The sequence below is a fragment of the Lactuca virosa genome, chromosome 8 (genome assembly GCF_052849685.1).
Source record: "Lactuca virosa cultivar CGN04683 chromosome 8, Lactuca_virosa_CGN04683_v6, whole genome shotgun sequence".
Lineage (NCBI taxonomy): Eukaryota > Viridiplantae > Streptophyta > Magnoliopsida > Asterales > Asteraceae > Lactuca > Lactuca virosa.
In genome coordinates this window covers 192,150,512-192,222,600 of record NC_136433.1, presented here as the reverse complement: position 1 = coordinate 192,222,600, position 72,089 = coordinate 192,150,512, and positions in this window count along the sequence as shown.

The window sequence follows — 72,089 nt, the reverse complement described above, 5'->3', positions numbered from 1 at the left end:
TGGGACGGCTCATCACTGGTTGTCCTCCTCCTAGTCTGGTTGTAGCGCTGTCAGTTTGGACTGGTTTAAGGACTGGGACATGAGGTCCTTCTTCTACGGATCGCCATACATCTCTACCAAGTCTCCTTAAGTATCTTTCCATTCTTTGTGACCAGTGATGATATTCATTTGCTACCAGTATTGGGGCTCGGTTAGAACCATCAACACTGTTGGAAACATTCAGAGATAACGATTGTGCCATTTTTGAACTTTTTTTTAAGAAATGAGCTTTAGTGGTATAGAAGGCCTTTTGAAAATCAGAGTTCCGTTTTCAAAAGGCAACCACTATGGCTCTGATACCAATTGTTGAGAGAAAAACTTAGAGACACACTTGAACAAATGTTAGAACAAGTATATTGCGGAATAGTTAATCTCGAAGGATCTAAAAGCTCAACAATAATATTAATAAGTTAGAGTTAGATAGTTAGAGAGTTAGTTGCGGAAAAGTAAAGAAATAGAAATGACAACAATTGTTATATCAAGAATACACATAAGTTGATTCATAACGAGGAATGCATTCAATCCAGGTTAATAAGGAAGATCAAACTTAGTGATTAAGTCACAGAAGACTTGCTCCGAAGAGAGGTTATGATCAGTTATATTCTAGTAAGATTTGAGAGTAAGACGTGATGCGTAATTAGATAGAGAGATAGAAAAGATAACTTCAGAGAAGTGTATTCAGAATAGATAGATGCATAAGTGTTTTCAATACAAAGAGAATGAGCTCTATTTATAGAGACTCACGATGTACACTAGATTACCTCTCTAAGAGTAGCCATGCAAGGCATACTGGACAATAGAGAGTGTTACAATAAAAGACAAGTAAAGTAATCTAGTTAAGTGACTGCGGTAGGTAGAGACTCCGGATACGGTTGCTGAAGAAGGAGCTTGACTGCGGGTGCTGGATGGCTGTGGTAGCTGAAAAGGTTGAGGTAGCTAAAGTTCAAGAGGGTCACTTTTTATGATTCAACAATTTCCCCCTAAGTGACCTCTTTAACTTTTGTTCAACTATCAAGTTTGAGGAACTTGATCAGGATCCACCAAAACTTCCTGATGTTTTCCAACTAGATGATTCTTCTTAAGATCTCGAACTTGACTTCTACGGTAGTGTGCTTCGATCTTTCAACTGCGGTTCAGCAGATGTGAAGTTGCTTCTTGGTGAGGCGATGTATGGCAGTCATAGGAATGAAATATTTGACATTATCGATCTTCCTTTTGAAAATGACTCCAAGTTCAGGAAAGTTGGTTGCGCCTAAGGATCTTTCTTGATAGCCTTCGGTAGGCATTGGTGCAAGGTCAAGTGGTGGCATATCAAATTTCTTGGCAATGATGGGGTAGATGTCTGCGTCGATCTTGGCAAAATCACAGACCGTTTCCTTCAAAAAGGTATTAGCCCTTTCAAGCGCAATCTTCATTTTCTGGTGCTTCTCTGACTTGTTTTGGAACACCTTGGCAATGAGAAAGATTTCTCCCGGATTCATACAAGGGAAGTCTGCTTGGGTGCGGACATAGTCATGCTCCCTTCTAGTGAGGGTATACTGGATGTAGTCAGCCTTCATGAATTTCCGAATTTTGTAGTTCTTGACTGCGGATGGTCTATCGTTAGACCATATTTTCTCAATGGGAGAGGCATGCTTAGCATGAAAAAGACTCAGTCTCTCAAATTCCATTAGCAGTCTTTTGTGATCTGGAAGGCTGCGGTCGAATTGCTCAAATACTGTGAAGTATTTGGCATTTGGAGATATTGGGACATCCCAGTAGCCATGCAATGCATACTGGACAATAGAGAGTGTTACAATAAAAGACAAGTAAAGTAATCTAGTTAAGTGACTGCGGTAGGTAGAGACTCCGGATGCGGTTGCTGAAGAAGGAGCTTGATTGCGGGTGCTGGATGGCTGCGGTAGCTGAAAAGGTTGCAGTAGCTGAAGTTTAAGAGGGTCACTTTTTCTGATTCAACAAGGTTTCCAAAACACCTCATGAGATGAGGACAGGGAAAGTTCTATAGCTAGCTCACATCAAGGTTTGGGGATGTGAAGCTTTCGTGAGACGAGACACTCGTGACAAGCTAGAAACTAGAAGTGAGAGGTGTATATCCATTGGTTACCCACAAACATCTCTTGGATACTTGTTCTACAGACCTAGTGAGAATATGGTCATTGTAGCTCGAAGAGGAGTCTTTCGCGTAAGAGAGAGAGAGAGAGAGAGAGAGAGAGAGAGAGCTTATACTCACAGAGGACAATGGGAGTGTTACTGATATGGAAGAATTTTAGAATCAACCAATGAAGGAACCTAAGAAGACACTAGCTCTCAACCAAACGATGAGACTCATGTTGAGCCGATTGACCATTCATTACCTCTTCTTCGATCCAGTAGGGTTAGCAAGCCACCTAGATTCTATGGTTTCCATATAACGTAAGATGGTGACACGTTTATCAGTGATGATACACTAGTAAATTTAGATGAGCTAGCTAACTACAAGGAAGTGATGGTGAGCCCTAAGGCTACAAAATGGAAAAAGGCAATAGACAGAAAGATTCAGTCCATGTATGGCAACCAAGTTTGGAATTTGGGTAACCTTGGACCTGGTCGAAAGATAGTAGGTTGTAAATTGATATTCAAGAAGAAAACCAACATGGATGGGAAAGTACACATGTTCAAAGCATGACTAGTTGTGAAGGGCTTTACTTAAACCTTCGGGGTTAACTATGATGAGAATTTTTGTAACACCCGATATGTCAAGTTAATGTTAACTAATTAATTTCTTCTTTTGGACACTTGGACTTGGGTATGCTGGGCGTACATATGGTACGCCGGGCGTACTCCAAAGCGTGCTTGAGACTGGGTGTCCCCCTGGTATACTGGCGTACCTATGCGTATGCAGGGGGTATATCAGTCAGGGGCAGATCCTAATTTTTAGGTTTTGTGCCCTATTTAAACACATTAAGTCCCCCAATCCTTCATCTTATCAGCCTCCATTGCATATTTGAGATTTACCTCAAAACCCTAATCCATTTCCCAAGATATTGACCATTGAGTGTCTTTTGGTTTGTGTGATACATATTGAAAAAGAAGAAGACTTATAAAGAAGCATTGGACTAGTGGGAGCTTGTAGATCTAGAGGTCATTCACTATTTCCAACTTATTGGAGGTATAAAGTCAGAACCTTGCTCATCTTATGTCTAGAAGTAGGTTTGGGGAAGAATTTAGCACATTTTGGTCGCATGGATGAACTCTTGTGAGTAAATGCTACTCCAGATGTTATGAGTTTTTCCTTTTGATGTATCTGAGATCCTTGATCCATAAAGCTTGCACCTTGATGGTTGTAGACCAGCATGCATCAGTTAGTGACCATTTAATGGAAGTAGAAGGCTAGATCTATGATTTGAGTCTCATTAATCCATGTAAAGGAGTAAAGTTGCCAACTTTTTTGCTTAGGATGTTCCAAAAGAGATAGATCTCATGTTGGACGTTAGGTCTTAACAGATTAAGCCCTTAAAATGAGACTTTGGCCAACGGGGGAGTACGTCGGGCATATGAAGATGTACGTTGATCGTACACACCTGGAATCCCAATCCGTGAGTAGCTCTCGTGTATGTCGGGCGTACTTGTGGTATGCTTAGCGTATTCAGCTCGGATTTTTTGGGCCTTCATTTTCGAAGCACCTTGGACTTTAGGGTTTTGGCCCTTGTTGGGCTTCGAGCTTTTCTGAGTTGGGATTTTTAAGATTTAGGCCCATATTGGACTTTAGTGTGCTTGTTGTCTTTGTGACCCTTGCTGATTTGAGTGTATGCTTAGTTGTAGGCGGTGAAATAGACCCGATCTCGGTTGGAAGATACCGAAGGGGGTGAAATATACCCAGTATCGGTTGAAAAATACCGAAGGGGGGTGAAATAGACCCAGTACTGGCTGAAAAATACTGAAAGGGGTGAAATAGACCCAATTATGTTTTGACTGTTATGTATGTATGGTATGAGGTATTCTTGGGAAGCTCACTAATCTTTGTTTTTCCACATTATGTGATTTTGGGATTTTGTACTCTGATATTATTTCATTATGATACACAATTGGTTGTTTTAACATGACTATCGGGTGTTTTGGAATGAATTACAAATGAAAATTTTTATTTGAATTTTTTGGGATGTTACAAGTTGGTATTAGAGCCTTGTTTTGAAGGATTCTGACATAATCTTGGCTGTGTCTGAACTTAAAATGAGGATTTGGTAGATTTTTCTTAAAAAGAAATGTTTTATTAAGAGATTTTTAATAAAACAAAGGGGTGTGATATGTGCAATCAGTCGAGCTCAAGTAAGTATTCCCAAAATACCCATACATGTTATATGTTTTATGCTAGGATATGAGAATCGTATGGTAGATTAGGACTAGGGATCTGCTCAGGATTACATGATAGAATTCTAGGAGAGATTCCTTTGTGTGCCTATTGTATGAGCTTATAGATATCCAAGCCAGTATAGAGCAGTTATCTGATAGGATGGCCTGTTTAGGCTAAGTTCTGATTCAAATTGCTTTATGCTCGAATGTTGCATGCATTGTGCTTTTAGGAATTCTCATTAGTACCAACTAACTAGTGGAAGAATGTGTTTGTTTACATATTGTTGAGATTAGATAATTTTAGAAGTCTAGGTTTAACGTTATTGTGCAGCTTTGTTTGAGTCGAACCATTGTAGTGTGGGACCTTTCATTCAAAAAATTATCTAGTACCGATATTATGTGACTGTATTCATATGGTAGTTAGGTGGTATTAGAGAGAGTTCCTTCGGAAACTGATAGCAGAGAGTGGTGAGGAAAGGAACCCAAGGGAGTTCCTCGAATATGTATTGGTGCATAGTACGCCCTATGACATTAGAGGAGTAATAGATAGAAAGGAAGTGACTTGGAGGATTCTAGACAGTCCTTGGAAAGGGTATAGATAGGTGTGGAAGGTAGTATTAGGCCCGTACTACTGGAAGCACAAGATCTATACCCAAGAATAGGAAGGTCATGATGAATTCAAGAAACTTTGAGAGTGTAAACTTCTTCATGTGTATACTAATTGTTTATGTTTTATGTATCGGCATGGTGATGACATGCGATGGGGAAGGAGGTTCAGGATCTGGATTTGGTTCAGGCTCGAGTGCCGAACCAATTGATATGGGTTTATGTGAATTCATTGCATATAATATTACTAGAGGAATCCTCGATGCGACCGTGGTGATGTTTAGGTCGATCAAGGAGGGTATCATCGAGTTGATGGAGGATCGCCTTTGGATCTTTAGGGTTGATCTGGCCGCTAGTCAGCACGGAGCCCACACTCTCTCCTTCAAGGATTTTAGGGAATGTGGGGCGCCAAAGTTCTTTAGGGCGAAGGACCCCATTGCATCCAGACGATAGATAAAAGATATTGAGTGTGCTCAAATGACTAGCTTCTGCCCCGAGGGGTTGAAGGTGAGGTTTGTTGTAGGCTGTCTGTGGGAGCACCCGGGATTGGTGGGAGGTGGTTGGCTATGCTCTGGGAGCCCCAACCATTGTGGCCATGACCTAGACGGATTTTGTGACCCAATTCCGAGCAGAGTTTGCCCCAGCTGTTAAGGTGCAATAGCTAGTGAGGGAGTTTTTGGATATTCGTCAGACGACTGAGACTGTGGCGGAGATCACCTCCAAGTTCCATGATAGAGCTTTATTGGTACCGCAATACGTTGTAGTTGAGGAGATGTGGAAGACTCGGTACCAAGGCATGTTGAAATCAGATATTCAGAAGTTTGTTCGTTTTTCCACCTGCCCGACACTGGATGAAATGATATCCAGGACCCGAGAACAGGAAATTGATTTAGAGCACATAGGTAAGAGGAAGGCAGAGCATGGGCAGACGATTGGGGTTTCGACAAAGAAACCTAAGCGCTTCAATTCTAGATAGAAGGGACAGCAGGGCTGGAGCCGCTGTGGTAAGTGTGGTCGGGCACATGATGGAGTCTGCAAAGCGGGTGGTTCGGGCTGCTACAAGTGCGGCAAGACAGGGCACTTAGGCAGGGATTGTACCACCACAACTACCACCTAGGGATACCATCTTATTTTCTTCCACTGCATTCACATGGTCATAAAAAGGCCAATTGTCTGAGTTTAGCAGCAGTGAGACCAGTAGCAGTACCTGCTCTGACGACCTTGAGGATCACTGATGGCCGTCGGAGCAAGGCGGAGGCGTCAGTTGTTCAGAGCAGGGCATTTTAGTTGACAGTTGAGGAGGCTCGTGCAGCACTTGATGTGGTCATGGGTATGTATATTCTCCCTATCTTTTATTAATGTTATTTAGCATGCTTATATGTTTCTATTGCTGTTTAGGGTCATTCCTTGTGAACGGTATTCCTGGGTTGGTCTTATTCGATTCGGGGGCTACCCGATCTTTTGTATCTATTGTGCTTAGCAAGAGGTTTGATGATGTTTCGGGGGAGTTGTATTATCCACTAGAGGTTAAGACTGCTGGTGACCATCCGGTGTGAGTTTCGAGGGTTCACTGAGGATTCACTTTGGAGTTATTCAGTGAGCAGTATCCTATTGATTTGGTTCATTGTCGGGATTATTTTTTGAGCCCCAATGGGGCGATGATGGATTACGGGCGTCAGTTGGTGCATGTTCGGACCCCAAGTAGCGGTGAGTGGGTGATCCACAGTGAGGGTGATCAACATGGTTAGGATCCCTACTCGACAACAAGGGCCATGCGTTATCTTCAGCAAGGATGTTTTGAGTTTGTAGCCTATGTGATGGACACCTGGGGGAAGGGTGAGGTGACTAAGGATGATGTACCGATTGTTCGGGAATACCCGGATGTGTTCCTGGAGGATTTGTCTGGAGTGCCTCTGTAAAGGAAGGTGGAGTTTTTGTATGACGTGGTTCCAGGTGCGGCTTCGATAGCCAAAGCACCTTATCGGTCAGTACCACCAGAGATGCAAGAGTTGTGTACACAACTACCGGAGTTATTAGACAAGGGATTCATTTAGCTGAGTAGTTCAACATGGGGAGTGCCGATCTTATTTGTGAAGAAAAATTATGGGACTCATTAGATGTGTATCGACTACTGGGAGTTAAATAAGCTATCGGTAAAGAATCGGTATCCACTCACGAGGATGGACGATTTGTTTGACTAGCTTCAGGGTGCATCTTGGTTTTCCAAGATTGATCTACATACGGTTTATCACCAGATGAGGGTTGGAGAGGAGGATATGTAGAAGACGACCTTCCAGACTCGTTATGGTCATTATGAGTTCGTGGTGATGCCCTTTGGGCTCACTAATGCTCCAGCCGCGTTCATGGACCTCAAGAATCACGTATGCAGGCCTATGCTGGACCGGTCAGTGATGGTATTTATTGATGATATCCTGGTCTATTCCAAGACTCAGGAGCAGCATGATGACCATCTGAGGGAGGTAACAGAGACTTTGAGGAGGGAGAAGTTGTACGCGAAGTTCTCCAAGGATGAGTTTTGGTTGCGCGGCGTGCAGCTTCTGGGATGAGGTGGGAAGTTCTGAGGTCTCCATATGAGATTCGGAGTTTCCTTGGATTGGCAGGTTACTATTGGAGATTCATTAAAGATGTCTCCAAGAGAGCAGTTCCTTTGACCCGACTTACGAAGAAGACCGTCACATTTCATTAGGGTCCTGAGCAGCAGACAAATTTTGAGACCCTGAGGCAGAGATTATGTGAGGCGTCGATTCTAACCCTGCCGGAGGGTGTTAAGGACTTTATGCTATATTTTTATTCATCGATCACATGTTTGGGTGCAGTTTTGATGCAGCGGGGTCATGTGATCGCTTACTCATTGAGGGAACTGAAGCTTCATGAGGTGAATTATCCTACTTATGATTTGGAGTTGGGGGCTATTGTTTTCGCCCTCAAGTTTTGCCGATATTACCACTTTGGGGTTCATTGTTCTATTTACACAGACCACAAGAGCCCGAGGTATCTGATGGATCAGCCGTATTTGAACATAAGGCAGCGTAGATGGTTGGATGTGGTAAAAGATTATAATTATGAGATCCTTTATCACCCGGGGTAAGCCAATGTGGTGCGCGATGCCCTCAATTGCAAGGCAGTTATTGCCCCGATCAGGGATGTATGTTTGAGGATGACTGTGATTACCCCACTTTTAGATCAATTCGAGAGGCTTAGGTTCAGGCTATGAAGGAAGAGCACTGGAAGAATGAACGTATAGTGGGTCTGGTGGCTTCCGTTGATTATGATTGCCGGGGAATATAGACTCTTCATAGGAGGGTGTGGGTCCCATATTGGGGTGGTACGCATCAGGTATTCATGGTGGAGGCGCACAAGTCGAGGTTTTCTATTCATCCTGGACCGACAAAGATGTATAGAGATCTCCAATTTGACTATTGGTGGCCATGCAAGAAACAAGATGTGGCCTGGTATGTGGAGAGGTTCTTGAATTGCAGGAAAGTCAAGGCCGAGCATCAGCGACCCCACGGAAAAATGGATTCGTTAGGTATTCCTGTTTGGAAATGGGAAGAGATTACGATTGATTTCATCACGAAGTTACTGCGAACGGTGCTCTGAGTGGATTCGATTTGGGTCATCATGGATCGACTGACCAAGAGAATGCATTTTATCCCAATCCAGGAGTTTATATCTATAGAGAAATTGGCAGACACCTATATTGGGGATGTTGTTGCACGGCATGGGGTGCATGTTTCTGTGGTCTCTGATAGGTATGTTCGGTTTACTTCCTGATTCTAGAAGAGATTTCATGAGGAGTTGGGTACCAGTAGCAGCACCTGCTCCGGTGACGTTGACGATCACTGATGGCCGCCAGGGCAAGGCGGCGACGTCAATTGTTCGGAGCAGGGTATTTTAACTGACAGTTGAGGAGGCTCGTGCAGCACCTGATGTGGTCACGGGTATGTATCTTCTCCCTATCTTTTATTTATGTTATTTATCATGCATATATATTTCTATTGTTGTTTAGGGTCATTCCTTGTGAACGGTATTCCTGCGTTGGTCTTATTCGATTCGGGGGCTACCCGATCTTTTATATCTCTTGCGCTTAGCAAGAGGTCTAACGATGTTTCGGGGGAGTTGGATTATCCACTAGAGGTTGAGATTGCTAGTGACTGTCTGGTGTGAGTGTCGAGGGTTCACTGAGGATGCACTTTGGAGTTATTCAGTGAGAAGTGTCCTATTGATTTGGTTCTGATTCCCCTGTGCGAGAGCAAGGTCATTGTGGGGATGGATTTTTTGAGCCCCAATGGGGGTGATGATTGATTATGGGCATCAGCTGGTGCATGTTCGGACCCCAAGTGGGGGTGAGTTGTTGATCCACGGTGAGAGTGATTAACATGAGTCGGCTCTCTGTTCGGCAGCAAGGGCCAGGCGTTATCTTCAGCAAGGATGTTTCGGGTTTGTAGCCTATGTGATGGACACCTGGGGGAAGGGCGAGGTGATCGTGGATGATGTACCGATTGTTCAGGAATATCGGGATGTGTTTCTGGAGGATTTTCCCGGAGTGCCTACATAGAGGAAGGTTGAGTTTTTGATTGACGTGGTTCCAGGTGCGGCTCCGATAGCAAAAGCCCATTTTCGGTTAGCACCAGCAGAGATGCAAGAGTTGTGTACACAACTACAGGAGTTATTAGACAAGGGATTCATTCAGCTGAGCAGTTCAACCTGGGGAGTGCCGATCTTATTTTTGAAGAAAAATTATGGGACGCATTAGATGTGTATCGACTATCGGGAGTTGAATAAACTAACGGTAAAGAACCGTTATCCACTCCCAAGGATTGACGTTTTGTTTGACCAGCTTCAGGGTGCATCTTGGTTTTCCAAGATTGATCTACATTCGGGTTAACACTAGATGAGGGTTAGAGAGGAGGATATGAAGAATACGACCTCCCAGACTCATTATGGTCATTACGAGTTTGTGGTGATGCCCTTCGGGCTCACTAATGCTCCAGCCACGTTCATGGACCTCATGAACGCGTATGCAAGACTATGCTGGACCGGTCAGTGATTTTATTTATTGATGATATCATGGTCTATTCCAAGACTTAGGAGCAGCATGAGGACCATCTGAAAGAGGTAACAGAGACTTTGACGAGGGAGAAGTTGTATGAGAAGTTCTGCAAGCGTGAGTTTTGGTTGCGCGAGGAGCAACTTCTGGGATGAGGTGGGAAGTTCCGAGGTCTCCATATGAGATTCGAAGTTTCCTTGGATTGGCAGGTTACTATTGGAGATTCATTAAATATATCTCCAAGATAGCAGTTCCTTTGACCTAGTTGATGAAGAAGACCGTCACATTTCGTTGGGGGCCTGAGCAGCAGACAAATTTTGAGACCCTCAGGTAGAGATTATGTGAGGCGCCGATTCTAACCCTGCCGGAGGGTGTTAAGTTCTTTGTGGTATATTATGATGCATCGATCACGGGTTTGGGTGCAGTTTTTATGCAACGGTGGCATGTGATCGCTTACGCATTGAGGCAATTGAAGCTTCATGAGGCGAATTATCCTACTCATGATTTGGAGTTGGGGGCTATGGTTTTCGCTCTCAAGTTTTGGCGACATTACCACTTTGGGTTTTGTTTTACTGTTTACACAGACCACAAGATCTTGAGGTATCTGATGGATAACCCGAATTTGAACATAAGGCAGCATAGATGGTTAGATGTGGTAAAAGATTATAATTATGAGATCCTTTATCACCCGGGGTAGCCCAATGTGGTGGGCGATGCCCTCAATTTAGAGGCAGTTGTTGCCCCGATCAGGGATGTATGTTTGAGGATGACTGTGATTACCCCATTTTTAGATCAGATTCGAGAGGCTTAGGTTCAGGCTATGAAGGAAGAGCACCGGAAGAACGAACTTATACTGGGTCTGGTGGCTTCCTTTGATTATGATTGTCGAGGAATATAGACTCTTCACAGGAGGGTGTGGGTCCCATATTGGGATGGTACGCATCAGGTATTGATGGAGGAGGCACACAAGTCGAGGTTTTCTATTCATCCCGGAGCGACAAAGATGTATAGAGATCTCCAACTTGACTATTGGTGGCCACACAAGAAGCAGGATGTGGCCTAGTATGTGGAGAGGTGCTTGAATTGCAGGAAAGTCAAGGCCGCACATCAACGAACCCACGAAAAGATGGATTCCTTAGGTATTCCTGTTTCGAAATGGGAAGGGATTACGATAGATTTCATCACGAAGTTACTGCGAACGGTGCGCTGAGTGGATTCGATTTGGGTCGTCATGGATCGACTGACCAAGAGCATGCATTTTATCCCAATCCAGGAGAGTATCTCTACGGAGAAATTGGCAGACATCTATATTCGAGATGTTGTGGCACGACATGGGGTGCATGTTTTTGTGGTCTCTGATAGGTATGTTCGGTTTACTTCCTGATTCTAGAAGAGATTTCATGAGGAGTTGGGTACCAGTAGCAGCACCTGCTCCGGCGACCTTGAGGATCACTTATGGCCGCCAGGGCAGGGCGCCAGCGTCAGTTGTTCAGAGCAGCGCATTTTAGCTGACAGTTGAGGAGGCTCATGCAGCACATGATGTGGTAATAGGTATGCATCTTCTCCCTATCTTTTATTTATGTTATTTATCATGCTTATATGTTTCTATTGTTGTTTAGGTTCATTCCTTGTGAACGGTAATCCTGCATTGGTCTTATTCGATTCGGGGGCTACCCGATCTTTTATATCTCTTGCGCTTAGCAAGAGGTTTGACGATGTTTCGGGGGAGTTGGAATATCCACTAGAGGTTGAGATTGCTAGTGACCGTCCGGTGTAAATGTCGAGGGTTCACTGAGGATGCACATTGGAGTTATTCAATGAGTAGTATCCTATTGATTTGGTTCTGATTCCCCTGCGCGAGAGCAAGGTCATTGTGGGGATGGATTTTTTGAGCCCCAATGGGGCGATGATTGATTACAGGCATCGGCTGGTGCATGTTCGGACCCCAAGTGGGGGTGAGTTGGTGATCCATGGTGAGGGTGATCAACATGGGTCGGCACTCTGTTCGGCAGCAAGGGCCAGACGTTATCTTCAACAAGGATGTTTCAGCTTTGTAGCCTATGTGATGGACTCCTGGGGGAAGGGTGAGGTGACCGTGGATGCTGTACCGATTGTTCGGGAATACCCGGATGTGTTTTTGGAGGATTTGTCGGGAGTGCCTCCGGAGAGGAAGGTGGAGTTTTTGATTGACGTGGTTCCTGGTTCGGCTCCGATAGCGAAAGCACCTTTTCGGTTAGCACCGCCAGAGATGCAAGAGTTGTGTACACAACTACAGGACTTATTAGACAAGGGATTCATTCAGCTGAGTAGTTCAACCTGGGGAGTGCCGATCTTATTTGTGACGAAAAATTATGGGACGTATTAGATGTGTATCGACTACCGGGAGTTGAATAAGCTAACGGTAAAGAACCGTTATCCACTCCCAAGGATCGAGGATTTGTTTGACCAGCTTCAGGGTGCATCTTTTTTTCCAAAATTGATCTAAATTCGGGTTATCACAAGATGAGGGTCAGAGAGGTGGATATACAGAAGACGACCTCCCGGACTTATTATGGTCGTTACGAGTTCGTGGTGATGCCCTTCGGGCTCACTAATGCTCCAGCCGCGTTCATGGACCTCATGAATCACGCATGCAAGCCTGTGATGGACCGGTCAGTGATTGTATTAATTGATGATATCCTGGTCTATTCCAAGACTCAGGAGCAACATGAGGACCATCTGAGGGAGGTAATGGAGAGTTTGACGGGGGAGAAGTTGTACGCGAAGTTCTCTAAGCGTGACTTTTGGTTGCGCGAGGTGCAGCTTCTGGGATGAGGTGGGAAGTTTTGAGGTCTCCATATAAGATTCAAAGTTTCCTTGGATTGGCAGGTTACTATTAGAGATTCAATTAGGATTTCTCCAAGATAGCAATTTCTTTGTACCGGCTGAGGAAGAAGACTGTCACATTCGTTGGGGGCCTGAGCAGCAGACAAATTTTGAGACCCTGAGGTAGAGATTATTTGTGACGCCGATTCTAACCCTTCCGGAGGGTGTTAAGGACTTTGTGGTATATTGTAATTCATCGATCACGGGTTTGGGTGCGGTTTTATTTCAGCTGGGTCATGTGATCGCTTACGCATTGAGGCAACTGAAGTTTCATGAGGTGAATTATCCTACACATGATTTGTAGTTGGGGGCTATGGTTTTCGCCCTCATGGTTTGGCGGCATTACCACTTTGGGGTTCGTTGTATTATTTACACAGACCGATTTCTCGGCCAGAAAAGACCGATTTAATTTATGCTCTTTAAAATAAAATCAGAGAAATCTTTTTAAAAGATGTTGTGGAATTGGTCCCCAAAACAAAACATGATAAAAGTTTGTCAAAACCTTTCTTTAAGAAATATATAATTTCCTTTTATATCAAAACCTCGGGATGTCATATTCCGATACAGATCAAAAGCATAAACAACACATTATAAGCCTTACAACAGTTATTTATAAGTACTGGCCTATAATCCAAAAATCACTCATCATCATCATCCGACTATGCTCGGGGTCCACTACCTGTAATATAAAAAGCTGAGTGGGTCAGGCTTGGGAGCCTGGTGAGCATATAGGGTTTTCAACCCACAATAAATAATAAACTCTTTAAGTTTATCAATCAACAAATAATTTATTAATTTCATCAACCAAAAACAACCCTAATTACCCATTCCCGTTATCCTCACCTTACGTCCCTAAAACAACTATCACAAGGGACCTAGCCTAAGGATTTTCATTAGGGGTGACAACATTGCTTCAGAGGTTCCTCAACAATTTATGTCAAATAAGGCAACCATGGGGGTGACAACTTTGCTTTCCTTAGCAAATTATGTCAATCAAGACAACCTAACATAAAACAACCAATAAGGTGACAACATTGCTTTCCTCAACATTTTATGTCAAATAAGACAACCAATAGGGTGACAACATTGCTTTCCTCTGCAATTTATGTCAAATAAGACAACCAATAGGGTGACAACATTGCTTTCCTCTGCAATTTATGTCAAATAAAACGATCACCGGGGTGACAACATTGCTTTCCTTCAGCAATTTATGTCAAATAAAACAAACACCTGGGTGACAACATTGCTTTCCCTCAGCAATTTATGTCAAATAAAACAAACACCAGGGTGACAACATTGTTTTCCTTCAACAATTTATGTCAAATAGGCACGAAGTCACATCGTCGCCAAGGTTTATACAACAGGCACTAAGTCCATAGCTGCCAACATACTAAATCCGTAGCTACCAACGTACATCTATACTGTACTAAATTCATAGCTACCAACGTACATCTATACTGTAGTAAATTCATAGCTACCAACGTACATCTATACTGTACTTCTATCCCTCATACTTTATCTACCCATGTTTTACCCAACATATTTGAAGATAAAATATATATACATTTTAAATCATTTTAAACATGTATAAAACATTCATTCAACATCCATCTCAAATAAACAAACAACATATATACACATATCACGTATTTTATATAAAATACTTCATATCTATGTGTAAGATGAAAGTGACTACACACTCACATGATTTGATGATAATCGGGCAGCAATTCGTTTCCTAAAACGTTCGTTTCTAATAAAACCTGGAGTTTTATTGAGAAACCGGGCTCTGCGAAATGTCGGGCTTCAAAACCAAAAAGATAAATTTTCCGGGTCTTCGGGAACTTCAGAACGTATTTCGGGATTTAGAAATGATACCGGGGCTTCGGGGGATGTTAATATGAAAAATATGGGTTTAGGGGCTAAAAATGACACTTTTTCAAAATAGACACGGGAGGTCTCGCACCCTCCTATTTATAGGTGCGAGCCTCCTGATCCAACGGCTAAAAAGGCTCCAGGTGGCGCAGATCCGAGGGCTCGCAGCACCTGCTCGCACGTGGGCTCGCACGTGGCTGCGCATACGAGGGTCTGCTGGAGGCTTCTGATTGGACCACTTCGGACAGCTCTACGGTTCGGACACGCTGCTGATGACACACCAAGATCGGACACGGGGCAGCCTCCTATTGGACTGAACCTCGGACTCGAGAAGACGTGGCCGCCAGTTGGCTTCGGTGACTCAGCAGCTTTCGGACACGCGTCGGATGCGAAGCGAGGAGACGTGGCCGAAGTCCACCTATGCGAAATTCCTCGGTTTTGGGGATTTTTCTCGTTTTTCGCGCCAAAACTTCTAAAATCCATAACTTTCGAATACGAGCTCCGTTTTTGACGTTCTTTATATGCACGCGTAGGTAAAATTACTCTCTACAACTTTCGTTTAGACTTCGTCGGCTAATTTTGATTTTAATTTTTAAATTATTATTTTTAACAGACCGGGACAGGAAATCCGTTAAAAATTCATAACTTCTTCATCCGACGTCCGTTTTCGTCAGACTTTTTACCGTTGTGCTACTATTTACGAGACCTTCGATTCTCGTTTAGGTCGTGTCGGCTAAAAATCACTCGATCTAAAATTCGAGTTTTTAGCTGTCTATTGCTAAGCTGAAACTTCGAAAAATCATAACTTCCTCATACGAAGTCAGATTTGAGCGTTCTTTTTATACCTACTCTCGGTTTAACGAACACTACGAGTTTCGTTTAGATTACTAAGGCTAAAAAGTGGTTTATCAAAAACTCACTTTTTACGACAGTCGGCACCCTGCCGGTTTGTCGCGAAACTTCGACAGGTCATAACTTCTTCGTTATAACTCGGATTTCAGCATTCTTTATATATCCGGAAACCTTGAGACATATACTACAACTTGGTTAAGATTAATCCTTCTAAATAATCTTCCATCAAAAAGTCATTTTTGATGCTTATCGTCTCTAAATTGACTAGCCCGGATCTACGGGCGTTACAACAAGATCCTGAGGTATCTGATGAATCAGCCGAATTTGAACATAAGTCAGCGTAGATGGTTGGATGTGGTAAACGATTATAATTATGAGATCCTTTATCACCTAGGTCAACCCAATGTGGTGGTCTATGCCCTCAGTTGCAAGGAAGTTCTTGCCCTTATCAGGGATGTATGTTTGAGGATGACTATGATTACCCCACTTTTAGATCAAATTCAAGAGGCTCAGGTTGAGGCTATGAAGGAAGAGCACTGAAAGACCGAACACATAGTGGGTCTGTTGGCTTCCTTTGACTATTATTGTCGGGGAATATAGACACTTCATAGGAGGGTGTGGGTCCTATATTGGGTTGGTATGTATCAGGTATTGATGAAGGAGGCGTACAAGTCGAGGTTTTCTATTCATCCCGGAGCGACAAACATGTATAAAGATCTCCAACTTGACTATTGGTGGCTATGCAAGACGCAGGATGTGGCCTGGTATGTGGAAAGGTGCTTGAATTGCAGGAAAGTCAAGGCCGAGAATCAGCGACCCCATGGAAAAATGGATTCGTTAGGTATTATTGGTTGGAAATAGGAAGACATTATGATGGATTTCATCACGAAGTTAATGAGAACGGTGCGCTGATTGGATTCGATTTGGATCGTCGTGGAACGTCTGATCAAGAGCGTGCATTTTATCCCAATCCTGGAGAGTATCTCTACGGAGAAATTGGCAGACATCTATATTCGGGATGTTGTGGCACGACATGGGGTGCATATTTCTGTGGTGTCTGATAGGTATGTTTCGTTTACTTCCTGATTATAGAATAGTTTTAATGAGGAGTTGGGTACTTGTCTGCACTTCGGCACGACTTTCCGTCCGCAAACGGATGGTTAGAGTGACCGGACTATCCAAACTTTAGAGGACATGCTTGGAGCATGTGTAATGCATTTTTTCGGGAGTTGGGATACGTATCTTCCTTTGGCTAAGTTCTCGTATAAGAACAGTTATCACGCCAACATTGATCAACCTCCTTTTGAGATGCTCTATGGCAGAAAGTGTAGGACCCCGATACGTTGGGGGGAGGTCGGTCAGTAAGTTATGGGGAGTATGGAGGTAGTAATCCAGACGAATGAGTTGATTCAGCAGGTTCGTGCCAAATTCCAGAAAGTACAAAGTCGATAGAAGAGCTACACTGATAGATTCCAGTCAGACTTGGAGTTCCATGTCTGGAACATGGTACTCATGAGGTGTAACCTTGGAAAGGTGTCATCCGATTCAAGAAGAGGGGTAATCACCTTTCCAAGGTTACACCTCATGAGTACCATGTTCTGAGTGGGCAGGGTTGCGTATCCCTGGGATCTACCAGAGGAGCTCAGCCTGATCCAATGCACTTTTCACGTCTCTTAGCTTCGGAAATCTTTGGTTGATGATTACACAATGGATCCATTAGATGACGTTCAGGGGGATGCACCTGAATTATATGGAGAGACTAGTGGCCATTCTTGACAGGAAGACAAAGACTCTTCGAAACAAGGTTGTAGAATTGGTAAAGGTATAGTTGAAACACCAAAAGGGGTTAGAATGGACATTGGAGCTCGAAGGGGAGATGAGAGAGCATTATTTAGAGTTTTTTTTTTCCAGAGGCAGACTTCGAGAATGAAGTCTGATTTAAGTGGGGAAATATTGTAACACATGATATGTTAGGTAAAAGTTAATTAATTAATTTCTTCGTTTGGACACTTGGACCCGAGTACGCTGGGCGTACATATGGTACACCGGGCATACTCCGAAACGTGCTTAAGACGGGGCGTCCCCCTGGTACATTGGGCATTGCCATGAGTATTCTGGGCGTACGTCAGTCAGGGGCAAACCCTAATTTTTAGGTTTTGCACGCTATTTAAACACATTAAGTCCTCCAATCCTTCTCTTTATCAGCCTCCATTGGCTCTTTGAGTTGTACCTCAAAACCCTAATCCATTTGCCAAGAGATTGACCATTGAGTGTGTGTTTTGGTATCTCTGGTGCATATTGAAGAAGAATAAGACTTGTAGAGAGGCATTAGACAAGAGGGAGCTTGTAGATCGTGATGTTATTCACTCTTTCCAGCTTATTGGAGGTATAAAGTTTGAGCCTTGCTCATCCTATGTCTAGATCTAGGTTTGGGGAAGAATTTAGCATATTTTGGTCGCGTGGATGAACTCTTTGTGAGTATATGCTACTCCAGATGTTATGAGCTGTTCCTTTTGATGTTTCTGAGGTCCTTCATCCATAAAGCTTGCACCTTGATGGTTGTAGACTAAACATGGATGAGTTAGTGACCATTTAATCAAAGTAGAAGGCTAGATCTATAATTTGAGTCCCATTAAGCTACACAAAGGAGTAAAGTTTCCAACTTTATTGCTTAGGACGTTCCAAAAGAGCTATATCTGAAGTTGGATGTTAGGTATTAACAGATTAAGACCTTAAAATGAGACTTTGGCCAAATGGGGCGTGCGTCGGGTGTACTAAGGTGTACGCTGAGTGTACACATCTGAAATTCCAATCCGTGAGTAGCTCTCGTGTACGTCGGGCATATTGGTGAGTACGCTTAGCGTACTTACCAGGGAGTTTTTGGTCCTTCGTTCTCGGACCACCTTAGAATTTAGGGTTTTGGGCCTTGTTGGGCCACGAGCTTTTCTGAATTTGGATTTTTAGGATTTGGGCCCATATTGGACTTTAGTGTCTCTTGGGACTTTAGGCTATTTTGGATTTGGACTAAGTTTTGTTAGGCCCATTAAGGGATGGGTAAGTGGACTTTTTACCCTAAGAGTTGTGATTTAGAATCCGGAACCTCAGTTTGGGTTAGTGACCTAATTGCTGATTAGGGTTGTAATGTTGCTAGCTAGTGGAGGGAATTTCGACTCAACAGCCCGAGGGTGATTTGTTGATTTCCAGTCTGATGTGAGTTTTCCTTATTGGTACTGGTGGGTTGAAGGCACGAATGTTGGCCCAATGAATTATATTTATGGAATGATAGTTTTCTTTTTCACACTTACTATTATTTCTGCATGTGCTTGTTATCTTTGTGACTCTTGTCGATTTGATTTTATGCTTAGCTGTAGGGGGGAAATAGACCCGGTACCAGTTAGAAGATACCGAAGGGGGTGAAATAGACCCAATACCGGTTGAAAGATACCGAAGGGGGTGAAATAGACCCAATATCAGTTGAAGGATACTGAAGGGGGTGAAATAGACCCAATATCAGTTGAAGGATACTAAAGGGGGTGAAATAGACCCAATATTGGTTGAAAGATACCGAAGGGAGGTGAAATAGACCCATATATGTTTTGAATGTTACGTATGTATGGTATTATGTATTTTGGGAAGCTCACTAAGCTTTGTGCTTACAATTTTGAGTTTATGTTTCAGGTACTTCTAGCTCGAAAGGGAAGGGCCCGACTTGATCTCAACGCATTCGCTCAGGTTTTTTTGCATTATGTGATTTTCGGATTTTATACTATGATATTATTTCACTATGATACACACTTGGTTGTTTTGACATGACTATCAAATGTTTTGGAATGAATTACAAATGAAAATTTTTATTTGAAATTTTTGGGATGTTACACGTTTTCACCAGTGGCTAAGAAAAAGACTACCAGGATAATGCTTGCTATAGCTGCCTTTCATGATTATGAAATATGGCAGATCAATGTTAAACTTCTTTCCTTAATAGGAAGTTGGATAAGGATGTTTACATGAGCCAACCAGAAGGGTTTTGTACATGTAAATTTTCCTAATAGGGTGTGTATGCTTGAGAAATCCATTTATGGATTGAAACAAACATCTCACAGTTGAAATCTTTGCCTCAATGAGAAAGTCAAAAAGTTTGGTTTCTCTTGGAGCGAGTATGAGTCCTGTGTGTATGTCAAAGCTAGTGGGAGTATAGTAAATTTCCTAGTTTTATATGTTGATGACATACTCCTTATGAGAAATGACATTCCGACCTTGAAAGATGTAAAATCTTGGTTTGGGAAGTGTTTCGCTATGAAGGATCTAGGGATAGAAAGAAAATACTTATTGGTATTAGTCGGAGTACATACTTGGATAAAATATTAAAACATTTTAGTATGGAAAATTCCAAGAAAGGGGAACTGCCTATTCAGAGTAATGCCAGGTTGAGTAAGACTCAAAGCTAGTACAGATGAAGAGATTGTTGAAGTGAGTTGAGTCCCATATGCTTCGGCTGTAGGTTCGATCATGTATGAACACTATGCTCTTTGACTTAGAAGTTATACTTGCAATTGTAGTTATAGACTTATCCAAGTGGGAGACAGTTGGATTAGGTGTCTAAGACAATAACTAAATTGGTATATACTTGAACTAAAAGCAAATTCCTTTTGGGTTGCCCTCAAATCTAGTAATTGTCTAGAATGACTTTTGGAGAGAGAGGCTGAGATATTGGTTTATTATGTGAATTATAAATAGAAATAAATAATTTATTAATATATTATGAGATTAATTTATATATTAGAAATATTATTTCATTAATAATTAATTAGAAATTAATTGGAATTAATTTTGGGATTAATTGGATTAATTAAAAGTGCAACGACCTAAGTTCTAATTGTTCAATAGTTGAACAAGAGAAGGATGCTGGACTATTCTAGGGTAGGCCAAAAATTTGGATCCTCGTTAGGGTTTCTAGATTATTCCATATAGATAATATGGATAATAAGGAAACTATATAAATTCAAGATTTGAAATAATAATATTTTATTTCAAATTAAGGTTAATAAGGGTTTTTCTAATCAGCTATAACTAGGGGCCTTAGTCTTATAATTTTCGGCTACTTGATCTCTTAGAAGGATTGCCGAAAATCATCTCCCATCTCCTCTTTCCTCAAGTGTTCTAATTGCTAGGGTTTGGGTACAAACCATCAAATGCACGAGATTTCTGGTGCTTGCCTTCTAGAGCTTGTTCAAGAAGTATTTGATTGATTATTTACAATAATAATCCAAAGGTATGTAAAACTTAATCCTTTTGTGAGTTTCGATTATAATAGAGTTTCCCTAGGGTTCTTTGATGTTCATAGATTATAGCTATCAATAGAGAAAACTTCGATCCAAATAGGTTGCATGTGAACTTAAGGGTTAAGTTTTTCCACCACATGTTTTAATTATAACCTATAAAACCCATTAATAATAAAATACTTTATGAAACTAACCTCTAGGTATGAAAATTGAAAATCATAATATAATTAAACATACCTTTTGCAACATTTAAATGATGCTAACAATTCTCATGTAGTGCTCCTTGGAAAGTTAACCCTAATAGTGTGTTAGCCTCTAATGTGTCACACTCAAACCCTAGGAAACCTTAGGATTGAAATATGGATAGATGGAGAAGAGAAAATACGAATTCTCAGTGTATCTTGCCATGGATCGATTTTTCTTAGGGTATGTCCCTATTTATTGTAACACCCGTTTCCCATAATGGATCAATTGATGATATAAATGAGTCAAAGGCATGGTTTCTAAAGAAAACCAAATGCCATAACATGACACATGGAGTAGCACGGCGTGGCGTGAAATATAAATAACACGTATCTCTGGAGGGGTCTACGACGTTACACAAGGATGACCACAACATGGCGGCCACTGCAGCCCAAGCCCATGATGTTTTTAGGGTTTTCTCCATATTTAAGCACCTTAAATTCAAGTCAAGACATTCTTCTTATCCACCAACCTCTCCATTTAGCCCCTTTGTGAAGGGTTTTATAGGTTATACAATACATATAAATGTTGAAAAAATTCCTAATACTTAAGGGCTCATGCAATCTAAAAGGACCTATGTCTTCACATTTGAAAGTAACATACTATTAATATCAAGAACCCTACAAGAAACATACTATAATCGAAATTAGTGGATCTAGGCTTACACACCTTTGATTTGTTGTTTTAAACAATTCCTTGAATCCCTACCTTTGTAGATCATGGAAAGCAAGCACCAAATCTATGATGCTTCTAATGGTTTGTACCCACACCTTATAACTAGAAGACAAGAAGAGAGATGCGAGGGGATGTAAATTTCATCTATTCTTCTGGGAGTAGTGGAAGAAAATTTTTAGGCTAAGGGTCCTACTTATAATTGATCAGGAAACCCTAGAAACACTAATTTGAACATATAATAATATTATTATTTCAAATTAGGTAATTATCTAGTTCCTAATTATCCAAATGGAGAATTCTAGAAACCCTAATAGGATATCCAAAAACCAGCCACCTAAGGAAGGTTATGGAACCTCTCATTTGTTTAACTATTAAACAATTACAACTCAGATCTTGTACCTTTAATTAATTCTAATTAATCCCAAATTAATTCCAAATTAATTCTGTTCAATTATTAATTAATTGTTACTATTTTAAATTAATATATTAATCATATAATATATTAACAAATCATTTATTAAATTTTATTAATCATATAACAAACTAATAAATCTTCCTTTATTTACAAATTTCATTCTAAGCAAGTTCTAGTTATGAGGGCAACCCAAAAAAGGACTTTGCTTTTAAATACAAGTATATACCAATTTAGTTATGAGCGTAGAAATCTTAATCCAACACTCTGAGTGTTCTTGGGCATTGGTAAGCTCATTTTTCATATTTTGTGTATGGAGCATGAAGACCAGGTTTCTTCCAAAGAGTTTTGGTGAAGAGCTTAAGTGTAGATCTAGCAAATGGACTTCATTATTGTGAGTACAAAGCTTTCATCTTGACCTTTAGTTTTCTAGATCTTGTAGCCTGGTCATATATGTACCTTTTGGTCCTTATGAGCTTGGGCTTTGGATTTTAGTGAACTCTAACACCTCTTGAGCTTTTTCACCTCATAAACTTGTTTGATTGGGAAAGTTTGTATCTTGATCTAATTATAAAGCCATGCATGTTTTTGAATGGTTTTATGTTATTATGGACTTAGGGTTTTAAATCTTGTCTTAAGGTAAGGTCCTAATGGAGAAAGTTGGAAACTTTATCCATTAAGTCATTGTGAAAGATTAGATCTCAAGTCTTGAGATTTAATCTGTAAGGATTAAGCTCGTAAGGAAGATTTGAAGGATACTGCCAGTTACCACGACGTGGCCATGGGATGGCCATGACGTGGCAAATTCCGGATCCGCGACCATTTTGTATTGGCGTTCCCATGACGTGGCAATGGAGGGCCCACGACATGGCGTTGAATTTGATTTTTGTTGACCGTTGACTTGTGAACAGTTTGAATTTGGAGAAAAACTTGGAGGATTTGGGTTGTTGATTGTGGACTTATCTCTTTTGGTATTAGCTAGTTCACAGAATTGAGCATTGCAAGGTGGTAATGATATATGGTTAGATGGTAATGATATTTGTCGGTTCTATGTAGTTTAAAATGGATAGCTTGAGGACTCTTGGTCTAATGCCTGATTGTGATATTCTTGTCTGATTTTTCATTCTTGGGTGGATCATTCGTTCAACTATCTATCAGATCCCGAATTACATATGACTTTATGTATCGTAGGGAAGACCAAGATTTGTCCCCTGTCATATGTATCGAAGACCATAGGGTGTAGCCCATGGAAATGATATAAGGACCATAGCTGGAACCATGGCAACGGTATAGAAGACCAAGGTGTAGCCCTGGAAATGGAGTCAGCGTTGGGCACATCTACTCCCTAGGGCTCAGCCTGTTATGTATGAAATATGTATGTGGATAGGAGATTTGATTATTCCGCTATAGAGCCAAGGCTTTCTTGGACGGATTTTATGTATGGTGGAATATGTGGTATACTGTGGAACTCACTAAGCTTTATGCTTTCACGTGTGGATTAAACATTTTGCAGGTCGTTTGTGAGAGGAGCTTGGCGGGACTATGCATACGCATTAAAGTTGTTCGTTTCTGCAATTTCGTAAATTTAACTCTGATAATGTATGGTTTCAATCAAGAAAATGTTATTAAATGGTATCTGAAGAAAAGGCTTAACTAGTTATACTATTTTAAAAATGAAAAATCTCTTTGTAATTTTTGGGACGTTACAAATACTCAAAATCCCCATTTTCCAAGTACTCATGAGTATTTCAGCAATTTCCATGCTGTGTCCAATCACTATAGAGAAACTACAAACATTCCTTAACATTCTTAAATCAATACCTACTTCCAGAAGTATGACGACTATGGTATTTCGAATAAGTTAATATTCAGGAAGCAAAACATGAAAAATGAAACACAAGAATAAACAATTGAAGATGGTAGTCAAAATTCATAAATTACTCTCTATTATTTAATCACTAAAAGACAATTATAATTTATTGTTGTTACATTGTTTCAAAACTAATCAAAAAATTGACCAAAATCTAAAATCATCTCTTAATCGAATGCTCCTAACATGTTCTAAGTGCTTGATATTTCTTAAACCTTTTGTGAGAGGACCAGGAGGATTATCTTCTGATGATACATGATTCACCATGAGTTTTCCTTCTTCAACTTGATGTCGAATATAATGGTATTTCCTGTTAGAAATATGGTTTAGTGGCACTTGGAAATCTGAGAATCGTGATAATCACTTCCAAATCGAAGTATTTGGGTGGTACTCCCAAATCCTCAATTGGATCAGAGTCAGAGAAAATCAGAGAGAAAGAAAGAGAATGAGATGGTGTAATTTCGTGAGTACCAGAAAACTGACTAAAATTGGTTACAAACCTTTCTTGTCTGAAAAACTATCAAAACTGTAATATAACAGTTTTTCTCAACAGTTGAAACTGTTATAAATCCGGGTTTTGTATAAGGATTAATGCAAAGTCAAAACTGGGTCAAATATGCAAAATTTGGATTTTCTGATGCATTTTGTATAAGGATTAATGCAAAGTCGACCCCAGCCAGGGGCTCTACCCCTTGGACCCCGCCAGGGGCTGCCGCCCCTTGAACCCCGCTCCTAGGGGCGCTGCCCCCGGACCCCCATTCGTTCAGGGGCTTCGCCCCTAAATGACAATATACTTTGATACTTGATCAAACTTAAACAAGTGTGTACTCCACACATTCCTTACTTGATCAAACTTAAACAAGTGTGTACTCCACACCTTCCTTACTTGTTTAATATTTATCAAGATCATTTTTAGTAAAAAAAGTAATCCCATTACACTTAAATAACATTGATGATAACAAATCACCAACAAACCTCCCCCATTTAAGTGTAATCTTGATTAACTTAAAATGAAACATAACACCAACAAAACTGATGCATAAATGAAATATCGTGACGATTGAATTTCACATTAGTATATTATTCATTCCAAATATTCGAATTTTAGGGTGTCACTAAGGATTGAACCCTTTCTATTCTAAGTGAATACATGAAGATAATATACACAACAATTTACATTCTCAAAGTTCTAACTTGACACTATATTTTACTAGCTTGTGTCCCATCCTTCAATAAGCATATCAAAGTCAATTCCCAACTTCTTGAAGCAGCTAAACTTCATGCTTATATAGGTAGTTCTTTTGTTCTTGCACCTGCAAATGCAATTTTTTCAAAGAACTATTAAGAAATAAAATTTCAACCTCCTTAACTTGCAGTACTAAACACATACCTTGGGATGATAATAAAATGTGTTCCAATCTTCAAATATCAAGCTTTCCACATTGAATTCAGCATCTAATATTGCATTAGATGGGAATTGGGTATCTCAATATAAAAGATTTAAGTGGACTTTAAACTCATCCCTACAGCCGCCTTGTGCACAAGATTTCTTGCTAGCCCTTTGGTTAGATGATCGGCTAAATTCAACTGAGTTCTTACAAACTCCACAAATATCACACCAGTCATGATGAGCTCACTAATCACGCTATGTCTAACACCTAAATGTCTAGACTTTCCATTGTACACTTGACTATAAGCCTTAGCCAAGGTTGCAGCACTATCACATCTGATAGAAATGGTAGATATCGGTTTGGGCCATAATGGAATTTCATAAATCAAATTCCTTAGCCACTCAACTTCTTTACCAGCAGCAGACAAAGTAACAAACTCAGACTCCATGGTTGAGTTAGTAATACAAGTCTGTTTCTTAGATGCCTAAGAAATGGCAACTCCTCCAAAAAGAAACACCCAACCACTAGTAGAGGAGTGATCCTCTAAGTTGTTAATCCAGCTAGCATCTGAATAACCTTCTAAAACAGAAGGATATCCACTATAAGTTAAACCATAATTCATGGTCCCTTTTAAGTACTTGAATACTCTACTCACAGCTTGCCAATGATGTGAACTAGGATTACTAGCATATCTACTAAGCCTTCCCACAGCATATGCTATATCAGGCCTAGTACTAGTCATGGCATACATTAGACAACCAATAGCCCTTGAGTATTCTAGTTGAGACACTGGAGATCCTTTATTAGGTAGAAGCTTAAGACTAGGATCTATAGGAGTGCTAACATGAGAACAATTCTCAAAGTTAAACTTTTTCAATATCTTCTCAATATAATGAGATTGAAAAATTGAAATCCCATTGTTTCCTTTTCTAATTCTTATACCAAGAATTACCTCAGCCTCCCCCATGTCTTTCATATCAAAACTAGATGATAAGAATTTCTTGGTTTTATCAACTTCTTCTAAATCAGTACCAAAAATCAACATATCATCTATATATAAGCAAATCATGACTCCTTTACCAGAAGTATCAAATTTGCTATATACACACTTGTCATCTTGGTTTAATGCAAAACCATTAGACAAGACAACATCATTAAACTTTTCATGCCATTGTTTTGGTGCTTGTTTCAAACCATATAATGATTTCTTCAACTTGCACACTTTTTGTTCATTTCCAGGCATCACAAACCCTTCAGGTTGTTTCATGTATATTTCCTCATCAAAGTCACCATTCAAGAATGCAGTTTTCACATCCATTTGGTGAATCACAAGATTATTTATAGCTGCAAGAGCTAATAATAATCTAATAGTAGAAATTATGGCAACAGGAGCATAAGTATCAAAGTAATCAATTCCTTCCTTTTGTCTAAAGCCTTGGATAACCAATCTGGCTTTATACTTATCAATTGTGCCATCCACCTTCATTTTTCTTTTGAGGATCCATTTACATCCTAATGCCTTGCAACCAGGAGGTAAATCAGCCAATACCCAAGTATTGTTATGCATGATAGAATCAATCTCATCATGAATTGCCTCTTTCCAAAAATGAACATCCTTAGAAGCCATAGCTTCACTGAAAGTCTTTGGATCCTCTTCAATATTAAAACAATATTGATGTTGAGAAATAGTCTCATTCCTTGTTCCTTCAACTAAATATAGTTGAAAATCAGATCCAAAAGACTTAGCTTTTCTAGCTCTGGTGCTTTTCCTAGGTTCAGGTACAGAACTTGCACCACCAGAAACATCTTCAGCTTGAGTAGTACTCTTGCTGGAAGATTGATGAATCATGTCCCTTGGTCTAGGTATAGATGTAAATATTTCTTCATCAAAGATAGCATCTCTTGACTCTATCATTGTGTTTACAAACACAAAGTCATTAGATTTTAAAACATAGAATCTATATGCTTTGGAATGCTCAGCATATCCAATAAAGATACAATCTATACCTCTCTCACCCAATGTTTTCCTTTTGGGTTCTGTGAGCCTTACAACTGCTCTACAACCCCAAACTTTGAGATAACTCAAATTTGGTACCTTTTTACACCAAAGTTCATAAGGAGTATTCTTACTCCTTTTATTTGGAGTTCTATTCAAGATGTAACATGCAGTTAACATTGCCTCCCCCCAAAACCCTTCACTTAAACCAGAATATGACAACATGGAATTAACCATTTCTTTCAAAGTCCTATTCTTCCTTTCAGCTACACCATTTTGTTGTGGTGTATCTGGAGCTGTGGTTTGATGTATTATTCCAGTTGATTCAAAATAAACTGGATCATAATACTCACCACCTCTATCAGTACGCAATACTTTTATTAATTCATTTTTATGAAGCTCAATTTGTTGTTTATAAATTTTAAATTTATCAAGTGCTTCATCCTTAGAATGTAGCAAATAGATATAACAATATCTAGATGCATCATCAATAAAAGTAATAACATACTTCTTGTTTCCAAGGGAAGGCGTTGCAAGGAAATCACATAAATCACTATGTATAAGATCCAACACCTTGCTTTCCCTAACAACTTCTTTGAAAGGTTGTCTAGTGATTTTAGTTAGCATGCATGTTTTACATTTTTCATTATTTTGCATATCAAAAGCAGGAATTAAACTCATTTTATACATGTCTTTTAATCTCTTGTAATGAATGTGTCGTAGTCTAGCATGCCATAATTCAGATTTAAGAAAATTATTGCTAGTACTACTAGAAGCCATGCAAACAGAATTATCACTAGAAGGATAATTAATATTAATCCTAATCATTCCATTACATATATAGCCAAATCCTATAAAAGAACCATTTCTTGACAAGATATACTTGTTACTTTTTAACACTTGTTTGTAACCACAATTATTTAATACAATTTCAGACACGAGATTCTTACGAATCCCTGGAACATATAAAACATTGTTCCAACACAAACATTTCCCATAAGTAAAAGTAAGTAAAACATATCCTATGCCCTTGATTGGTTCAGTTGCAACATTTCCCATCTTCACAACACATCCATCTTCAATTGGTTGAAAGTCCTTGAACCAATATAGATCTTTGCAAACATGACTTGTTGTTCCCAAATCAACCCACCATGAAACTTTATCATCCTGCACATAAAATGCTTCAGAAATCACAGAAATATAATTCTGAATATATTTAGAATTCTGCAATGAAACAAAAATCTGACCTTGTTGCTTTTCTGGATCCTTGGATCCACTTGGTCCAGCACCATCCTTATTCACTTTGCGAAGACGCCGATCTTTCTTGAAGTGACCCAGTTTGTTACAATTCCAACAAACCAACTTAGCCTTCTTGTTGGAAGACTTGTCATCCTTTCCTTTAAACTTCCTTTTTCCATTAGACTTCTTGGGATTCTTTGAACTTTCTCCTTCCACCATGTTCACAGAAGAGGAACCAACTTGGTTCTTGCCTTTAGGATTGTTATCAAGTTCTTGAGTCCTTATCGACTCTTTAATCCTTAAATGGCTTCCAAGTTGAGTCAAAGTCAATTCCTCTTTGTTATGTTTCAGATTGTGTTTAAAATCCTTCCAGGAAGGGGGCAGTTTGTCAATTATCACAGCCACAGAAATGGCTTCATCCATTTTCAGATTGTGTTGAGCAAACTGTCCCAAAATCCATAACATTTCATGGAATTGTTCCATAACAGGCCTGGAGTTAATCATCTTGTAACCCATAAAGTTACTAACAAGAAATTTCTTACTAGAAGCATCTTCAGCCATGTACTTTTATTCAAGAGAATCCCACGGTTCTTTTGCGGATTCGAAATTTTGATAGATATCAACAAGTGAGTCAGACATACCATTGAGAATATGACCACGACATATATAATCATCATTTTCCCACTTTGATCTTCTTCTTGTTGCCTCCAAAGGTTCATCTTCAACAGATTCTGGTAAGACTGGCATGGGTCTACTCAGAACATACACCACTTTCAGAGTGGTAAGGAGAAACTTCATCTTCTTCTGCCATCTACGAAAATCTTGCCCTTCAAACTTGTTCAGTTTTTCAAACTTACTTGTCATTTCCTTCACAGAATCACCACTTGCCATGATCACAGATTACTTCGATTTTTGTTAGAAATATGGTTTAGTGGCACTTGGAAATCTGAGAATCGTGATAATCACTTTCAAATCGAAGTATTTGGGTGGTACTCCCAAATCCTCAATTGGATAAGACTCAGAAAAAATCAGAGAGAAAGAAAGAGAATGAGATGGTGTAATTTCGTGAGTACCAGAAAACTGACTAAAATTGGTTATAAACCTTTCTTGTCTGAAAAACTGTCAAAACTGTCATATAACAGTTTTTCTCAACAGTCAAAACTGTTATAAATCCGGGTTTTGTATAAGGATTAATGCAAAGTCAAAATCGGGTCAAATATTCAAAATTTGGATTTGCTGATGCATTTTTAATACAGCAATATAACCCAAATAAAAAAACCCGGCCAGGGGCTCGGCCCCTTGGACCCCGCCAGGGGCTGCCTCCCCTTGGACTCCGCTCCCAGGGGCGCTGCCCCCGGACCCCCGTTCGTTCAGGGGCTTCACCCCTAAATGACAGTATACTTTGATACTTGATCAAACTTAAACAAGTGTGTACTCCACACCTTCCTTACTTGTTTAATATTTATCAAGATCATTTTTAGTCAACAAAGTAATCCCATTACACTTAAATAACATTGATGATAACAAATCACCAACATTTTCTTTTGATGTGCCTTTATCTTCCATGATCCTTTGGTTCTTTTGTCAAAGAAACTGCACCTTCGTTGTCACAGAAAATCTCTATGGGCTCTTGGATAGAAAGAACAACTCCAAGGTATCTAATGAAATTCTTTAACAATGCTACATCCTTTACCGCCTCGCTCGTTGCGATGTACTATGATTTAAAAGTAGAATTAACAATTGTTTGCTTCTTGGAACTCTTCCATGTCACTACTCCACCATTCTATAGAAATACCCAGCCAGATTGCGAATAATTATTATCCTGATTTTTTTTTGAAAACTGGCATCACTATAACCACTTAATTTAAGTTCATATTTTTCCACTAAAAAATAAGACAATATCTTTTTTTTTTCCGCAAATATTTAATTATATTTTTCACTATTGTCAAATGAGTTGTGCCAAGATTTCCCTGATATCTGCTAACCATGCTTAACGAATAAGCCACATTAGGTCGAGTACATATCATATGTGACTATACTCATTACATCTATTTCTTTATCACTACTAGGACATTGAGCCTTGCTCAATTTAATAGTATGATGCATTGGCAAATCCCCTTTCTTGGAATTCTCTATATTGAACTGTTTCAATATTGTATCCAAGTAAGTACTCTGGATAAGCCCTAACAAACGTCATAGTCTATCTCTATGAATTCTTATTCCAAGAATGTACGTTGCGTCCCCTAGATCCTTCATAGTGAGACATTTCCCAACTAAAGACTTCACCTCTTGCAGAGTTGGGACACTATTTCCTATAAGGAGTATGTCATCAAAATACAAAACAAGAAAGGTCACTACGCTTCCACTAACTTGTACATACACACAAGACTCATCCTCACTTCTTGAAAATCCAAACTCTTTGACCTTTTCATGGAAGTAAAGTTTCCAGCTACGAGATGCTTATTTAAGTCTATAGATGGACTTCTCAAGCTTGCACACCTTATTAGATAATTTGGCATGATCATAACCTTCTGGTTGGGCCATGTAAACATCCACGGTCAGCTTCCCATTAAGAAAGGCTATTTTCACATCCATTTTCCATACTTCATAGTCATGAAAAGAAGCTATGGAAAGCATCACCCTAATTGACTTAATCTTGGCAACTTGTGAAAATGTCTCATTATAGTCAACCCCTTGGGTTTGACTAAATACCTTTGCCACCAATTTGTCGTTGAAAGTTTGTACATTTCCCTCTATGTTGGTATTCTTCTTGATGATCCATTTACAACCTACTTTCTTTCAGCTAGGTGTGTGATCAACCAAGGTCCACACTTGGTTACTTTACATGTATTGGATCTCGATATTAATTGCCTCTTTTCATTTAGTAGCCTCAAGGCCTGTTATCACTTCCTTGTAGTTAGTTGGCTCATCCAGATTTACCAGTGTGTTATTCCTGATAAATTTTCCCCATCCACAGTTATATAGAAACCATAAAATGATGGTGGCATGCTAACTCTACCAGATCGATGAAGAGGTAACAAATTGTCAATAGGCTCTACAGGTTCATCCTCTAGTTGAGAGCTAGTTTCATATAAGGCTCCTTCATTGGATGACTCTCGAATTTCTTTAAGATCAATCGTACTCCTACTGTCCTCTTTGGATGTGAGCTCTCTCTCACGAAAGACTCCTCTTTGAGCTACAAAGACCATGTTATCATAAGGTCTGTAGAATAAGTATACAAATGACTTTTATGGATAACCAATGAAAATACACCTCTCAGCTTTGGCTTCCAGTTTGTCTTTTGTATTACACCATTCGAGAGCCTCACAATCCCAGACCTTCATATGTGTGAGCCAGGGAGGTTTCCCTATCCACATTTCATAAGGAATTTTGGCAACCTTCTTGGTAGGAACAAGATTGATGATATTGGCGAATGTCTCTAAGGCATAGGCCCAAAAGAATATAGGGAGTAGAGCTCGACTCATCATGGAATGAAAAATGTCAAACAAGGTTTGATTTCACCTCTCATTTACAGATTTAAGTTGTGGTGTCCTGGGGGGGGGGGGTCAATTGTGAAACACTTCTACATTCCTTAAAATAGTCGTTGAATTCAATACTAAGATATTGTCCACCACTATCTGATCGGAGAATCTTTATATTCTTGCCCGAGTAATTCCCTACTTCATGCTTAAACTTTTAAACCTTTCAAAAGATTATAATGTATGCTTTATTAAATAGATAGAGTCATATCTACTATAATCATCAGTAAACGTCATGTAGTAGTGATTAGCATCCCTTATGGCGGACCTGAAAGTACCATATACATCAGTATGAAAATAGTATTACAGTCCCTTACCTCTTTCACAAGTTCCTATGAAAGGTGACTTAGTCATATTGCCAACTAAACAAGACTCACATACATCATCTGACTTTAGGTCAAATGATTCCAACACTCCGTCCTTTGGGAGTTATTCATTTCTCTATTTAAACTTAAGGGTTGTTAGGGATGTGTTGATGTATAGGCTAGGTTAGCCTTTGCCCATTGGGCTTTTGTTTGGTGTTTGATGATCATCTACTAGTGTGAGCGTTGGTTTCAGCAGTTAGTTGTGGAGATCATTCTACAGTCCATCAGTTAGATGAAGCAAGGTTGGTAAGGATCTCAGACAAAGTGGATCTACGAATTTCTCGGTCAACAAGGTTGTCATATAGGATGGGTTTCTCACTAGGTTTTCGGCCATAATCTCAGAGCCTTCGCGATTAGGTTAAATAGTTATCCTATTTCAAGCTTGGTTAGATGCAATGTTCGGGCTGTCATATCATCGTCGAATCAGATCTGTGAGTCTTGGTCAACATGATTGAGCTTCGGGTGGACTTGCCTGTCCAGAAGTCAGACATGGTTTTGGAGTCCTCAGATTATTGTTATGGAAGTTAGTTCCTCTCGATGTGATTTAGTTGTGAGGCGTTAGCATTGTCTCTGCACCGAGTCGCATGAATCTCACTAATGATTAATTTCAAAGAAGAAATCTAATTTAAACGGGGGAGATTTGTAATACCCGTTTTCCATATTGGAGCGGTGATGTACAAAACCCGAATCTTATCCGATCCGATCCGGATCCGAATCCGATCTGGTTTCTCTTACGTCATCAAAAATTCGATCCGGTCAAAATACGATCCGAATCCGGTCAAAATCCGATCCGGTTCCAACCAAAATCCGAATCCGATTCTAATCCGATTTGGAACCGGTTTAAACCGATTTTAGTGGGTTTTAATCGGATTTTGGGGCGGATTTGGATCCGGTTTTTAGCGAATCCGATTTACGATCCAGTACCAAATCCGATTTGGAATATAGGATTAGGATCCGATTGAAAACCCGATTTTAAATCCGATCCGATCCGGTTTGGTCAAAACCGGTTTTGACCCAATTCGGTTTCGGATTGGATCCGGTTTTGAATAGTGAAACCGGTTTTTGTGTGCATCTCTAGGCCGGTGCATGACGCAAAGGATTCTAAGGCATGGTTTTGCGGAAAACCATATGCCATGATGTAACGCATAGTGTGTCACTATGTGGCATGAAAGATAAAGACCATGAGTTTTGGGTAACTTCCACGATGTGGCCGTCGATGTCGCTCAAGCCCATAGATTTTTAGGGTTTTTTCCATATTTAAGAACCTTAACTCCCACTTTAGGGTATCCTCTTCAGCTTACATCTTCCCAAAACAAAACCCTAGTCATTCATTCATGGTTATGAGCTTGGTGGCTTGACTTTTAAGTGGTTCCTCTCGTCTTAGTGAAGCTTGTGAAGAAAGGAGCTCCTTCTTGGTGCAAGGAAGTATAGAATAAGTTTAGATCCATCATCTTCTTGCCTTGGAATGGAGTCCTAATGGATAAAGTTGGACACTTTATCCATTAAGTCACTAAGAAGAAGTATATATGAAAGTATGAGCCTTGATCTATAAGGATTAAGGTCTTAATGAGAGAAATGACATTCTTCAAGTAGCCATGATGTGGCCTAGGGTTTGCCACGGCGTGGTGGGGCTTGGAATCACGACTGTTTTGTCCTTACTCTCTCACGACGTGGCACATGGATTATCACGACGTGGTGTTGACTTTGGCTAAGTTTACCGTTGACTTTGTAGACGTTTTACTGATTGAATTTTGACTAGCTTGAGTTGGGGTCAAGCTTGAAGGATTTTGGTTGTTGACTGAGGATTCATCTGTTTTGGTGATTAGTCCGTTCGCGGGATTGAGTAGTGCAAGTAGTTAGAGTGTTGTTATGCTTCTTCGGTTTTGCGATGCATATGAGTTTCTCACTGTGCCACGTATCCCATTCTATATCCTTTGCATGTTAGGATATAGGTATTGTTAGAGTGTAAGTATGCAACTGGAGAGAAGAACTCCTTGTTATGCATTTGCTATTTAGGAGACTTGGTGTCTTGATATGCTAGAATGGTAGGGTCTTGCATGTTGATCGCATGGTGCTGTTCAAAGTTATATTTGGTTAGGTAACCAAGGTAGACCAGTTACCATGATTATATATGACTGATTAACGAAGGACTTAACTGAGAAGTGGTCAACAGCAGGGTAACTAAGGAAGGCTAGTTGTTAAGGGTATGGATATGCTAGTATTTGGTATATCTTTATGTTACATGATTATGTGATACTAATATCTTGGTTTCTATGTAGTTTAAGTTGGATAGCCTGAGAACTCTTTTTCTCATACCTGATTGTGATGTTCCGTTCTGATTGTTGGCTCTCGGGTGGGTCATCTGTTTGACTTTGTATCTGATCCACAACTTCATATGACTTTATGAATTATATGAAAGACCAGGATCTGGACCCTAGTAACTGATATGAAAGACTATGGTTGGATCACTTCACCGATACGAAAGACTGTGGTTGGATTACAACACCGATATAAAAGATTGTGGTTGGATCACAGCACTGATAAGAAAAATTATAGTTGGATTAGAGCACTAATATGAAAAACTGTGGCTGGATCACAACACTAGTAATACAGACTATGATTGGGTCACAACAATTGTATGTAAGATCATGGTTGGGCCCCAAGCAATGGAACTGAGGTTGGTCCCGTATACTCCCTAGGGCTAGGCCCGTCATGTATGTATATTGATAGGAGATCTGATTGTTCGGATATAGAGTTGAGGCTTTTATTGGATGCATTGTATGTATGGTGAAATGTGTGGTATATTAGGGAACTCACTACACTTTATGCTTATAGTTGTAGCTAAATTATTTTGCAGGTTGTACACGAGAAAAGCTCGGCGAGACTGTACACACGCATCGAAGATATTGCTTTCCGCTGTTTTGTACCGTTAACTATTGATTTCTACCAACTCACCGTCACTCTAGTAGTTCAGCAGTGGAAATCTACTACTCCATTTTTTCACCACCGATACAGAGTGGACCTCCACAGACTTACCAACGCTTGCCATAATTAGTCTATCTAGAGTTATTATTTACTGAACAACAATACCTCCTCCATTTCTTAAAAGGATTAGAGACCCCGATGAAGATAACAAATATACATTTTGAAGCCGCTCTTATGAATTTCCCGTTACAGTACTTGTATACAACACACTTGTTAGCGTGATGGTTACAAAATATAGACGACCAACTGTACAATACAAGCATATTTGTACGTTCAAAAGTTGTTGCATCGGCTTCGCTCAAATCCAAAGGCTTTCTTTTATTTGAGCAAGAAAACGTAGGAAATTCACATGCCATCAACTAATTGTTTTAGGGAAAATATGGAAGAAGGTCTAACAACAAAATATGGTGAACGCCTTGCTTATTAGAGAATGATGAGAACCATTGATTGATCCTTTTAATTCAAGCTTAGAAACACATTAGCGACAACGAAGAGAAAGAAGCTTGAAGATTCATGAATCGGTTTGCCTTACACTCGCTTCTTATCTCAATATTTGGTGTCATTATTTCTGAATTCAGTCCAAGACGAAATATGAATTCCAACCACGCCTGCCCTATTCATTTCCGTCATTTTTGTCCAATCATGAGCAGTGGTAAGTTGATTTCTCGTAAATCACTTCACACCTCAAATAACACATCACATCATGAAAACTATAAGGTACAATTTACACATTTTTAATTAGCTTATAATAAACGAATGTGAATACACATGTGCAAAGCATACCATATAGTTGTCACAAACATTTATAGATTAACAATATATTCGATTATTTTATTGTGATATTTTATAATTCTAAAATATATGTTGTACCATAAATCGAGTGCTCATTACTCTTTATTCAAGTTTGATCATGGAAGTCATCCAACTATCAGTAGCCAAATACATCAGTTTATACCAAAGCCACCATGGTTCTTACATCATGGTCAAGCTATGTTATTTTACCATCAACTCAATGCCATGGTTCGACATAATAAAGCCACCATGGTTCATCAGCATGGTCGGATTTAGGTAAGTGTCACCATCAGTTGAAGCCATGGTCCGACCTTTAAAGCCACCATGGTTTGGCATAGTGAGTCACCATCAGCTTAGTGCTATGGTTCGACCTATAAAGTCACCACGACCCGACATCATTAAGTGTCACCATCGGCCGAAGCCATGGTTAGACCTATAAAGAAGTTATGGTTCGTGTTAGGTCATATTTTATTGGTTTGGGCTAGGCATCAATCTGTATAGGTTTGAATAAGGTTTTGGTCATGTAAGGTTTGGCTGTGCGGTTGTGTGTTTGCTGCTGTATGGGTGTTCACGGCCGTGAACCTGTTTATGGTCGTGAACGTGTTCTCGGTCTTGGTCTCTTATAAATAGCGTGTCAGATGTACGACGACGGTTGTTGCATGTGTGTGTTATCCAAGTGTACCACACGTTTACGACCCTAATAGAACATGTGCATTATTGGATTGATCTTGCTTCTACTCCTTCTTATCCTTATTGATTACAGCTTGATTGTGTGTTTGATCACTAGTTGCAGATTTGGGGACTTACAATTGCTATCAGAGCCAATCTTGTGTCAAATTTGTTCAAGTGGAGTTTACGGTTGGAGATTTCTTCATTTTCGTGATTATTTCAAGCTTGGTTGTTGGGTTTCTGCATTTGATCTTGAATTCAAGGCCAAAGGAATCGAAATCTGATCAAAATTATCTGTTTTCGTCAAAATCATGATGTTTACGGTTTCATCTGTTGAATTGTTTACGATTGTGAACAGTGTGTACGGAAGTGAACCACTCATCTCTATTGACCGTGAATTATTCATTTGACCATGAACTATTCATTTGACCGTGCACTATTCATTTGACCGTGAACTATTCGTTGACCGTGAACCATTCGTTGACCGTGAATTCATTGACCGTGAACCATCTCCTGTGTACGACCGTGAACCCTTTGCGGCCGTGAACCCCTCTTGGTTTTAGAACCCTTTTCGTTTTCGGTTACATTTTCTTTTAAGTCTTGTTTTTCATTCAAATTAAGAAAAATCAAAAAAAATGGATTCACAAAACTTGACTGTTCATCATGAGTTGGACTCAATTATGGGAACTACGACAAGAATCCCACATCTTCTGTCAGCGGAGGGTTTCCCAGAATGGAAGTACAGAATGGAGAAGTACATCAAAATGAAGGATTTCAAAATTTGGCGCGGTATTCTGAAGGGTCCAGTTAGAATCATGACCACTCTTGCAAATGGAACCATTATCGACAAAGATTTTGCAAATTACACAGATGTGGATTTCGAGAAAATGGAAGAGCAAGAAAAGGCTCTCGCAACACTTACAATGGCCTTATCTCCAGAAATTGCACAAGGATTTCTTCAGTATGACTAAGCCAAAGCTTTGTGGGAAGCATTAATTGAAGTGTATGAGGGAAATGAAGATATGAAGCAAAGCCGTCAGGACATGCTCAGACAGAAGTTCAACATGTTCAATCACATTCTTGGAGAATCATTGGAGGCTCAACTACAACGTTTTATTACTCTTACCACTGAGATGAGTTCTACCGGAATTTTAGTGCCAAGATAAGAAATTAACAAGAAGCTGCTTAACCCCCTCCCAAAGTCATGGGAAATGAATGTCTCAGTTATCAAAAAGACAAAGGATCTGAATAGACTCAGTCTTGCGGAAACAATGGCAATCATTAAAGCATGTGATCTTGATGACAAGCAAAGGGAAATCAACCATGTCAATTCTTATTCTACTGTAAACCTTGGAATTTCATCAAACAATGCCTTTTCATCCTTTACCACTCCATAAAATCAAGCCTTTGCTGTATCACAACCACAATCCCATGTCATTTCACAACCATCATCCATGCCTTATCCACATGTAGCCTGCTCCTCAAAAGTTCCAGTTACAACCTCTGTTCCCAAAGAAGCCGAAGAGAACATGTCCTTAGCATCTGGATTAGTGAACTGCTTCAATTCCTTTGTGGCTGGCGAATTGCCTCCACAGATTTCATTCGCTGATCTTGATCAGATTCACCCAGAGGATGTAGAAGATATGGACATCACATGGCAAATCGCAATGGCGATGTTCCGGGCCAAGCAATTTGCAAAGAAAACTGGCAAGAATAATTGGGGAATGAATGCAGAGAAGAAATTCGGATTCAACAAAGGAAAGTTGCGACGCTTTAACTGTCACGAGCCTGGCCACTTTGCTCGTGATTGTCCAAAGCCGGATAGGAGAGTGAATAATGAAAGAACAATGGTGCCAGTTGGAAACAAGAAGGGGAGTTGTTGCTAACAACGACACTGCGAATCTGGCGGTGGTTGCACAGTCATTTGATTGGGAAGACCAAATTCAGGCCCTGAACATTTCAGGACCTGAAAATGCTCACTTGGCCCAAATCAGTGAAGTTCCGGAGGAGAAAGATGAAGTGGATCTAGAAGAAGAGATGATGGAGTTGCAATTTTCCTTCATGGTGTCCACTACCCCTGAGCCTAAGAAAAATGAGGTCAGTCAAATTTCTTGTTCTCAAACATGCATTGATACTATTAAATTTTTACGTGAACAAATCGAATTATTGTGCAGAGAGAACGAGGATCTTAAGTACGAAGATTATACCCTTATAAAGGGCCAAAGACCTCTAAAAGAAAAATTAGAGATCAAGACTCAGGACTTTAGGAAACTACAGGAAGATTATAGAAATAAGTGTGAGAACTACAATTTTATCTACACATTGAAAATCCGATTTGAAAATGCTGATTTTAATTTCAAAAAGTTTGATGTGTCAAGTGAGAGAGTTGCAACCATAATAGAAAAACAAATGAAATGGAAAGATAAGAAGCAGGTAGGTCTAGGGTATGAGAGTGTCCCTCCTCCTTTTAATCACAATTACACTGCTATCCCTATGAATCTGGAAGAGATGGACAGAGAAAAACATCTTGTGTATGGCAAACCTGCTATACCTGTGACAGAGAGTAGTGCTAGGGAAAAGGATACTAACATTTCTACTTCATATACAAATTCTCCTTTAAGTTAAGGCATGCAGGCTTCAGAAGAGAGTGTGTCTAATAATAATAGTGTTTCAAAATCTGATGTCTCTGTTTCAAATACTGATGTTTTTTTTTCTAACTTTAAAACTGATGTTTTGGTTTGTGATGATTCTGTGTCAAAATCTGATGATTCAAATGTTTTTGTTAAGTGTGGTGATTGATGGGTTTTAAGCATTTTAACACTCCTATGGTGTACATGCAACCCTATAAACCTTGGATCTATGTTTTCTCTATTATACATGCAAATATTCAATATTCCAAGGTTTCATCCTAACTAGCATAATAAGAAGTATATACAATACAAGAATCTAGTAGAATGACATTCCTTTTGATGGAGCTTGAAGTCTTGAACCTTTAAGAGCTTAGTGCCCCAAGTGTTGCACCTCAAATGGTTCACACAACACCAAGAACCCTTGGAATAACTTGAGAATAAGGATGTTGTCAGGGGGTCCAACTTGTGAAGTGCATGAACCAACTCGACGAGTTGGATGATTTTACACATGGACTCGACGAGTCCCTTAATGTACTTGTCGAGTCCCCTGTCCAGACAACAAAAATTTCGAATTTTTCATCTTTTTTCAGCAAGTTGCATCAAGTATAATTGAAAACAAACCTGGATCTGATACCACTGATGGGTTTTGAGCATTCTAACACTCCTATATTGTACATGCAACCCTATAAACCTTGTATCTATGTTTTCTCTATTATACATGCAAATATTCAATATTCCAAGGTTTCATCCTAACTAGCATAATAAGAAGTATATACAATACAAGAATCAAGTAGAATGACATACCTTTTGATGGAGCTTGAAGTCTTGAACCTTTAAGAGCTTAGTGCCCCAAGTGTTGCACCTCAAATTGTTCACACAACACCAAGAACCCTTGGAATAACTTGAGAATAAGGATACTTGCACCAAAATCGGTTTTGCCCTCTTGTGTACACACACACTAGCCCCATTTCATGAACTAGAGACCTCTTTATATAGTGTGGATGATTAAGGTTACATTCATGTAAACCCTAATACCCATGACCTTTCATTTCCATAGGATCCATGGGTTAAACACTCCATGGACTATCCATGAAAGCTTAGCCCAACCTAAATGAACTTGTCCCATCCTATATATATATATATATATATATATATATATATATATATATATATATATATATATATATATATATATATAAGAGTCCATACTTAATTAGTACCTTTTGATCACTAAATTAATTCTAAATTAATTCTTGATCAATACTAATTAAATAATGTGATTTCATATTAATATATTAGAACTTATAATATATTAATATAAATCATAAGTATCCTTTTTCTCATTGTGTCTATCCAATTGTTCCGATGCCATGCAACCCAAATGGACCATGCCAAATCAGGTCAAGTACATACCAATTAAAGTTATGGACTTAGACACTAATCCAACAGTGATGTGTCTAATAAATCTGATGTTTCTGTCACAAGCACATCCACTGCACCTACACCTGTCACACAACCTGAATCTTGCACATGCACGTGCGGGAAAAATAAGGGAGTCAATAAAACCACTAAACCAGAAAAAGGTGGTACCAGTTTTTATACTGTGAAGCAGACATGTTTTAACTGTGGTACTGCTGGTCATATTGCACGAAGTTGTCCAAATCGGGTATTTGGACCTTTCTATGCACACATAAGCGAGAATGAGTCTCGAGGAATGTCTCTCATTAGAAAATCCTCGATATCTCGTCCTTGTAATGATGATTGGAATGTAAACAAAGACTGAAAACCGACTGATCTTAAAAAGAATAAACAGGTTTTCAATGAAAATAAAACAAGAACTTTTACGAAGGTAAACATGGCTAAGCCAAGATCGGGTTCGTCAAAGGCTTCGCCTGGGTCTTCGGCTAATTTTAGACGGAAACCCAAGCGATCAAATTCAAAGAAAAACTTTTCAAAATCACCTGTAAAAGTTTCTAAACCTAACTACCAATGGGTGCCCAAGAATCTAAATGTCCAATCATCTCAATCTTCTGAAAGTGCATCTGGTAATGAAACAAATTCAAAAATTGAAAAAGGAAAATCTGCTGTTAACAAGGGAAAACCCAGTGTTCTTATGACCTGGGTTCCTAAATCTAATTAATCCCCCGCATTGTGCAGGAACAGTTGCGGAGGAATGTCGTCAGACCCTGGTATGTCGACAACGGTTGTTCCAGGCACATGACCGGAGACATCTCCCAACTGCACGACATTCAGAATTTTAATGGGGGCTATGTTTCCTTCGCGGGAGGAGATGGAGGGAATATCACACAGAGAGGAAATGTCACAATTGGAGTGCTGAGCTTTGAGAACGTCAACTACGCTCCCTAGTTAAAGCATAGCTTGTTGAGTGTCTCACAGATCTGTGACAAAGGATATTCCACTCACTTCACTAACAAAGAATGTTTTATCTTGAAACCTAGAATCGTCATCCCGGAAGATTGGATATTGGTGATATCAAAGAGAGATGGAAATGCTTACATCATAGACATGAATCATAATATCCCAGAACAAGTCACTTGTCTCTTCTCTAAAGTCTCCGAACACAATGCGATGCTTTGGCATCGTCGTCTCGGCCATGCGAATGCCAAAAACCTGAATCGTCTTCCGAAAAACGAGATCGTGCATGGCCTTCCTGTCAAAGACTTTATCACTTTTGAGAAATGCATGGCTTATGCTCAGGGAAAACATCATCGCAAGCCACATTTGCCCAAGGCTGTTAATTCAATCAGCAAGGTTCTCCGGTTGTTACACGTGGATTTATTTGGTCCTGTCAATGTCCTCAGCATCAATAAAAGTTCATACTGTCTGTTTGTGATAGATGACTACTCGCGGTTGACATGGGTTTTCTTCCTATCCAACAAGAGTGGGATCTCTGACTTGATCAAGAAGTTCATGGTGATGATTGAGAATCAAACAAATGAGAAGGTGGAAGCGCTCAGAACAGATAATGGCACAGAATTCAAGAACACTGTTCTGGATCATTTTTGCGCAGAAAAGGGGATAGTGCTTCAATATAGTGCCGTTCGGACACCTCAACAAAACGGTGTTGCGAAACGGCGGAACCGTACATTGATAGACACTGCAAGGACGATGCTCTGTGATTCAAAATTACCGGTCTTCTTTTGGGCAGAGGCGATCAACACTGCATGCTACGTCCAGAATCATGTCCTGATCAACAAAGCCCAGATGAATACCCCATATGAAATTCTATATAATCACAAGCCATCAGTTGCGCACTTCCGAATTTTTGGATGTCCTTGCACCCTCCTTCACTTAGATTCTAACCCCAAGTTTAACTCGAAGGATGATGACTGTTACTTCATGGGATACGCCGCACGAACTTCTTACAGAGTATACAACAAGAAAACCAAGCAGCTTGTGGAATCTTTCGATGTGTGCTGGCTGGAGGAGAATGAGACAGACGCCCGAGTCGGTCCTGACTGGTTATTTGATTATGCTTCTTTATTTAAATCATTTAATGTGTTTTCAGATGATGTGTCAGGTTCTTGCTCATGTTTGAAGGTTGTTATTGAAGATGAAGAGGTAGATGTTGTGTATAGACCACCTTTGGTGCCTCCTACGACTAATACGGTGGATGAAGTTGTTCCAAGTACTCCTTCAGATTCTCCAAATCAAAGAATCAATCCTGATGCTGATGCCAATCCTCTTACTCGTGCTGAAAGAGACTTCATGTCCAGAGATACTTCCACTGCCACTCAAACTTTCATGGAGCTTCTCTTTCCTAAGACAATAGCAAATAGGTATGTGGCAAGCACCTCTAACGGCACTGGATCGTCTGAGGCGGCTGATTCAGCAAATGATGGACTCATCAATATCAACAACCTTCCTGTCACACTCAATGATATCAACCATGAGATCCCAACTAGACTTCAACGAGATCATCTAATAGAAAACGTCATGGGTCAACTAGGCGACAGAGTCAAAATGAGGAGTCAGAGTGAAGATGTCAATATATGTCTCTACTCTTGCTTCATCTCTCAGATAGAGCCAAAGAACGTGGAAATGCCACTGAATGAGCCTAGTTGGGTTGATGCAATGCATGAGGAACTCAATTAATTTGAGAAATTGGGGGTATGGAAGCTGGTTGAGCTGCCTAAAGGAAAGAAGTCTTTGGATACCCGTTGGGTGTTTCGTAATAAGCAGGACAATTGCGGGGTAATTGTGAGAAACAAAGCTCATTTGGTTTTTCGTGGGTTTCGTAAAATTAAAGGACTTGACTACACTGAGGTGTATGCTCCGGTAGCTTGCCTTGAAGCTATCTGTATCTTCCTGGCTTATGCCTCCTACATGAGGTTCACCGTTTATCAGATGGACGTTAAGACTGCCTTTATATATGGAGCTGGGAAAGAGGAGATTTATGTTGATAAACCTCCTGGTTTTGACAACTCCAAATTTCCAAATCATGTCTACAAATTAGACAAGGCTCTGTATGGGTTGCATCAGGTTCCTCGAGCTTGATATGCTACTCTCACAGATCATTTGCTTGAGCATGGTTATACCAGAGGCACGATCGATCAGACGCTCTTCATCAAGCAGGTGGATGGCGATCTCATTCTTGTTCAGATATATGTCGACGTCATCATATTCGGTCGACAAGTTCGAAGCTATGCAAAGAGTTCGAGACAATTATGAAGAAGAGATTCGAGATGAGTTCTTTAGGGGAAATGACAATATTTTTGGGTTTGCAAGTACGTGAAGATTCAACCGGAATCCTTCTACATCAAGGAAAATATGTTGAAGACATGCTTGATAGGTTCGAGTTTAAATATTCAAAAGCTGCCTTGACTTCGATGGCTGAACGACCCCTATTGTCTCCAGATCCTAATGGCGAATCCGTAGATAAGACAGAGTACATATTGATGATTGGATACCTGATGTATCTAACTGCGAGCAGACTGGACATCATGTTTGCATTTTGTCAATGTGCACGATATCAGGCCAATCCTAAACTCTCCCATTTAATTACAGTCAAAAGAATTTTTAGATACCTCAAAGGCAGCCCAAAATTGGGTCTTTGGTATCCTAAAAATTCTGATTTTGATTTATATGCATTCGCTAACAACAATTATGGAGGTTTTGAACTTGACAGGAAATCAACTTCCGGGGGATGTCAATTCTTAGGCAAACGTCTGGTGCCATGGCAATGCAAGAAACAACAAACAGTCTCAAACTCAACGGCGGAGGCAGAATACGTTTGTGCTTCTGCCTGTTGCTCTCAAGTGATTTGGATTCAACATCAAGTTATGGACTACAGTTTGAATTTTCTAGAAATACCAATTTTCTGTGATAATGAAGCTGCAATCCAAATAGTCAAAAATCATGTCCAACATTCCAAAATCAAGCACATCGACATCAAAGTTCATTTTATCAGAGATTGTTATGAGTGTTCGCTCATCCGGTTGGAACAGATTCACACTGATAATAATGTGGCGGATCTGTTCACCAAACCGTTTAACAAAGCTTGATTTGATGTGCTTGTGGGCTTTCTAAAAATGATACGTTTTGAAGACTAAGTTTTGTTTTAAGTAGTTTAAATTTGTGCATTTACTTTGTTTTCTCTCCTATGCACAAATTTAGGGGGAGAAATAAAACAAAACAAAAATTAGAAAATCAAAAAACCCAAAAATATGAGAAAATCAAAACAAAACAAAAATTAGAAAATCAAAAATCCAAAAATAGTGTTATTTCTGTTTTTTTTTTTTCAGAAAATATGAAAAATCCAAAAATAGTATCTCATGATAGTTTATCTGTAGGTGGTGTGTTGGAAAGTGATATCAACAAGTGATGACAGGAAATTTTCATTTGTGTAAGGTACCAATGCTGAACTGTCTAGGCTCTGTGTTTAATGCGTTGGTAGGCACGAAAGATTATATGGACTGGACTATGCATAGTTGGACTAAGAAAAGACTTGACAATCATTGACTTAGATAGTCTCGTTTGGTCTGACAATACAACGCTCGGGTAGATTGAGCAGTGAGATATTCATGGGAACCCGCGGGATACACTAAATAATCTGTATCTAGAACTATGGCTTAACTTTTCCTCGATGTACGGACTCATGTCCTTAATTCCGGTACTGACGGGGCGACTGGGGAATTCCAATAAAGTAGATCTGTAGAAGGTTATTTTATTGCTTTCTTTCTGTCAGTCATATGCTGCCTCCTCTGCGTGATCGAAAGATCCGACCTGGACTGCAACATATGCAATTCTATCTCTCTGTATCTTCTTATCTATGCAATTCTTTCTATCTGTTAGCCATATGCTGTCTCCTTTGTGTGATTGAAAGAGATTCGACGTCGTACACAGCATATGCACCATTCTACTTCTCAACCCCTCTAACTTTGGTTAGTCATATGTTACTCCCTCTGCGTGATTGGAAGAGATCCGACCTGGGTGTACAACATATGCATTCTAAATCTGACTTCTCCCATAATAATTGTCCGCTCATCTAAAGTAAGGAGTATTTTGGAAGTCCTTGATTATTAGGGTATATCAGGAAGAGGGAAACATGTTCTAGTACATCTAAAATTGAACATTTAATAGGTTGTCTGTAGATCTCGCTGCTAAATTTAGGTGGACAACAATATCCTTGGTCGTCGTCAGCTGAATGGTCCTTTAGGAATATTATTTAGGTACATAGGGTAAAATGTCTTGTCACTTGTAGCATGTCCAAATTTGTCACAATTTTTCGTGTTTAAGTGGATCACAATACCGGCGATTGACCAGATCTATTCATGAAGGTAGAGGTACCGAAAAACAGATTAAGGCTGTCTAAAAACTTTGATCCCAAAATCACAAAAACAATATCAGCAATGATGAAGGAGGAACTAGTGTTATACAATTTTATTTTTACTTTTGTTTTTTATTTTTCTAAAAAATCAAAAGTTAAAAATTAATTTAGTTTAAATTTATAGAATTTTATTTTATTTTATTTTATTTTTAATTTTAATTTTAAGTCTTTCAAAATTTTTTATTTTTGAAAATTGAAGTATTGGGCTTAGATTTGAGGCTTCTTGGGTTTGCAGCCCATGGGCTTTGATCCGTGAATGGTCCAGGTATAAATAGAAGGATTCTCGGCTGCAAACACTCTTCACCCTAATTTTTGTTTACGGTCGTGAACCCTTCATCTGGATTCTCTCTCTCTTAATTCTCGAGTCATCACAAACCTACGTTTTTCATCCGAAATTGCTTGCTGCTTCTTGTAGGTACTTCCAAGGCGATCACATTCATACTAAACTTAACCAGAATCAACTGCATTTTGAGGATCTATTGGACGAAAATCATTTTTCGGAACTGTTAAAGCGTTTACGGTCGTTGAACAGTTCACGGACGATGAAGCGTTCACGGCCGTGAACCTGTTTGCGGCCGTGAACCTCATTTTGGACATAAACACATTCTAACTAATTGATAATTGAGAAAAGTTAGCTTTTAATTGAATAAATCATTTTTTTTTCTCACTTGGCTCGGTTGGTGCAGAGCAAAATGGCAGATTTGAGGTTCTTAGAAAATCACAACATTGCAGCCTTCTTGTTGGATCCACCAGCTGCACACAATGATTTCAAGTCCATGATTCATGGACTCAAGAGATGTTGCCTCTCTTATGCCTTCACATCAAGTCCAATCATTTATCAAGATCTTGTGAAGCAATTCTGGAACAAAGCTGTTGTGCACAAAAGAGAAGATAGTGCAGACTCTGTTGAATCAGACGTTAATGGAAAGAAGATCATAGTGAAAGAGCAAACCATCCGTGAAATGTTACAGATCAATGACCAGCCAGGGTTTCCAACAGAAATCTCCATTGAACAAAAAGACGAAATCATTAAACGAATGGGCTATGAGGGAGTGTTTCCTCCAACAATTAAGAAGCTGTTGCCACCCTATTGGAGGTTCCTTGTTCATGTGTTCGTGAGCTGCATCTCAGGAAGGAGAGCTGGTGCTGACGAGATCTCACTACTCAACACGGGTGCCATTGTTGCTCTCACTACGGGTCTCGATTTCAACTTCTCAAAATACATCCTGAACGAAATGATAGGCAATGTGGAAGGGAAGAGGAAGGATGAATTTCTAATGTTTCCGAGGTTTCTACAAATGATATTCAACAGTTAATATCCGAAACTTGAAACAAAAAGGAGAAACCCTAGATTTGTAGTCCCTTTGTTTTAACACTTTTGGTCTCATGAAACAAAATCGAAAAGGAAAGTTCATGTTCTAAGGGAAATATCCATTGGTGAAATTTGGTCAATTTGCAGAAGCTAGTGATGCGTCTGAGACTGAAAGCTCCTCAACTCATGAAGAAACTGAAGATGAGGTGATTACTGCTTCCGAACATGAAGATGAGTGTGTTCCTCCAGTTGCAATCTTTACTGAGGAACATGTACCAATGGTTAATATAGAAGGGGATGATGATGATGATGATGATGACGAGGAGGAGGATGATGATGAAGAGAATATGGATCTTGGTGGTGATTTATCTGGTTATCATAATGATGACTTGTTCTTCGGTATTGAGCAAAGTCATGACATAAGGCTAAGCAGTGAAGACCTCGATCCTTTCTTTGAAAATGTCAATGATGTTGCATAAACTGCAACGGAGACCGATGGAGTTGATGATGTTCTCAAGACAAGGCCTCCAACTTCTACTCAGATGGCCGACCTTTGAACTGATATGGATACAACTTCAAGGATTCCTCCCCTTCTAGTTTCTATTCCAACATCCTTGCCATCTGAAAGTTATCCCATTTTGACACAAGCCTCCCATCCTCCAATCAAACAGAGAAAAGTTGATCCTAGGCCGGGAGTGCTTCTAAGGGAACAAGCCGCATGTCCAACAATCCACTGTTGCTGCAACACCAGCCCAACAAACCCCTGAAGAAAGTCAAGTGTTGAAAGAAGGTCCAAGTGTGATTCGATCTTCTCATGAAGTCAGGAGCTCTTCAGCTCCTGGGGGTTCCTCTCCACCAATACCTGCGCATGATGCTTCCTCCGTGAGGCTTGCCAGGTTGTTGGCCCAAGAAGATTCAGATCCTTCACCACGACGCAAAGGGATATCTATTGGTGAAGGGAGTCTGGGGGGGAGCGGATCCATCAAATTCTGAGCTCAAGGAGGAGATTGTTGTCTTGAATCAAAAACTTATAGAGAAGGACGTTTTGATTGGAAATCTCGACATTCGAGTTTCCGAGCTTGAGGAAGAAATTTCGCTAAAATCAAAACAAATTTCTACTCTACAGCTCAACCTTGGAGCCGTGACCGCCGATTACTTCGACCTGAAGAACAAACTTATAGCAGAATTTGGCGAAAAAATCAAAACAACTGTCAAAGAACCAAGTGTCGTCGAGACCTCTCAAAGTGCCCCTGCTAATACATCTCAACCAGATCCACCAGCCAGAACCGCAAGAATTGTTGATGGCTTTGAGACCAAACCAGCCCATGCTCATCCAAGGATAACTCTGAAGCAAGGTCCAAGACAAGTTACTGCTCAACGAAAGGGAGGTTTGCTCTTCATGAAAAACTCCGACAAAAATGTTCGTGGAGATCAACCTCAACTGACTGTAACTGAGATTGGAAAGGAGCGATTCTGAGACAAATATGGAGACCGGTCAGGAATTCTTATTTGGGGTTTTCATGAAAGATTAAATTGTTGGCTGGTGAAGAGAAAGAGCGGAAAAGTGGAGTATTACAATGACAAGCATGAATGTTTCTCTTGGAGGAGGGTAGATCTGTCTGAACTCGCTGATGCTCCCTTCTCCAATCCAGCCGATGATCCCCGCGATATAGAATTCAAGCTTTTTCTAGAGAATCAAGTAAATAGAAAATTTTCTGGAATGAAGACCGCTGAATCCTTCATAAAGAGCTTCAAAGATGTGTTGGACCCAAAGACCGACTTACCATTCAAGACCTTGATGTGGCCTCCTACTAACCAAATGAGACAGATTCCTATCTTTCAGAACTTTCGTGATGGATCACTATGAAGTATGCAATAATGGGTCTATGATGAAGCCACATCATCTGCTGTCATTAAATTCCCAGTTGGTGTGTTTCATTTGGTTGATAAGAAGGATCTGCTTCAATTTGGTGAATGGGACATACGCACTTTGGCTCAACATCAAATTTATGTCGTTGATTAAATTATGGAGGTTGCGGCAAAGGAGTTCATTGGGATGATAGCAGAGATTATCGAGAAGAAGATGTGGCCTGGGGCAATGGGGAGGACAGACGTGATGATAATCGAAAAAGACTGAGGCCATGCTAGCCTCAAACCAAGGGGGAGACTGTTAGGTCATATTTTATTGGTTTGGGCTAGGCATCAATCTGTATAGGTCTGAATAGGGTTTTGGTCATGTAAGGTTTGGATATGCGGTTGTTTGTTTGCGGCTGTATGGGTGTTCACGACCGTGAACCTATTTACGGTCGTGAACGTGTTCTCGGTCTTGGTCCCTTATAAATAGCATGTCAGATGTACGACAACGGTTGTTGCATGTCTGTGTTATCCAAGTGTACCAGACGTTTACGACCCTAATATAACGTGTGCATTATTGGATTGATCTTGCTTCTACTGCTTCTTATCCTTTTGATTACAGCTTGATTTTGTGTTTGATCACTAGTTGGTTCTAGATTTGGGGACTTACAGTTCGTCACCATGGTCTGACATCATTAAGTTTCACCAGCGGCAAAGACATGGTTCGACCTATAAAGCCACTATGGTTCATCACCTTGGTCTGGCATCATTAAGTGTTACCATCGGCCGAAGCTATGGTTCGACCTATAAAGCAACCATGGTTTGGCATAGCGAGTCACCATCGGCTTAGTGCCATGGTTCGAACTATAAAGCCACCATGGTTTGACATTAAGTGTCACCATCAGCCGAAGTCATGTTTCTGCCTATAAAGACACTATGGTTCATCACCGTGGTCAAACATCATTATATGTCACCATCGGTCGAAGCCAAGATTCAACCTATAAAGCTATTATGGTTCATCACCATTGTCCGACATCATTAAGTGTCACCATTGGCCGAAGCCATGGTTCGACCTATCAAGCCACCATGGCTTATCACCATGGTTTCGCACAGCGACTCACAATTGGCTCATTACCATGGATAGACCTATAAAGCCACCATGGCTTATCACCATGCTTTAGCACAACGAATCACCATTGGCTCCATGTGATGGTTTGATATAACAAATCCATTATGTTTCTTACACCACAGTCCGACAAAATAAAGCCACCATGGTTTTCAGACCATGATTTGGCTAAGTATAGGTAACCATGTTTTATGCCATGGTTCAACCAAATAAAAGTCACCATGGTCTTCATACCATGGGTAGGGTAAATATGGGTCATTTTGATTCATACAATTTTTGTGTTATAATACAACATAATATAATTCCGAAGCAAGATCAAACATCGAGTCGCTCCTCATTCAGACTTGGGGGACTTAATGTGCAGTTCCCTCCTCAAGGCGATGCGATCAACGATTAGTTTGTCGACACAACTGGTTATATATGAAAATTTTGATTTAATAGAACTTCATGATCACACAATGTCATATCGAATAAATTTTAACATGAATAGAGTATCTCATAACTCTTATTTCGTTGACATGCACTTGAAGACATTTGGTTGCGTATGCATGCTACTATAAGTACGAAGCAGGATCAAACATTGACTCGCTCCTACATAAGACTTGCGGGACTTGTTGATATGTATATCTGATGGACCTTTTAGATATGGTTTGTCCATTTCCCATAGGTTCAACCATTTTCTTACGGTTCTGCCATTTCCCGACGATTCAGCCATTAACCTATGGTTTGGCCATTTCCTGACGGTTCGGCCATGTTCCTATGGTTCGGCCATTTCCCGATCGTTCGACCATTTTCCTATGGTTCGGGCATTTTTGGTTTGCTCCTTCCCAAGACAAAAGGGTACACCCATCACCTCAGGTACAACTCATGAACTTTCATTCCCCATTCACAACTGTAAACTTACTCGCCAAGGTAGAAATATACTCTCAACACTATATATACACCTCTCAAGACACTTCTAAAGGTTAACTTCTAACTCTCTCTCTCTCTCCCTACATACAATCGGTTACTTTCCCCTCGAAGGACCCGACCACCATTTCATATCGATACTAACTTGATTGTTGGAGGCCGCTCGCAGGACGCAAGTCCTGGGGCGAGTCTAATGATCTTCGTTTATGAGTGAAACATGAAGTAATTTGAAGATCACTAGTGGCATCGAAGCACACATCCGAGATCTCTAATAAATCATCCTCGTGACAAATTTGAGGTTACATAATCATGGGAGGATTTTGTCTCCAGATTCAAGAGAGAGTTTGTGTCGGTAATTGAGGTTCAACAGTTGTCACGAGAGTTATTGACACTTGAAAAGACTATGGAGATGGTGGCCGAGATCATCACCAACTTTAGAGAGAGAGTAAGAGAGATAGAGAGAGTAATATTTTTACCTCAATATGCGACTTTGGAGAAGATGAGGATGACTTGCTACCATGACATGTTAAGGATGGAGATCAGGGAGCACGTGAATATCTCAAGTCATAAAACTCTCTCCATTTTGGTGGAGGATGATGGGGAGAGGGAGTTGGAGTTGGAGACTCGGCAACAAAAGAGGAAGCAGGATCAGGTTCATGCATCTTTAGAAACAACCAAGAAGACTCGGATGGTGGGCTTTCGGTCAGGATGTCGAGAGACGCATGGACTTTGAGGGAGGTGTGGTTGGACTGATTGGGTTATTTGGTGTGCGCCTGTGTCTGGATGTTTCAGGTATGGTCATTACGGTCACTATAGCAAGGACTGTAGTCAGAGGGAGTCACCAAGGGTATGCTTCATTTGTTGTTAGCCACGACATGTTAAGACCGATTTTCCTCTAAGAGCCGATGGTGTGGTTTTGGATGTGACACCTTTGGCTTAGCAATTACCAAATGGATAACATGGGATAGCTAGAGTCCCTAGGACTGAAGTTTGAGTTATCAGCCTTCTCTGTGCGCTCAGGTGCAACATCGGTTGATCTCATTACTATCTTGTTATTTCTGCTTTCACTGTTTCAGTTCTAATTCTTGGATAATCTATTTAATGGTAATGTCTTAATCAACTTTGGTTCTATTTTGGGTTGATTAATTATGTTGGATTGTACGTCTGGGTTGTTGCTATTGTGAGCATGTAATTATATGTTGGAACACTATGGATTTTGTCGTTATGGGTTGTAGTGGTATCAGACATTTTGAGTTTTTTTGAAGAATTTGGATTCCTTTACGATTTGTAATGTCATGTGTGGGAGTTAGGAATCATACGGTGGAGTTATCGGATTGCCATGGAAGTTTGAATGGTTATGAAGTTTTTAGAGTTTAGTCGATTCCAATTCAGGCAAAATCTCTTTGTCAGACGGAAATATTCCGAGTGTAGGTCATATCGTAGTTTCATATTCAAGGATATGATAACACCTGGGTCTTGTTGCTGTTCAAGTTTAAGCGAATGTAAGGGATGATGTTCAGCAATCAGATATGATTAGGGAAGCATATATTGAGTATTGCAAGTTATCCCATTTGAAGATTTGAACCATCGGCGACAGTGTAATTTTGGGTTAGTTTCTAGATTCAGGTCGAGGGTTGTGTGAGAGCCTCCCTGCTTATTCATGTCTGATGAAGGCTTTAGGGTTCTAAGCACGACCCAAATACCTGATGGGGTCTAGTACACTAGGGGTCTATCTTGTGTCATCTTGGGTTTTCGTATTTGTAGGTTGTATGGAAGACCATGGTTGGATCATGGCAGAAAATATTGCTTCTGGGTTGTATCAACGAAAGTGATTGTAACACTATGGTCATATCATAACATTTATATATGGAAGACCATGGTTGGATCATGGCAGGAAAGACTGCAAGTGGGTTGTATAAGTGAGAGTGATTGTAAGACTATCATTGGATCATAGCATTCATATGTATTGAATCAGACCTATAATTATCTGTTTAGTCGTTCCTCTTTTTAGACTTAAGGATTGTTAGGGTCGTGTTGATCTATAGTCTAGGTTAGCCTTTTCCATTTGGGATTTTTTTGGAGTTCGATATGTATCCATGAGTGCGGGCATGGGTTGAAACACTTAGTTGTTGAATTCATTCTGAATTCCACCCATTAGATGAAGCAAGGTTGGTAAATATTTCACACATAGCAAACCTACAAATTTACCAGTCAACAAGGTTGTCATATGGGATGGGTTTGTTCACCAGGTTATCAGGCACAACCTCGAAGACTTTGAGATTAGGTTAAAGAGTTAGCCTCTCTCAAGGTTGGTTAGATGCAATGTTCGGGATGTCGTATCATCGTCGAACCAGATCTGTGAGTCTTGGTCAGAATGGTTAGGGTTCGGGTGGATGTGTCTATCTGGAAGTTAGACATTGTCACACCCCAAAACCGGAACGGCGGAAACGTTCGGGGGTGGAGGACGTCATGTTTATTATCACAAGATATGCATTATAGTAAGCAAGTAATGAACAACCATTTCATTAGAAAGAAAGTGTTTACAATGTGTGTTGTTCACAAAACATAGAATTCATAAGCAAATAACAAAACAAGACTTGAAGCTATACTGCTCCATCTTCTGAATTCCCAGTACGAGTACCTGTCTACTAGGCTCCTGAGAATACAAGTTATTTGAAAGAGTTGATCAGCAATTAAGCTGGTGAGTTCATAAGATTTTAGTGATGTAAGTAAGTTGTAGAAAGATGTTGCGAAATGTGGTTGAAAATGTAGTTAGTTATAAGTTATGTTTAGAAAAGTTCGCCTGTTCCTCTAGAAAATCCTATATTTCCTAATTTAATGAAAGATAAGTAAAAATGACTCTACAATCCTTTCTATGAGTACTAAATGGATACAGGTTATATAAAACTCAGAGTAAACAAACAATCGACTGTGCGCATCTGCCCTAAGCCCACAACCAAATGAGGAACAGGAAGTAAGGCGGATTGCACACATCCCATTGGTTGTTAGATCATTGTCGTATATAACCCTGGTGTATTCACTTGTTACTCATGGAGTTAATTGTAATGGTTCCTTTATATTTAATGAAAAGATTGTTTAAGAAAACTCTTATTTCTTATAATAAAATGGTGACCACAGTGACTATTTTTATAATAACTTAGTTTATACTGGATATATATGATCTGATATCGGATAGAAAGTTAACTGGGTGAATCTGCCCTAATCCCACAACCAAACAAGGAACAGGAAGTAAGGCGGAAAGCACACATCCAACTACCTATTGGGTATTAATTATATATAACCAAGGTGTATAAACTAGGGTATTATAGAGTTAATCACCTAAGGTCCTTTAAGTTTTACTAGTTTAATAAAATGGATTAAACCCTTTACTGGTTAAGTTTCTAGTTTTGTATACCAAAAGTTCTGATTTGGAAAGTATGTTTTGTACTAGAAAACTGTGCATTGACTCTGTGTCTTATGACTTGACCCATACCTGGTACCCTTATGATGTCTTAATGTATACTAAGCATATATATATCTGGAATCGAATAGAAAATAGATTGGGTGAATTCGTTCCAAGCCTACAACCAAACAAGGAACAGGAAATGAAGCGGAGAGCACACATCCTATTACCTGTCAGATCCTATTGGTATATATATATCCTTTGATGTATACATTAAGGAATCATAAGATTAGCATTATGGTCCTTTCTATTAAACATAGCCTTCTACCAAGGCATCTACTGTTATGTGCTAGATTCGACTGTTCTGTTTGTCGTTTGTAAAAAGGTAAGTTTTCCCAAGTTTATAACTATCTTAACTCGAAAATAGTTTGCATTTGACTTTCAAGTGGTACTGTCACTTTATGAAAGTAATGGGAAATGTAAGTACACAGTTTTCGTTTATAATAACATGCGGATGTACTGATGACCTAAAGCATGTTTGTTTTATTATGGTCATAATGTGAAGGATAGTACCCCTACTAAACGCTCTCCCTGTCTAGAGATTAAGGGAACCAAACGCGACCTCTGCAAATTCTTGCAAGCCGTGTAATTCACATTCAAGTTATATGATCATGTATACCCAATATAACTATCACCTTTTGTTTAAAACAATGAGTTAGTGATGCATTGGTATAATTAGATAATGTATGTTCTCATGCTATAGCAACCTAGTTTGTTTGTTCTGTATGGTATTGTTTGTTTCTCATCATAGTATTCTCTCTGTATGTTATTGTTTGTTTCTCATAATAGTATCTCTCTCTGTATGTTATTGTTTGTTTCTCATAATAGTATCTCTCTCTGTATGTTATTGTTTGTTTCTCATCATAGAATCTACTCTTGTATCTAGCATGAACTGAACCCCTAAACTATATCCCTTATAGTTTACTAGTAATTTACTTGTACTGTTGTTGAAAAGACTAATTTTCTACGAAGTTATGTTGATACCTTTAAAATGGAGTTTTGTTAAACTATAAAGTAACATAACTTTTAAAAGAGTTTTTGAAATGTTTTGACAGCTTATAAATGACATACGTAACATTTTGAAAGATGTTTATTACAAACAATTACACAATTATCATTGTGTTCAACTTGTATTCCCCCCCCCCCCCTTAAAACATTTAAAACAATTAAAAGATTCATTACGGGGTATGAACTCACCTGATGTGGGTGATTCAAACGGGTATGCGTGTAAGGATGAGGAGTTCCACGAATGAAGTCCCGAGACACAACAAGTCCTAAATGACATATAATGACATATGTTGGCTTGAATATAGTGTTTATAAACAACTATATGAAAGGAAACACCTTCCGGGACTAGGAAACACTTTGGCCAAGTGTTGGAATCACATGTCATTCATCAAAGGGAAGTGGAATGGCACTAACTTGGGTTTACTACCATGGGTTTACGGCCAAGGGAGTTTACGGCCGTAAACTCATGGTCAAACATCCCTAAATGTTGGTTTGAAAGCTAGGGAAGCTTTAGGGACTTTTGCTCTACACAAGTATGAGAAAGACCACCTCTATTGAGGCTTTTGATGAGTTTACGGCCCAAAGGAGTTTACAGCCGTAAACTCATGATTATTTATGTATTTGAGAGAAGTTTAAGGTCCTACAATCATCAAGGAAGGGTTCTAGGTCACAAGCCTTGCATCTAGGAGGGTTTATGGCCAAAATGGCACCCTTAAAGGGGTTTACGGCCATGGGAGATAGATTGGCCGTAAGCTCCTTTTGATCTTGTGGTTGTGATGTTTTCAAGTCTCTAAGCATGAGTCCTAACTAGACATGAAGTATAGGGAAGAGTACTTACGATCTAGAAGCTTGAAATGGTTGGTTTTGGCCAAGAACACTAGTGTGTGTTCTTGGTGAAACTTGAAGATCTAAGAAAAAAATGATTTCCATGGATGAAATCATGGAAGGATACTAGATTAAGAGATGTAACAACAAATCAAGGAAGAATACTTACATCTTTTGAAGATCTAGGATGAAAAGTCCGATGATACTTGAGAGAGAACTCGAGTTCTTGGGGTTAGAATGCAAGAAATGGCTAGAAATCACCAAGGACCATATATATACACTTGAGTTTACGGCCACATGAGTTTACGACCGTAAACTCATTGGTATTATGGCCATGAACTCTCTTTAATGAGGTTAAGGCTTGATTCTTTGTACTGTGTCTCTAGAAGGTACATTCTAACACTCATTCCTTAAGTGTACTAGGCTTAAAACTTCTTAGAATGACCTTTAAACGGGCTAGAACTCATTACCAATGAGTCTGACACTCAGTTGAGTTGATTGACTGAGCTTTAAAAGCAAAAATTTTCCAGGTTGTCAGATCATCCCCCCGTTAGATGGAATTTCGTCCCGAAATTAGCTTTCTTAGCATTACTACTGGGGTTGCGCTCCTCTGATTGGCAGAATACCTACTCGTAGACCTGGAAACTTTGCCCTACTGTTCATGATAGGATTCATACTAGGTCCATCTATCATTACCTCGTGTATACAAGTCGTATATAATTAGGATTAGTAAGACGGTCGGATGTGCGACTCTGCCCCAGGTCCACAACCAAACAAGGAACATGAGATAGAGCCGAAACACACATACTAAATCTGCGTAATCATAATCATATACCACCCTTGCGTATACACTGAATCGTGATAGGTGGGCTGTATTCGTCCATAGCCTCTATGCTCGAACTTGGTCTGTTGGACGAGTGGTATTTCGTGACGGTCTGCGGACATCTGACGATAAGGCTTCGGAGGACAAAGTACTCTTTGCACGAGTACTTCGATTTTAGAATATGAAAGATAAAACTGAGGTTTAGGTCGGACTGTCGATACGAATGACGAAAGTTTCGAGAACTTGCCGATCGAGGCGATAGAAACATATGAACTTAGTATGGTGAGGACCACGCCAATTCATGACGAATGATAGTAACGGACTCTTTACTGAACAAAGATTTGGCCAATTTGAAAGAAACTTCTGTTATTCGATGATGTATCCCTAGTGTTTTCAATAATGTACTCCTAGTGTGTTCGACAATGTAGTCTTTGTAAATGTTCCAATGTTTCCTATTTTCTCTTTCTGATGCTAACACTCCTACGTATCGTACCGCTATGTGCGCATACATACAAATGAAAGTGCGTTGATAGCTGGCGATGATACTTTATATCATGATCCTCCTTGGTACCACTACGATCGTCTGTCATATACAAGTTATGAATATTTAAGATGAATAGGACAATCGATTGAGTAACTCTGCCTCAAATCCACAACCAAACAAGGAACGGGAATTAAGGTGGAATCACTCACTCTAAGTCTGCAATATCTTAGTTATGCACAACCCTGATGTATATGCTAAGCCATCATAGCTTCTCTAAACGGATCTTTTAGTTCTCTTGAATACTGTGATCTATTTCAATATGTTAGTTATTATAATTACTTTTTAAGTGTTTTCCCCCAAGTTTTAATCTTATATGAATATAAATTAATTTTCAAAGTAATTACTATTTCGAAAACGTACCGCTGCTTGTCGACGACTCCGGGGTTGATTCTCCTGCCGTGATCATCAGAATGCATCCATCAGCTCCTGAGTTCTTTGTTATCGGGCAGTCCCTCTGATAGTGTCCAGTCTCACCACAACCATAACAGGCTTGGTTTTCTTCAGCTCCGGGGACTTGGGAGATCGGTTGAGCCGGTGCCCTGCAGAAACGGACTGTGTGTCCCTTTTTGTGGCAGTTCAGACACTGCATTTCCCGACATACTTCGGTGTGGTGATATTTTCACTTTCCACACTTCGGGAGGGTTCCATCATATCGACTGGCAGGTGCTGGAGCAGTAGGCGTTGTAGCGGCGTACATACTACTCGCTTGTTGTTCTTGTGGGGTGTCCTGTGTTGTTCGCTTCTTCTTCCTCTCGTTCCCCGACTTCTGATTATAGTCCTCTTCCCTCGATGGCTCGGGAACAGGGACTTCTATACCATGGCGGACTCCATGGTCGATGAGTCGCTGGGCCAGACGTTTAGCACTATCGAATGTGGCTGGGTTAGAAGACAACACATTTCCTTGGGTCGGAGCAGTCAGACCCCAAATGTATCTTTCTATCTTCTTGCTCTCCAGGGTAACCATCCCGGGACATAGAGCTGCTAGGTCACTGAACCAGTCAGTATAGGTCACTATGTCTGAGCCGACCATAGTGAGCTCCCACAGCTCTTGTTCCAGCTTTTGAATTTCTCCTAACGGGCAATATTCCTCCCGCATTAACTCTTTTAGGTTTTCCCAACCTATTGAGTTATCCACTGATAGGGTTAGTGACTTAACATGGCTGTTCCACCATGTTAGGGCCTTGCCAGAGAAGGTGCAGGCAGCAAACTTCACTTTGCTCTCTTCTGGGCACAAACAGATTTCGAATATCGACTCTGTTTTCTCGAACCATCGCATCAGAGCGATGACTCCGCCAGTCCCATTAAAGGACAATGGCTGGCATTTGGTGAAGTCCTTGTAGGAGAACTCTCTCGAGCGCACGGGGACCTCACCTTGAGCAGAATCCGTAGGTGTTTCACCTCCGCTGGTACTAGTGGAGTAATATTGAGCCATGGCTGTTATCACAGCCGCAGCCACTACAACGTTTATAGCTGCCATATCGATTTGTGAAGGAGGTGGCGTTGGAGTTATCAGAGTAGTGCATCTGTTTGATCTGCGAGGAGGCATCTTTGCTAAAAGAATACAAAGATGAGACGGAATAAGTCTAAAGCAATGGACACAAGCCGAAAGCTGAAAAACAAGGTTATCCTAGTTTTTGGTGTATCGGGTCCTGACTTCCACAGGGTTCTTAGAAACAATTCATAAAAGAGTCTATACCGAATAAACTTTATGGAATGGTTATCCTCTAATGAATATATGTTGCCTGAATAACTGTTACCAGTTGCATGTAAGAAAATAATCTTAACATATAATGTGAGCAGTGTTTCCACTCGCTCATTAAGTTAACAAGATTATTATTTATTAGTGTGACGTGTAAGACGTTTTGGGTTACTTCCATGGATCCTTCTTTGAAAGCTTCTCATGAACTTGATCTCGTTTCCTCCTGACTCTTCTGTTGTTTACTATGAGGAAGTGATTACGTCTATCTGGGTTTGTCGTGCGAGAATGGAAGTGATTAAAGAATCTATGAGATTTAAGGTAACTTTATGGGGTGATCCTTACAAAGTCCTTCTATAATTGTACAAGGTATACAAGTTGTATATAACTTAAGACTAAATAGACCTTCGAATAAGTGATCCTACTTCAAAAGCACAACCAAACAAGGAATAGGTAGTGAAGCGTAGATCACAAATTCTAAGTCTATAAAATCCCAGTTATATATAACCTTGGGAGTATACACTGCGAGATTATAGACGTATTCGTAAGGGTCTTTTAAGTTATCACATAAGTTATTTATATGGTGCCTAAAATACTCCTATAGTATTTTAACGTAATGTACTTGGTATGTTTCAAACTTGTTATCGCGTTATAGTATCATAGAATACTCCTATAGTATTCTAACTCTAATGTACTTGTTCCAGTATTCTCTTGACTGGTGTTTAGGTAAGTTTTAAGACTGTTGCAACACCACATCATTCCCAAACACATGTCGGTCACATCTCGAATGAATATAGTTGATCAGGCTATATTGATCCTAGCTATGATTACATAACTGTTCAGGTGGACGACAATGTTCAACCTTTAAATACTTTAGTTCTGTTCTCCTCGTGATACTTGTTCTAATATGTACATGTATAAGCAAGTAGGTATATTTTTATAACTTATCGTTATACTCTTAAAATATATCATTATCCAGAGCACTTAAGCCCCATTGTATTTATAGTTGTATATCTTTTATCGGTTGATATACTTAGTTCACTATAAACAACGCTCTGATACCAATCTGTCACACCCCAAAACCGGAACGGCGGAAACGTTCGGGGATGGAGGACGTCATGTTTAGTATCACAAGATATGCATTATAGTAAGCAAGTAATGAACAACCATTTCATTAGAAAGAAAGTGTTTACAATGTGTGTTGTTCACAAAACATAGAATTCATAAGCAAATAACAAAACAAGACTTGAAGCTATACTGCTCCATCTTCTGAATTCCCAGTACGAGTACATGTCTACTAGGCTCCTGAGAATACAAGTTATTTGAAAGAGTTGATAAGCAATTAAGCTGGTGAGTTCATAAGATTTTAGTGATGTAAGTAAGTTGTAGAAAGATGTTGTGAAATGTGGTTGAAAATGTAGTTAGTTATAAATTCTGTTTAGAAAAGTTCGCCTGTTCCTCTAGAAAATTCTATATTTCCTACTTTAATGAAAGATAAGTAAAAATGACTCTACAATCCTTTCTATGAGTACTAAATGGATACAAGTTATATAAAATTCAGAGTAAACAAACAATCGACTGTGCGCATCTGCCCTAAGCCTACAACCAAACGAGGAACAGGAAGTAAGGCGGATTGCACACATCCCATTGGTTGTTAGATCATTGTTGTATATACCCTGGTGTATTCACTTGTTACTCATGGAGTTAATTGTAATGGTTCCTTTATATTTAATGAAAAGATTCTTTAAGAAAATCCTTATTTCTTATAATAAAATGGTGACCACAGTGTCTACTTTTATAATAACTTAGTTTATACTGGATATATATGATCTAATATCGGATAGAAAGTTAACTGGGTGAATCTGCCCTAAGCCCACAACCAAACAAGGAACAGGAAGTAAGGCGGAAAGCACACATCCAACTACCTATTGGGTATTAATTATATGTAACCAAGGTGTATAAACTAGGGTATTATAGAGTTAATCACCTAAGGTCCTTTAAGTTTTACTGGTTTAATAAAATGGATTAAACCCTTTACTGGTTAAGTTTCTAGTTTTGTATACCAAAAGTTCTGATTTGGAAAGTATGTTTTGTACTAGAAAACTGTGCATTGACTCTGTGTCTTATGACTTGACCCATACCTGGTACCCTTATGATGTCTTAATGTATACTAAGCATATATATATATATATATATATATATATATATATATATATAATATATATATATATATCTGGAATCGAATAGAAAATAGATTGGGTGAATTCGTTCCAAGCCTACAACCAAACAAGGAACAGGAAATGAAGCGGAGAGCACACATCCTATTACCTGTCAGATCCTATTGGTATATATATATATCCTTTGATGTATACATTAAGGAATCATAAGATTAGCATTATGGTCCTTTCTATTAAACGTAGCCTTCTACCAAGGCATCTACTGTTATTTGCTAGATTCGACTGTTCTGTTTGTCGTTTGTAAAAAGGTAAGTTTTCCCTAGTTTATAACTATCTTAACTCGAAAATAGTTTGCATTTGACTTTCAAGTGGTACTGTCACTTTATGAAAGTAATGGGAAATGTAAGTACACAGTTTTCGTTTATAATGACATGCGGATGTACTGATGACGTAAAACATGTTTGTTTTATTATGGTCATAATATGAAGGATAGTACCCCTACTAAACACTCTCCCTGTCTAGAGATTAAGGGAACCAAACGTGACCTCTGCAAATTCTTGCAAGCCGTGTAATTCACATTCAAGTTATATGATCATGTATACCCAATATAACTATCATCTTTTGTTTAAAATAATGAGTTAGTGATTCATTGGTATGATTAGATCATGTATGTTCTCATGCTATAGCATCCTAGTTTGTTTGTTCTGTATGGTATTGTTTGTTTCTCATCATAGTATTCTCTCTGTATGTTATTGTCTGTTTCTCATAATAGTATCTCTCTCTGTATGTTATTATTTGTTTCTCATAATAGTATCTCTCTCTGTATGTTATTGTTTGTTTCTCATCTAAGTATCTACTCTTGTATCTAGCATGAACTGAACCCCTAAGCTATATCCCTTATAGTTTACTAGTAATTTACTTGTACTGTTGTTGAAAAGACTAATTTTCTACGAAGTTATGTTGATACCTTTAAAACGGAGTTTTGTTAAACTATAAAGTAACATAACTTTTAAAAGAGTTTTTGAAATGTTTTGACAACTTATAAATGACATAAGTAACATTTTGAAAGATGTTTATTACAAACAATTACACAATTATCATTGTGTTCAACTTGTATTCCCCCCTTAAAACATTAAAACAGTTAAAAGATTCATTACGGGGTATGAACTCACCTGATGTGGCTGATTCAAACGGGTATGTGTGTAAGGATGAGGATTTCCACAAATGAAGTCCCGAGACACAACAAGTCCTAAATGACATATAAAGACATATGTTGGCATGCATATAGTGTTTATAAACAACTATATGAAAGGAAACACCTTCCGGGACTAGGAAACACTTTGACCAAGTGTTGGAATCACATGTGATTCATCAAAGGAAAGTGGAATGGCACTAACTTGGGTTTACTACCATGGGTTTACGGCCAAGGGAGTTTACGACCGTAAACTCATGGTCAAACATGCCTAAATGTTGGTTTGAAAGCTAGGGAAGCTTTAGGGACTTTTGCTCTACACAAGTATGAGAAAGACCACCTCTATTGAGGCTTTTGATGAGTTTACGGCCCAAAGGCGTTTACAGCCGTAAACTCATGATTATTTATGTATTTGAGAGAAGTTTAAGGTCCTACAATCATCAAGGAAAGGTTCTAGGTCACAAGCCTTGCATCTAGGAGGGTTTATGGACAAAATGGCACCCTTAAAGGGGTTTACGGCCATGGGAGATGGCTTGGCCGTAAACTCCTTTTGATCTTGTGTTTGTGATGTTTTCAAGTCTCTAAGCATGAGTCCTAACTATACATGAAGTATAGGGTAGAGTACTTACGATCTAGAAGCTTGAAATGGTTAGTTTTGGCCAAGAACACTAGTGTGTGTTCTTGGTGTTCTTGGTGAAACTTGAAGATAAGAAAAGAATGATTTCCATGGATGAAATCATGGAATGATACTAGATTAAGAGATGTAACAACAAATCAAGGATGAATACTTACATCTTTTGAAGATCTAGGATGAAAAGTCCGATGATACTTGAGAGAGAACTCGAGTTCTTGGGGTTGGAATGCAAGAAATGGCTAGAAATGACCAAGGACCTTATATATACACTTGAGTTTACGGCCACATGAGTTTACGGCCGTAAACTCATTGGTATTGTGGCCGTGAACTCTTTTTGATGAGGTTAAGGCTTGATTCTTTGTACAGTGTCTCTAGCAGGTACATTCTAACACTCATTCCTTAAGTGTACTAGGCTTAAAACTTCTTAGAATGACCTTTAAACAGGCTAGAACTCATTACCAATGAATCTGACACTCAGTTGAGTTGACTGACTGAGCTTTAAAAGCAAAAATTTTCCGGGTTGTCACAGACATGGTTTTGGAGTCCTCGGATTATGGTTCAGGAACTTAGTTCCCCTCGATGTGATTTAAACATGAGGCGTTAGCGTTGTCTCTTTTCCGAGTCGCATGACTCTCACTGAGATTGAACTGGATTTTGGGATTGAAGGGAAGTGTCTGTTTTGTGAATTGTCCCAGTGCTTTTGCGGTCATGAATTCAACCTTTTGGAAGATTCCTCTTGAGTTTGGTTACGAACTTGGTTTCAGGTATCCTTATATTAGCGATAGTAGATTCTGTCACTCGGAGTGGTTTTGGCTTATGGAATGTAACATCCGGATCCTCGATGTATGGAATTTAAATTAGATTAGAGTTTTGTGTTGGTGACGACATGATGATTGTATCATCACGAAGAAACATATCCTTATAAGACGCGTTTTTCATTTAGGTGTCACGATGTGACACTCTATTTGTCACGACATGACATTTTATCAAGGGAAAACCCTAATTTCCAGACTTAGACCCTATTTAAAGGGAGTGAGGGCTATGGTTTTAACCACCCTTAGCCTCCATCACCTTTTAAACCCCTTAATGAAACCCTAATATCCTCTCCTCTATTTTTTTAGCTCATTTTGGTGTTCTTGGTGGCTTTTAAAGAAAGAAGAAGACCTTTGTTATGAAAAGAGCATCTTGGCAAGGATAGAGACTTCTTTTCAGCATGTTCTGGACCATTGTGAGTGATTAAGTTCCAATCTTTTTTCTTTAAGTTTCTAGATCTATGTTTTTTGTACCTTTTTACCCATGTTTCGGAAAGTTTGGTTGGAAGGATCCCATAAAGTTAGAAAGTTTATGGATCCTTGATGTCACTTGAAGGTTATATGCTTTGGATATAGAGTTTGGTGTAGTTTTGAATCCATTCATGGAATTTTGGTTCCTTTTTCACAATTTGCCCTATCTTGAGCTCAAAACATGCATTGGACATGCATGTCTATAAAGCACCGATCTTTAGACGATTTTTGGAGTATGAAAGACCCCTGATAAATTAGGATGGTTGGTTTAATGGATTAGGGGCTTAATGCATTAAGCTAACCTAGTGTTGTTCTCTCGACGTGGCCATATGGGTGCCACGACGTGATGATGCTGTTTCACCAACTGTTTTGGTTAGATGTTGTCACAACGTGGTCGCATGGCCATTGTGACGTGTCAATATATTTTAACGATACTAAGTTCGATCTTCTTCGAGTTTGTGATCGGGTTGAGTTTGTTTTCCCATGACGTGACCATAGGTTGGTCACGATGTAAGGGTCAGCTAATGGTGATGCTGACCATTAAATTTAACCCTGATTGTTGACTTGTTGACATGGGTTGACTTTCGATCAAATTACTAGTTCAAGAGTATAGAATAAGGTTGGACCATGTTTGATTCCATAGGTGAGTTGTAGCACTTGTTTCATGGTATTGAGTTGTGGATTGTCTGAATTTGTGAAGAAGGTGAGTCTTCTCACTATACTATGTAGGTTTCTAGATTATCTTTGTGACTCGTTCATGAAAGACTATGGTTGGATCACAACACATGTATGATAGACTTTGGTTGGATCACAACACCTATGTGAAAGACTATGGTTGGAACATAGCACTTGTATGAAATACTATGGTTGGATCACAACACTTATTTGTCTTTGTGAATCGCATGGAAGATCATGGTTGGGTCATGGCAGAAAGGTTATGGTTGGGCTGTAGTCTGAAAGTGACTGTAAGACTATGGTTGGATCATCTCATTCACGTGGGTTGCAACAAACCCCTAGGGTTGGGCCCACTGTTATGCATGGTATGTGGTATTTTGAGGAGCTCACTAAGATTTGTGCTTACGGTTTTGTGGTTTAAATGTTTTCAGGTACTTCCAGTTCCAAAGGGAAGGGCTTCGCTTGACTGCACAACATCCCCTGACGATTTTTCCGCACTGATTAGTATTATTTTACTCTGATGTTTAAGATACATTTTACCATTGTTGATTTGAAACAAACGTTGTATGGAATTGATGGTTTGAAAATCAAAAGTTTTATTAGTATTTTTCAGAGGTTACAACTTATTATCAGGGCCTTGGTTTGAGAGATCCGGGCACACTCTTGGGTGTGTTTGAACTCAAACTGAGGAATCGATAATATTTTTGGAAGAAAATAAATTTTATAATTTTTTTTACAAGAAAAGGAGTGTATAACATCCCAAAAACTAGGACATAGGAATTTTTGTTTTTATATTAATAAATCGTTAATACAGATTGTATCCATAAAACCAGAGTAACCAATATTTAGCAAAACATCATTAAACCAGAGTAATTCACAAAATACGGAAACATGTGATGTGTGCTCTACAATCATCCCGAGCTCTTCCACTTGAAAACCGAGTACCTGAAACATAAACTGAAAACCGAAAGCACAAAGCTTAGTGAGCTCCCAAAATACCATACAACATACAAACATATTATCATGCAACATACATATAGTTGTCATGGGCTCCCTCATGGTCTTTATCTAGTATTCCATGGGCTCCCCCCATGGTCTTTACCTGGAATGTCATGGGCCTTCCTCTATGGTCTGGTATCCAAATGCCACGGGCTCCCCTTGGGGTCTTCCATGCAAGTATCACAGAGACAACTAGCATACCACATAACATGTTATGGGCCGACATTGGTGCCTTCGACCCATGAATATAGTGAGAAGACTCACCTCGAATGCAGGAGCTTACTGAAAGAAATCCATAGTTGCTTCCCTAACGACACCTCCGAGCTATCTGATCAAAATAACACCCAATTAGTAATTGGGTTCCGTTCTAAGGCCCACCATCCATACGTGGGGTAAAATGACCATTTTACCTGTGACCTAACTGTTGGATAAGGTGTCAAATCCATAACTATATTTGGTATGTACTTGACCCGATTTATCATGGTCCATTTGGGTTGCATGGCATCGGAACAATATGGATAGACTTTTGCGAGAAGATGATATTTATGATTTATTAATATATTATAAGTTCTAATATATTAATATGAAATCATATTATTTAATTAGTATTGATCAAGAATTAGTTTGGAATTAATTTTGTGATCAAAAGAGACTAATTAAATAAATGGGGATTGATTTGGTAAATCATTCATTCTTATATAGTGGGCTTATGATCCATAGTTCTTCATGTTGCGCTAAACCCATGTGGTGACCCATGGATACTCCATGGAGGTTAAAACCCATAGATCATGAGGAATGTGGAAAGGCATGAGTTACATGGTGTAACCCTAATGTGCACACTACATAAAGAAGCCTCACACTAGAAAAATCGGCACTTAAGATACACAAGTGAGGGCTAGCGGATTTTGGTGCAATATAATCTTCTCTCAAGCTATTACAATTGTTGGTGGTGTTGTGTGAAGCATTTGAGGCATCACATTTGGGGTGCTAGGCTCACAAAGTCTTAAGGAATCAAGGATACAAGAAAGGTACGTCATTCTACTAGAATTTTGTATTACATATACCCCATGATATGCTAGTTCGGATGAAACCTTGTATAAATCAAAGTTTGCATGTATAATAGAGAAAACATAGATCTAAGGTTTATAGGGTTGCATGCACACCATAAGAGTGTTAGAATGCTCAAAACCCAACAGTGGTATCAAAGCCTAGGCTTGTTTTCAATTATACTTGATGCTACTTGCTAAAAAAATCGATTTTCTGCTCACTATTTAGTGAACTCGCCGAGTCCATTGGGGGGACTCGACGATTCCACGTTAAAATTCATCCAACTCGTCGAGTTGGTTCATGCACTCGACGAGTTGGAGGCCCCGAGTGCAGAATTTCGAGTTTCAATGCTGGAATTGGAGTAGGGTCATTACCCTAAACTGTTTTTAGATTGTTAAACTTGTTTTTGATGTGCTAATGATTGTGCTTATCCAATTTCAAAGATAATTGTCAAGTTTCAAGTTTTATATTAAGTTCATATGATTCTTGAAAATTGTTGATATGAATTATGCATGCTTATGAGTTTTGTTAGATCATAGAAATTATTTGACATGCTTGTTAGTTTAATTGTTCATGTAAATGCTTTTTAACGGACTCCATAACTTGTCCTCAAGTTATGGAATTTCAAGAGTCTTTTCCATTAAAATCATTAAAACTCATAAGTTATAGAAATGAAAGGTTTTGAATAGTTTCAAAACTTTCCCTCAAGTTTTGGAATTTGTAAAGTCACTTTAGAAAATTCTTAAATTCCAAACCCTAGAATTTTAAAAGTTTAAAGTTCAACCCTTATACTTTATAGTATTATAAGCTAATATATATATATATATATATATATATATATATATATATATATATATATATATATATATATATATATATATATATATATATATATATATATATATATATATGAAAACAAGTCAGTCTTACCGTTAGTAGACCTCATTCACGAAGTCGGTCTATAAGGGGGGTATAAGGTTGTTGCCTATAAAATGGCAGCTTAATGGTTGTTCACTCTCACCCACCGCTTCCTTGACTGGTGGAGGGTCGTTAGCCGAACGGGTAGGACAAGGACTATAATTTTCATGAAAAGTATAATGATAAATATAAAGTAACTAACCCTTTTATAAATTCCCAATCTTAGTTACTTTAGGAAAATGTGAAATTGATGCTAACCCATGAAATTACTTGGACTAACAAGGGTGGCAAAGAGTGGCTTAAGGTTTATCATAGATCGGTGGAGCGTGTGTGGTTAACCGACACATCGATTAGGTGATTAAATTAAGAGTACTAAGTTAATTTGCATGGTTATTCACACCTTGTTTGTGATCCTCAGTATCCCAGTCAGAAACTTGAAGGGCATAATCGAGATTTAAACATGCCATTAAATTTTTCAATGAATCTCAAAAGATCTAGGAGTTTCAATCCAATTAAAACCTAATAATCTATTTTGTTTTTCATGGTGGAAATTGGTAAATCGTCATTTACCTATCTTCAAATATTTTGTAGCTTGGATTACGGCATCCCTCTTCCAAGTTATAAATTATTGTGTTGAGTCGTAGCCTTAATATTTGATTTGGGTGTCTTATTAAGGACTCTTTATCTAATCTGAACTTGTCTTTCTTCCTTTTTAGATGTCTTCCAACAATGCTTCTGGCTCAAACCCTACTGGCTCCTTTTCTCTCATGAATCTTTGTGGGAGAGTCATATTTGGTGGGACTAATTTCAATGATTGGACTAGGAACATAATGTCACACCCCCAAACCAGAACGGCGGAAACATTCGGGGGCGGAGGACGTCATGTACAATATCATAACAAATGAATAGTAAAGAAAGTACACGCAACCATCATATACATAATTGAAAAGTTTACATGATTGTAGTATTACATGTTTGCAAAAGTCAATTACAATATGATGTCCAAAAGATTAAACTAACGCCTGAGCGTAAGTCTTCAAAAGAAGTTGCTAACCTGGTTTAGCGATTCCCTGAGAATACAAGTTATTTCAAAGTCCGCGTTTGTTTTCATAAGCTGTTATTTGTGTAAATGAATGTCATTTGAAAAGTCCGCGTTTGTTTTCAGAAAATCCGATATTTTCTTAAGAATGATGTTGTAAATCGTTATTGTAGAAAATGAATGTATTTGAACCAGGAAAATCCTACATTTTCCTAAAAGTGAGGTGTAGTCTTATATGAACCAAGACCATGAATGTAAGTAAATATGCCATACTTATAATGAATGTGTATAGTTTTATCATTAAGTAAAACTAGCTGTGGAAGTGTTTATCCTGAATTCTGAACATGCTGATAATACCCTATAATATAGTTATTACCCCCCGAGCATGATTGAGTTATGTATTACTACGTGCATGAGTCATTGTTTCCGCGTGTTGTGAGTTCCTCATAACCATACTAGACGCAGTACCTAATGTTGACATTTGTCACCCCGGGGACTGTAGCTAACAGTCAGGGTGCAGAGTCATCAGCCCCGTATAGATCTATACACACTTGTCACGCTCTCCCTCCAAGAGATTCTGGTTATAGGTGGGGACTTTCGTTTGGTACAAACAAATCCATATGACATCACATGTTTGCTAACAACGATGTTCACGAGTAATATGATGAAAAATCTTTTGACAATTCGAGATAACAATTAAGTCACGTATGCAAAAGTGTGTATGTTTAAGTCCAAAATGATTACCCATTCTACAGTGTTAACAAAGGCATAATAACAAATTGTGATTTTTCGAATACACGTAATGTTATAGTTGAAATGGTTACCCTTGATATGATGTAGTATGCAAACGTATCAATAAAACATATTTCATTTATAAAACATATTGTATCCCCGGAGGGTAAGTTGTGTTGTGAGGTGTTTTGTATGATAATAACTTCATAAGATAGTTAAAAACAACAGTATGAAAAGTATAGCAAAAGATCGATGTTTCACACGATTTTAGCCGTGTGTTTACTTGTATTCCCCCCTTTAAAAGTGTTTAAGAACATTTAAAAAGTATTTGAAAACGTAGTGATAGGGGTATGAACTCACTTGGTAGTAATGAAGATTCGGTGAAAACGATGCTTTGTTCGGGCAGCACTTCGACCGGAAAGGAGTAGATTTCTCGGAAATCTCGGGAGATTCGGGGCGTCGGGACTTGCGTCGTGTGTTAGGAGTGTTACCGGGGCTTCGGGTAGTCTCGGGATGCTTAACACATAGTAGAAGTAGGAGAGAGGATAGGAATGAGCAGCCTAAACCCGAGACCTTCGGTTTCTATTTATATGGTCATTTTTGGGGTCTCACGTCGTGAACCAAGCTTGTTCACGTCGTGAACTTGGTCGTCATCAGGTGCGTAGTCACGACAGCAGTCTGTCAGGCTCCAGAAGTCGTCAGCACTGAGTTCACGTCGTGAACCTCTTTTTCACGTCGTGAACTCTGGCATAGTGCTGGGGTTCGCGCCCCGAACTTCAGAAATTCATAACTTTCGTATACGAACTCCGTTTTCGACGTTCTTTATATCGACGTGAAGGTGAGATTATGCTCTACAACTCTCGTTTAGACTTCGTCGGCTAATTTTGAATTTAATTTTTATTATATTTATTTTTAGTAGGTCGGGACAAGAAAAGTTCGTTAAAAATCCATAACTTCTTTATCAGACGCCCGTTTTCGTCAGACTTTTTACCGTTGTATCACTATTGTCGAGATCTTCGATTATCGTTTAGGTTGTGTTGGCCAAAAGTCGCTCGATCTCTATTTCGAGTTTTTAGCTGTCTACCGCTATGTCCGAAACTTCGAAAAATCATAACTTCCTCATATGAAGTCAGATTTGGGCGTTCTTTTGATGTATGTTTACGGTTTTGGGATATATATGGCTTTCATTTAGATACCTAAGGTTAAAAAGTATTTTATTGAAATTTTGCATTTTCTACTTAACAGTGTTTTACCGGTA